We start from the raw sequence: 72,089 nt of genomic DNA, 5'->3' as shown, positions 1-72,089 counted from the left end.
TTCTAACAATAACTGAGATGTTTAGTCACTTCAACGACCTTGTCATTGTACCTAGGTCCCGAACGTTCGGAATACCTCGGTAACAATTGACCAACCACAATATGATTAATTTCATAAGCGGTAATCAAGAATTCTGCAAATGATCTAATGTCACGAGCCAACCGCTCTGGTTGATCTTCGTGCGTTAGATCATTTCCACCAATCTGAATAAAAACTGAGTGCGGTTGAAAGGAGTGAAACACTTCCATGAATTTTCGTGACTGGATGCATTTCGGCCCAGGCCTCAAAGTTCCGCCACTCAAACTCGCAAATTCAACCTGTATCTCAGTTCCATCAAATCCCATATTATACCAACCCAATGCTCTTTCTTTGAAAAGAAATGATTCTAACCTATGTACAAATGAATGACCAATAACTAGAACCCGATGAACCATGATTATAAATTACTGAAATGTATAAAACAGATAGATAGAGAAATGATATGGGTGGCCTATACCTTCTGAGATGATTCTAAATACTAGTAATCCGTAAGAATTGAAGGTAAACTGGCATCGGGTAAATTGAATTCTTGTTAAGATTTAGGTGCGTCCAGCAGCTCTTAAAACAAAAAAGTGAATAATTGAGATACCTCTGACCAAGATAAGATTTCAGTATAGGTTCCTTCAATCTGATTGGCTAATTAGCTAATTGGATTAATCAAGATGGCTATTGCATACACAGTGTCCCTGCCATGCCAGGTTGCAAATTCCATCTGTTGACATGTAATTATTCACCAGATGCCAACAATAAATGATGCCCCCCACCTACATGTCTGGTGGCTAATCTAAAGACCTTAATCATTTATGTTATCAATGATGAGTATATAATTATAACAACAGTATCTTATTACAAAATTTGCTGCCAAAAATGTTTTTATTTACAATAAAATAGGTTTTCCTTTATGTTTACTTATTTTATTGATATTCTATCTTTAAGTACATGTAACACATTTTCCAAACCACGAACTCTCACCGGATGAAAGTAAGTAACAATATTGTGTTTTTGTATTCATTTTTGAAAAAATTTCAATTATGATATCACAAACTGGATTTGCTTCTCCTCCAACAAATATGTAGTTACCGGCAGAGCCCGATTACTCAAATATGGAATTTACGTGTTTCAACTATGTTTTGGTTTGAACATATTTTATTGACAATATGTCAAAGGGATTGGACACAAGTTCCAAAAATTTAGATAGTCCTCTCCCATACATAAAATCTGAATAGCCATACAACATTTACAAAATTTTACAATAATATATACATGTACATAGAAGAACAAAAACAATTGTTTTATGAATAAGGAAATAATATCAATTATTAATAATGGTGATAATAAATACAGTGTTGATATTATAAAAATATAATAATTTCAATAGAGATAATACAATTTAGTGTTAATTAAAACGACCTGATTCCTGAATAAATTTTTGAACAATACCGAATATTTTTCCATTTTCCTGCGACGATAAGGAATCATCTCTCCATAGCAATTTATGCACATTGATCATTTTTACATTATGAGTTACAAGTAGTGCATTCATCATTAAGCGTCTAGGTTCAAAATATTTTCTACAAACAAAGAAAAAATGATGACTATTCTCTTTCATACCACAAGAACAATTTGGATTACTTGTGATATTACATCTATACAAATCATTAATTGAAATACAATTGTGTCTTAATTTTGTATGTAAAATGTTCAGATACCTTCTGCCATATGAAAAGTACTTGGGAGGCTTATCATTTTTATTACTCAATTTTCTTTTAAAAATTCCTATTGAGGTTATTTCCCTTGTTTCGTTGCTCAGTGAATTCCATTTGCGAACAGTATCGGGGACAAATGATTTGTTGTATAATTCAAGCCTGCATTTAGGTAGAGAATAATCAAATCAATTTCGAGAATTGAAATTTGAAACAGTGTTTCTAACCATCGGTACAGTGTTTTTTAATCAGGAGCTAGGTTATTGTGGATTTTAAACATTGTTAAAAGTTTGGCTTTGTCTCTTCTTATTACAAGAGGTTCCCAACCTGTTTCAATATACAACGAATTTCTTGATGCTAATACTGAAAGACCAGTCACTATTCTTGCGGCTGTCAGTTGAAGCTTTTCAAGTTTATCAATATCTGCCAGCGAACAGCCTGACCAAACTTCAGATGCATACTCAAGTTGTGGTCGAATAAAGGAAGTGTAAAGTTTGGATAACGTATCTCTAGAAACTGAAAATTTAAATTTCTTGAGAAGTCCTAGTTTTTTGTAGCCTTCACTGACAATACTAATTTCAACTATGATACTGAAGCGTAACAAACATTACATGTACCAAGCACTGAAAAACTCATTCATTTATAAAAACGTTAAAACATACTTCTTATGCACTTACTATGAAATAAATTCCCTGGGGGCATTTTAAAGTGTTTAAAAAATGTATAATTATATGAAAAATATTTTAAAATGTGTATATGAATATTTATTTTTTTTTTTTAGAATACGAAGCCTATAAGAATGGAGAGTGTCTTAGTGAACACACGGGTATGCTTTGTTTGATTTTTGGTATTATAGCATTTTCATCATGTTTTATGAAAGCAGTTTTAATGCTATGATGATGAAACATCTAATGATAATTAATATTAATTATTTTATCTCCAATATTCTATAATTCCTCCTTAATTCTTTAAAAACATCTTATAACTCCATACCAACCAAAATGCTGCACAGTCGAATCCGTCGGTGAATTATTTTTATGAAAACTTTATATTTAATTGAAATTTTATGCTCAATTCAATTATCAAATTACTAATTTGAGTTTTTGGATAAGAATTAAGTTGTTAAAATCAGATAGTTTTTTTTTCTTGCAGGAATGTTGACAAAACTTCGAGATTAATTACCTACAGTAAAAATACAGATATCTTGCCACTTTTTCATGCATTTTTGTGTTTGGAGATGCAAACATAAATTTTATTCTGTCTGTTCCATATAGTTTATAAACTGAAACTATTATGTTTATTTTTTAAAATTTGCTATAAAATTAAATCGAGATGTTCAACTCACGACTCTTTTGAAACATCGAATTATGAAAGTAGATCAAAGGATGGGTTGATCGCAAAGCAATCTCTAAATATATACCGACAAAACACAAAGCTACAAATCTGAAAGTCGATGATTGGTTTTTAAATGCATCTTAACATTTATAATTTAATCAAATGAAAATACTTTTATTCAGTTTGTCAGATCAGAAATATACTTAACAAGAAAATGTATTGTTTTTGTTTCTCTAGTATGGAAATTCCTTACTTTTGAATATGGATATCCACATCACATGAACAGGGAGACGGTTATACAACAGATGGCAGGTAGGAATGATTTGCCATCAAATATTCAAATAAATATTATAGAAGCTTATTGCCCTATATATTTTTTTGAAGAACTATCAAAAGTAAACTTAATGATATTAGTTGCAACTAAGTTGTACTTATCAGCATTTCTAAGTGTTATAAAATGAACATTTTTTTAGTATCTAAATAAAAAGATTTTTTTTCAATGTTCTAAAACCAATATTATGTTTTGTTGTTAATTAGATCATGTTTCTCTTTCCACTTAAAACAATTCTAAAAATGTCGAAGAATAACTTATAAAACTAAAAATAATAGTTTAATAAATACTCCCGTCTGAAATTTAACAATCTAAATTCCCTCTAAAATATTTCATTTTAAGTTTCATACCGGAATTTCTTAATATTCTTCTTACAGCTATTTTTCCAAATGGTACAGACGATAAGTGCTCTTGTACTAAAGCATTTGATCTGCATTATGCAAGCTATACAGGTATGTAAGGGTCTGTCAAAAATGAAGCCCTAAATTTTTTTCTGAGAAGAGTAATGTAATTGAACAAATCATACTGAATTATCGCACACTCAATGTCAAAATACCAGTTTATTATAGACTGAGAAATACAGACAGATACATATGCTCCCTATTAATTAAAATAATATTAATTATATAACATGTACTCGTTATCCTTTTATTGCTTTGATTTCAGATCATACTACTTTGACCTGTGCAAAATATCAACATAGTTCTCCATATAGCGGTATTACATCCTTTTAACCTGATTTTGAAATTGGAAACAAGACCTCATTTCTTTTAATTATGTGCAATTTTTCAAATTATTGATCACTCTCATCATACAATTTAAAAGAGTTAATATCAATAACATTTATCAATCAGCCTCAATCTGTAGGTTAACATTAAAAAATACTTCAAGACAGTCGATTTCTTATTTGTTACATATTTATTTTATCGTTATGCCTACTGATGATATGAGGTTATTTAAGGGGCATTGGCCCATCTCTTGGACAACCAGATTGCTGTTAGTCCAACTGCTCGGAGCTGCCATTCTCATACAAGCGGTAAATATAAATTAAGTTACTTTGAACGATTGGTAAATATGAATATGAAATTAATAATATACTAGTATGTTAATTCTTGTCGCAATTCATTGACTTAGATTTCGTACGTCTCATCTTATACGAACTTATGCAAAAAGACCTTTCAAATAAGAAAATATGCAGTATTATATATACTCTATTCAAAATCTTGACAATGTTGTTCATGTTCCTCATTCAAATCATTGTTTTATTTAGTTTGGCGGGAACTTAATAATATTTTACAACACAACCATGATGGCAAACGCTGCTTGGTGGACTTGATCAACCATTTGCATGGTAAGAATGATTATTCATTGCTTATACAAATAATATCTAAAGTCAAACGTAGCGCTTGAGTTGAAATTTTCTTTGTTGGATAATCCTTCTCTCTGATCTTTAAAACAACACAGTAAATGTACAGTATTTACTCTGTTTTGTTTGTTTAACGTCCCTTTCAAGAACTTTGTTATTACTCATATTGAGAGTCCAACACTTGATGGTAAAGGTTTGAAATCTTAAACCAATACTCCATATTAAGGTACTATGAGCAGGTTGGGAATCTAATCCGTGCCAGCACCTTCTGCAACACAAGACCTCGGTTTCATGGGCTCATCTGAAGGATCAGTCCCAAAGTGGAATTCGATACCCGCAGCGAAAGAAAAACACCTTACTCCGCGACTCAAGAGAAAAAGCTGTAATCACTGTTTCTCTCGGGCAACTGTAAATGAAATGTGTAGAAAGGAACCATCCTTATTTTCGATAAGACAAACATTTACTTGTCACAACTTAATATTTTTTAACATCCTTATCGAATGTGGTTTCTAGCTATTTAATCAGCATGCCAAGAAAAAGTGGAGTGTTCCAAGGAACTCATGCATGTGTCACCTGCTTTTAACCTTGTTGTAGATGTAACTAAATCTAAGAGTGGTCGGCTATTGATTTGCTACTAGCATTATTGTTCATGCGATAAAATGAATGGGTAGTAAGACTGCAATAGAATTTGACAATCAAATAGAAATACGAATCCCTAACCCTAAAGCTAAAATGGATATTTAATTAAATTTTAATTATCATAAATTATTATTTATCAATTAATTAATTAATTAGTAAGTGATTTCAACAATTCTTTAAAAGTGTCTTCAGAGTGTCTTTACCGCAATTGTCAGTCTATACCATCCAAATTGGAATAACGATCCCGATGTATTTCATAGTACTTAAATTTCAGTTTTTGTGATCACTGTATTTCGCACAGTGCAAATCAATTGTCATTAGCTCATGAACATGCATAAATGTTAATTACTTGGTATCAAATCTATATCTCTCTAAATACGAAAGGCATCAGATAAATTTGACCATCTGCAGTGTATTTTGCTAAGTAGGTCAAAGGTCAAATGGACTGAAAATCTTGCGTTTTTCAAAATGTTTTTTGACAAACAGTGCACCTTCTAAATAAAATAGACTTACCGCCTGGATGTCAAAAAGAAGTCATTTATCGGCAATATGAAATATACTGAAAAGTAGGTCAAAGGTCAAGTTCAAGGATAAGTAGGTCGGAAGCCATGTTAAATTACACATGCAATAGTACCAAGCTACATATGTGCAAAATATTAAATCCATACCTTTTACAGTTCTCGAGATATAAGGTGTGACAGACGGACGGACGAACAGACGTCGGGTAAAGGGATCTCTAATTGCTGCTCTTGCGTTGAAGCTGACACAAAAAGTGGCTCACTGAGATTTAATCTAGAAGAACTGGAAATTATTTAAGAATTCAGAATCTTTTTGAGAACATTTGTTTGTTTGTTTGTTTGTTTGTTTTTGTTTGTTGTTTGTTTGTTTTTGTTTGTTTTTTTTTTTTGCTATTTAATATTTTATAATTCAGACATATAGAAAGACATGATTTTCATTTCAAAATAATCCTTCGCTGCTTTTGTTTTATTTTTCATACAATAATAGGTGCTGTATTCCGACAAGGAGATCCATGTTCTTGCCACGCTGGTATAGTTCTTTTAAATTATGAAAAATTTGGTTAACTTTTGGCAAATTTATATCCATAGAGGTTTCGTTTAATATTAGCATCTTTAGTAATTATTATTAAAGATTCAACATTTTTCTTTATACTTACGAAAGAATACCATTGTTAAATATTGAATTTACACAATGATTTGCATCCATAAATAATCTTTATTCAATATAGTAAACTAATACCATATTAAAATTCTTAGGGGGCATGTTTTGAAGATTAAAAGCAGTTACATAACATTTATGAAATGTACTAAAGTATTGATATAATTTATTATGTTTAAAAGAATTGAAATAAAATCAATTATTATTGTCATCTCTCACGAGAGATGACACATTAAGTTTGATTTCCGGATGTGAAGTCACAGTGTAAGCTGCCATTTATATCCATCGGCAATCCTCGGCTGACTCCACTATGCTCTATACAAAAAGTGCGAGGGCACCCGAGGATTACCGACTGGTCAGTTTGATGATGATGCGATTTTCTAAATATAGATCGAGATGTAAACAATGAGCGATCTGCCTTATTATTGAGAAAAAAAAAACAATCTGTGCACCATAGAGAGTCAGACATACAAAATTGCCTGGATGGTGGGGGTTCTTCTAATATACATGTTGCATGCATGCACTGTATGTTCTCATGTAAAGTCTTCTTTGCTATAAACGTAAATGATGGTGAGAACTCGATGGAATTTTCTAAAGATCCTCTGTGGCCGACGCGTGGATCCAAGAATTCACAGAAAAACAGCATCAAATTCAAAACATTCATATAAGTAATCGCATTTACTGATATGGATTGATGGCGAAAACTTCAATTTTTTTGGTTCATTAGTCATTCTATAAACTTGCTGTAATTTCTTAGAAATAATACATTTAAGTCTGATTAGGCGATCTAATGTATTAAGAGTAAAGCCGGAACCTTCAGAAATTAAAAGCACATGTTACACTATATATATATATAAGCGGATACATTAATGTCCATAAGAAACTACGGACATTGGAAGATTAAAGAACACAAAGTAGCATTAGTATTTTTTTTTTTTGCAAGTATAATCTATCCTTTTTAAGGAGTTTAATTTCATGTTTATTATTAAAGAACTTTCAATCATTTTTCTTTGCTGCAGAACTGTAGCTCTCCGAAAAAATATATTGACAGACCGGAGAGCTACAGTGCCAACAATTGAAAAAACTGTATATTTATTGCGCACAATAATTTGCGCTTGGTTCTGGATAAATTCTTTCAAATTCTTACCTCAGTTGCAAAAAAGATGAATTTAAAGAAATTTCTTACATTTCTCTCAAGTGCTTTCGTAGCTGACATCTGCACGAAGCGCGTTAGACCGAATTATATTGCAAAAAAAAAAGATTTTTTTTTATCTTGCAAACAATTTTTTTCGATAATCTTATTTTCAGGGCCAGGAGGAGAATGGAGAAATAATTGGAAAAACAGCGCACTTTTTTGTGTGCAATAAATATACAGCTTCCCCAAATAAATGTATCAAAATATTTCCTTCCTATCCACAACAAAGGGTTTTTACTCTTATTTTCTTTATCTAATATTGTTCAAATAATATGCTACTCCCCTTCCCTAGAGGAATAATATAGAAAAACATGTAATAGCTGAGAAAAAGTTACATTCCACTGTTTATTCTGTGACATTAACGAAGCCAAAGAGATGACATTTCAGGCTTTCTGGAAAGCCAAACTTGTGATAATAATTAACGTGTTAGTTTTTACTTACTAGTTTCTTCGACTACAAAGACAACAAAGGCTACAAAACAACCTTCCACAACAACACCTACTCCACAACCAACAACAACAACGACCCCATCACCTTCAACAACAACAACAACAACAACTCAACCCACAACAACAACCTCACCATCGACGACAACAACAAGAACAATATCTTCAACGACATCAACCGTAACTTCAACCACAAGTAAACCGACAACAACCATTGCATCAACAGAAACACCAACAATAATTATCCTACAATTACTAGAATATCCGCTTCTTCAATGCCAACAGTTTCTTCAACTTAAGCCAAGTTCATAAATAGTCCGGATGTCAATATTTAATAAGGAATCAGGCGACGAACATTTTCTTCTAAATTATTTTTTAAAAATTGATCTTTTAGAATTAAGATGATCGAGTAACTAAATCATAAAATTTTGTGTTTTGGAATAGGTCAATCAACTGAATGTTCTAAAATCCGCACTGTCACAGAGCTGGCCAAATTTCAACAAATTTACCCAGAATTCAACACTAACTGTTCTAGACGCATTTCTACCTCCAATTTAATTGTCAGGGATTTGTGTGATTTTGTTCCTATTTCAAAGTACTGGAAACCAGGCAAAAGGGTACATAATTTCTCTGTTAAACATCAGTCTAAAGAGGCCTTGGTACATGCATTCGATTATTCATGCACAATTTCAGTTCATATGTTCTTTTGGAAGTCTTTCAGAGTCTTTGTTTTCGAAAAAGATTTGTTCAAACAACTAGAAAAAAAAGTCGGTAACATATTATCATTGTTGTAAATAAAATCGTGAAAAAGTGATGCCTTATAAATTCGGTAGCAGGATCAATTTAACTATAACCTCTCGTTTGGTCTATATACTTAAAGCCAAAAAAACAAGTGTAAATTTTTTGCTCATATGAGCCGAAGGCTCATTTGAGCTTTTCTGATCAAAATTTTTCCGTTGTTGTTGTTGGCGTCATTGTTGTCGTAAACCTTTCACATTTCGTCATCTACTCAAGAACCACTGGGCCAATTTCAACCAAACTTGCCACAATATATCTATTGGTGAAGGGGATTCAAGTTTGTTCAAATAAAGAGCAACACCCTCTTCTAAGGGGGGATAATTATGAATTAGTGAAAAATTATCTTTTTAAAGTCTTCTTCTCAAAAACCACTGGGCCAGGAAAAATGAAACTCATGTGGAAGCATCCTCAGGTAGTGTAGATTCAAGTTTGTTCAAGTCATGACCCTCCGGGGTAGGGTGGGACCATGATATGGGGTAAGAGTTTGACAAAGGAGTACACTAGTACATAGGGAAAATCTTAAAAATTATTCTATTCAAGAACCACAGGGTCAGGAGAGTTGAAACTCGTGTGGAAGGTAGTGTAGATTCAAGTATGTTCAAATCATGATCCCAGGTGGGGCCACAATGGGATGTCAAAGTTTAACATAGGAATACATAGGGAAAGTCTTTAAAAATCTTCTCTAGAAACTCTGGGCCATGAAAAATGAAACTCAAGCATCCTCTTACAGTGTAGATTCAAGTTTGTTCAAATCATAACCCCCGGGGGTAGGATAGGGCAACAATGAGGGATCAAAGTTTAACATGATCCCTAAACTTTTTTTAAAATTCTTCTTCTCAAGAACAGCAAAGCGTTGATTGCTCATAGTTAAATGGAAGCATCCTCTGGTAGTGTAGATTCAAGTGTGTTTAAATCATGACCCCCAGGGGTAGGGTGGGGCCACAATCGGTATCAAAGTTTAACATAGGTATACATACATTAGAAAAATCTTTTAAAAATCTTCTCAAGAACAGCAAATCTGTGATTGTTTATATTTATGTTGAAGCATTCTCGGATAGTGAAGATTCAAGTTTGTTCAAATCATGACCAACCAGGAGAATAGAGGAGCCATAAAAGTGGATCATAGTTATACAAAGGAATATAAAGGCTATATCAATAAAATTTCCATCTTATAAACAACAAAATCATTATGTATCATTTTTATTCAAGAGTATCTGTAGGAAGTATAGATTGAATTTTGTTAAAATATCCACCCTTAAAACCACTTTTATATTTAAACTTTTCAATACTGAACTGATTTTTGCTTTTCGTTTTACATAGCCAGTTGCTCAGGTGAGCGATGTGGCCCCTTTGCCTCTTGTTAAATTTTGATTGATCCAACTTAACAGGTGTATCGTAAACTTTGCATATATATTTTCAATCAGAGATGACTTTAACAATCTTAATGAAACTTCACCTTAATAAAATTCACAAGCTTTAGTTTGGAACTAGATGGAATATGAATAAAAACAATTACATTTTCCTCAGTAATTTTTCAGCAATTATATTCGGATAACATAAATTATAATTTATAAAAACTATTTATTGTTGTTCGATTTCTTTAATTTGGCTTTTGTAACGCAGGTAGTTGATGCATGCGACACTCTGAAGCCTTATATACCAGTTGCAACTTTTAGTTCCTCTACTTACCCCTTGGATGGACTTGCCGGAGTATTCTTGGGTTGTACTGATACGTCTCTCAGAGTACGTGCCAATTCAATATCATATACATGTCTTACATTTTAAATTTTGTTTTTCGCCTGCAAAGCTGAGCGACATTTAGGGATTACTTAACCCTACCCCTGTCTGTCAATCTGTCCGTCTTTCACATCTTATAACTTGAGAAATGTGAGAGATATGTATATGATGTTTTGGTAATGTGTTGCTTAGCACTATGGCATTTGTAACATACCATTCTTACCTACCCGGTGACCCATCTACTTGTCAATGACCTGGTTTCAGAACATTTCCTTATGCCGATATACAACATACGACATTTGAGTGGTAAGTCTGTGCTTTTAGCATATACACTGACTGTCATAAGACATGATATAGAATATCAGCGTCATCTTTCTACCTTGACCTTTGACCTACTTTTCAAATACTCCAATCAGTTATATATATATATATATATATATATATATATATATATATATATATATATATATATATATATATATATATATATATATATATATATATATATGTATTTATATCTCTGAGACGTTGGGCTTCGATTACTGCAAGTATATTACACGTATATGAGCTCTTGAAACTGTACCTCTAAGCTGTTTGATACACCTTTACTACACGAAGTGGATTGTATTTCAAATAAAAATGTAATGACAATTTCAGTAAAGACAGACTGAAAACTCTTTTTAATCACGAATCTGAAGGTTTGTTCATCAAAATATATAATACATAAAAAGTATTTCCAATAATTTCAATTTAATTATTCATTTAAACTCTGGGGTTTTGGAAATGCCGAATCACATTGTGATTGGTTGTCACACTTTATTATAAAGGCTATGGATATTTTTCAACAGGGGGTCCACGATAGTTTATGTTTCAAGCAAAAGCCGTGCGCTCAGCACTTCAATTGAATCTACCTAAGGAAAAAAGTTCAGATATCAATTCAGTCCAAAGACACACAAGTTAAATCGAACAAAAGAAAGTAATTTAAAGATCTTTACTTTTTACCATGAAATGAAGATCTTTCTCTTTACCACAGTGGTATAACATTTTGATTTTGAAAATAACTAGTATTATTTGTAAACAAATTTCTCGGATGCGTTATATTAGACTGTCTCCTTGTTGTTTACTTACTATCATGTCAGATGTCAGCTCTAGTTAATTAAGATAATGTTGCTAGGTTCTTTAACAGTTTTTCTATATCCATGAATCTAAATTCTTTTTATAATTTTTTTTGCCCAGTATTTCTAGTTTTAAATTTCTGATTTTTAAGTTGGTAAAAAACTATTAAAAAATTCTTTAGCAGTTAAGAAATGTATGATTGCTATATTAAAGTTATCAATTGACTCCGTCTTCAGTACCGCATCAGTACTTTGATTTTCCTTGCAAGCCAAATCATGGGCTATTATACTTATATGCAAATGAATAGCTGGTCAAACTCAGATTTTTAGCTCACCCGAGACGAAGGCTCAAGTAAGCTTTTCTGATGAAAATAAAATTGTCCGTTGTCTGTCGTCGTCGTCGTTGATATCGTCGTCGGCGTCGGCATAAACTTTTCACATTTTATCTTCTTCTCAAGAACCACTGGACCAATTTCAACCAAACTTGCCACAAAGCATCCTTGGGTGATGGGGATTCAGGGCCATGCCCTTTTCCAAGGGGAGATAATTATGAATTAGTGAAAAATAAATGGCATCTTTTAAAAATCTTCTTAAGAACTACAAGGCCAGGAAAGATGAAACTCATGTGAAAGCATCCTCAGGTAGTTTAGATTCAAGTTTGTTCAAATCATGACCCCTGGGGGTAGGGAGTGGTCACTATGGCCGATCAAAGATTTACATAGAAATATATGCGACACATGCATTGCTTGGAATTCTCTTTTTCACTATTTCACAATATCTATTACATGTAGGTGGTGTATTTCACTGATATGAATCCTCTACAAGTGATGTCAAAAATATGATTTATGTATGCAATAAATAAATTCCTGAGAAAAGTCTACCTTAAAACTATATATTTGAACATTTTAATAATCTTCTGTGGAATAACCTTACCTTTAATGACAAAACTGACCATATTGGCACATTCAACTTTTTTATAAATGAAACTTAAATTTGATGGTCCTTTCAAATTTGTAAATTGCGTAAATTATTTGGTACATATAACGTCAATTACAGTGGATAGATGTATCGAAATTGTTCCAAAATGTGTTTAGTTGTTAATCGTCCAAATATTTTTGTGAATCTATGAAATTATTTTCTACATAAAATATTCTTTATAAAGCAATATGGTTCATCGTCCTAATATTGTTGTCTTGTAGATCGCTACACAAGAATGTGGTGGTAAATTTGAAATTCAGGAGTTTGCCCGACATGCCACACATTTTGAAACTTTCGCACATATTGCCTCGAACTTCTATGAAATTACCTATTAGAGAATTATGTACATGAGTCTTGTATCATTGTAATGTTTAAAATACTTTGTGCAATAAATGATTTTGTTCTAAACCATTGACCTATTTTCTTGTACCACGGTGCCTCTGATTTTCTGATACTATTATTGATATCTAAATGATGAATGGATACGTACTGAGTTTTTTTTGATAAATATTTTTTGCTAAATTTTCATGTCATATGATCATTTCCTATACCAAGAGGAACAGATGAGCACTACATAAATTCTCTTGGTTTACAGATCTCTAACAAGACTCCATATTGAAAATTTAACTGTTTTGGGGGAAGCCAAAATGTTTAAGTGTTTTATGTTGCCATCCTCACGACGTCAGGAATCTAGAGTCATCACGTTGCTGTTGGACCTCAGACAAATTTCATTTGGTTTTATTGGGTTTGCTTCTCTCACTGAGAAGCAACAATCAAACTGAAGTACACCGATGTTATATGCAGAAAGGAATCGGTTGACACCTAATATGCACGTGCTATGCATAATGATTGTTTATCATAATGATGAGAAATAAAAGAAAAAACAATTTAGATTTGTATTTTTTTTCTAAAAGACGCCGCTGCAGTCACCCCGCAAAATATAGAATGAAATTTATCAGGGGTCCAAGGGAAACGTGTTCACTCAGGACCCCTGATGTTGTGAAGTTGTTATGTTGCATAATAAACACGTTATCAAAACTGCATGACGAATTGAACAGGCTTTCCTTGACGAACAAGACGAAGGGGTATTTCCATGACTTGCATAAAAAGTCACCTCAGTGTATCAGAAGCACTCGCTGATTTGATTGTTATGGACGTTTTAGATCTTGCACGACAAAGCACGAAAAAGAAAATATCTATTTCTGTTGCACTTTTTACAGAGTCACTTTAAAGTTGTAGCATTTATTACCAACTGAAAATTCCAATAAAAATTCACCCAGAGCTTATGCGATAGTAATGCGTCTGTCGTCCGTCCGTCCGTCTGTATTTCCGTCTGTCTTTAAACAATTTTTCAAAATGCTACTCCTCCTACAGTTTTGGTCTGATTTCAATATAACTTGGCACACAAGTAGACTACACTAAGATACATAATTCTGTGTATCGGTTTTTAATTTCGATGAACGGTGTTGCTGTGGTTACTAAAAATAGGTATTTCTGTGAGTTTCTTTTAAAATGCTACTCCTCCTACAGTTTTGGTCTGATTTCAATATTACTTGGCACACAAGTAGACTACACTAAGATACATAATTCTGTTTATTGGTTTTTGATTTCGATGAACGATGTTGCCGTGGTTTCTAAAAATAGAAATTTCTGTGAGATTCTTTTAAAATGCTACTCCTACTACAGGTTTGGTCTGATTTCAATATTACTTGGCACACAAGTAGATTACACTAAGATACATAATTCTGTTTACTAGTTTTTGATTTCGATGAACGATGTTGCCGTGGTTACTAAAAATAGAAATTTCTGTGAAATACTTTTAAAATGCTACTCTTCCTACAATTTTGGTCTGATTTCAATATTACTTGGCACACAAGTAGACTACGCTAAGATACATAATTTTCTATATCGGTTTTTGATTTCGATGAATAGTGTTGTCGTGGTTACTAAAAATAGAAAATTCTGTGAACTACTAGTATATCCTCCCAGTTCTGTAAAATTTTATTAAAAGCTACTCTTACAGTTGTTATCTTATTGCAATCTTGCCACAAAAAGAGACTTAATCAAGGATCATTATTCTATTATTGCTTTTAAAAAGTTTTATGTCCCAATTGCTACTTTTCTCTTCCTTTATTATAAGTACAAACCAGTAAAGCTACAGTCTCGACAGAGACTTCTGGTTTTCTAGGTGTTTATAAGTTTTATTTCACTTTTCAAATCGAGCCCATTTTTTTCTCTAAAAAACCAATTTCTTGTCATACATTCCTCGTAAATCTTTGGGTTAGTGATATGTATGTCAATACTTTAAATTACGCACTTGGTTTTCTATATTTATTATACAAGTCCGCTGTACATGTGTCGATAACCTGTATAATGCACGAATTCCTTTATTGGTCCTTATCTTTAGTCGATTTCAAATATCCTGTGTAAGTCAACAGAACCATCAGAGAGTGAGTCAATTTTTCTTTAATTTATGGATAAATATTTACATTCCGTGTATTTTTCCTTATGAAATTCATTAGAAGTCCACGACATTCAAATTTCTATAACACACGCGAAACCTTGTCACCGCGCGTTAGAATACACAGTAGGAACTATATGCATTTTCTATAATCTAGGAACACCAAAATGTACAATATGTTGACTCAATTTAAGCAAAAATTATCATCCTGTTAAATTAACGTCAAATTACTACAAATGTGCGTTTAAAATTAATTTGTCACTTTTTTCCCTCGAAATGTTTGTTTGCGTTTTTTAACTTTGCAACGTCATCTGACGTCACAAACGGCTCTTACGTCTATTAACCACGTCAGTTTTGAAAGGCGCTAAATTCACATTAAAGATTAACGAAATAAGTAATCATGAAGCAGGAAAATTAGAGAATGTAAATATAAGCATTGAATTCATATTTTTGGCTGTCTTCGGTCCTATAACACACCTGACCGTGCCGACAAATTTATCATACCGCGCTAACGCGCTGTATTCAATTTGTCGGCACGGCCAGGTGTGTTATAGGACCGAAGACAGCCAAAAATATGAATTCAATGCTTAAGTAACAGAAAAATGACTTCTTACAAATGTAGGGTTGTTGACGTTCATTGCAATTTGATCAACTTCATCGCACTGATCTATTCAGTTTGATATAGTTTGATTATGTTGTGATTACAAATTTCCTTGTGATTAAAATATTTTAAGTCCGAGAGGACTCGAACATTTCGACTAATCATAATAACTCGTACTGATCTTTATTATATCAGACCTACCAAATGACACAATCTCGCTTCTTTTAACTAGTTTTTTTTTTTTAGCTTTCAATTTTTCCAAGGCACACATTTGATAAAACTTTTAATATACATGAAAGTACGCACAAATTTGATAAAACTTGTAACAAACATGACAGTACAAGGCAGTTATGGCACTAAACCACATAAAACTGTGAATACGCGATACAATGAGCTTAATTAATTTTAAAAATATACCATATGACTGAAAACATATATAGTTTGATTACAGTGGAATCTGACATTTTCGTTTATAGGGTAAATTAGTAAGTATCTTTGTAAGGATTATCGGTAAAGGGATATGCATTTAAACAGGTATTTATTGCAACAAAAGAATTACAAATGTATAGAGAATATTTTTGCAGGACTTCCTCATCATATTAATTAGAGGATACGAAAGAAAAGTAGTACATAAGCAATTTAGCCACATATGATCCTCATATGCATTACCTTTCATATGAGGATCATATGTGGATCATATGAGAATCATATGTATATGCAATTATGTGAGAATCATATGTGGCAAATAATATGTGGATCATATGAATACACATATGTAAATCATATGATTTGCTTCATATGATTCACATATGATGCCCTTTTTTATGAATCTCATATGAAACCAATCATATGATTTACATATGTTACACATATTTGGAAAATATGTGGCGAAGTTGCCTGTGTAGATAAATAGCTTACCATCATTTGAATTCAAAAACATTAGGGATAATATATTCACGCTTATTTGATCCCAAGGAGTAAAGATAAAAATACCAATTTAGAGTTTTGTGAGGATTAAGCCACCATAAAACTTCATTTAACTCTGTCCATTTTAAAAAAGACATATAAGCTGAAAATGAAAAGTAATACTTATCTTTAAATATTAACATATGTCATCATAACTGATTTCATATTTAGATAAAATTTATTGGCAAACATGTCAATCAGCAAGACTTATGGTATATATGGAAAATTGTCAAAAGCTTACAAAGTAATCGTGTTTTGCAGGATGTATTTTTTTGTATCAAAGATAAAAAAAATCCCAATAAGTTTGCTTGAAATTTGCAAAACGTTGACTTCAAGCGAAAAAATTGATACCTTCTACTTACTTGTCAATAAGCTGCCTCGTTTTTAGCTCACCTGAGCCAAAGGCTCTAGTGAGCTTTTCTGATCAAAATTTGTCCGTTGTCTGTCGTCGTTGTCGTCGTTGTAAACTTTTCACATCTTCTTCTCAAGAACCACTGGGCCAATTTCAACCAAACTTGGCACAAAGTATTCTTGGGTAAAGGAGATACAAGTTTATTTAAATGAAGGGCCACGCCCTTATTCAAGGGGAGATAATTCAGAAATAGTGAAAATATGGTGTTATGTTTTAAAAATCTTCTTCTCAAGAACCACTGTGCCAGGAAAGATGAAACTTATAGAGAAGCATCCTCAGGTAGTGTAGATTTAAATTTGTTCACATCATTACCCCTGGGATAAGGGCGGGACCACAATGGCTGATCAAAGTTTTACACAGAAATATATAAGAAAATTCTTTAAAAATCTTCTTCTCAAGAATAGCAAAGGCATGGATGATCCTATTTATATGGAAGCATCCTTTAGTAGTGTAGATTCAAGTTTGTTCAAATCATGACCCCCTGGGGGGAGGGCGGGGCCACAATGGCCAATCAAAGTTTAACATAGAAATGTATAGGAAAATTATTTAAAAATCTTCTCAAGAACCACTGTGCCAGGAAAAATAAAACTTATAGGGAGGCATCTTCAGGTAGTGTAGATTCAGATTTGGTTCAAATCATGACCCCCGGGGGTAGAGCGGGGCCACAGTGGACAAACAAAGTTTTACATAGAAATGTATAGGAAAATTCTTTAATAAAAATCTTTTCCTCATGAATAGCAAAGCCATGATTAATCATATTTATATGGAAACACCCTTAGGTAGTGTAGATTCAGGTTTGCACAAACATGACCCGGGGGTAGGGCGGGGCCACAATGGCCGATCAAAGTTTTACATAGAAATATATAGAAAAATTCTTTAATTGAAATCTTCTTCTCAAGAATAGAAAAGCCATGATTAGTCATATTTATATGGAAGCATCCTTAGGTAGTGTAAATTCATTTTTTTTTTCGAATCATGACCCCTTGAGGAAGGGCGGGGCCACAACGTGGAATCCAAGTTTTACGTAGAAATATGGAGAAAATTCTTCAAAAATCTTCTTTTCAAGGATGACGAAGCCATGATTAGTCATATTCATATGGAAGCATTCTCAGGTAGTATAGATTCAATTTGTTCAAGTCATGACCCCTGGGGTTAGGGCGGGCCACAATGTAAGTTCAAATGTAAAGAACAATAAAGCCACAGGTAGTCAAAGAAATATGTTAGTGTAGATTCAGGTTTGTTTAAATCATACCCTCTCTCCTTTAATGATTGGTTGGGACCACTTTTGGGTTTAAACTTTTCAATAATTAACTGATTTTTTTCTTTTTTTCCAAGCTGCAGTGCTCAGGTGAGCGATGTGGCCCATGGACCTCTTGTTTTAAATCGTTCTTAGGACTTGCTTTACATAGCAAATCAGCTGGGAGATCTAAAATTCATATGCAGTTCACAATGGGTTATTGCTTCATAGATAAGGAAAGTTTTTTATTATTATATATTTTTTTTAGTTCAGCAGGATAAATTGAACTCGAAAGAGAATAAATACTTATCCTGCTATTTGATTAAAATGCCGTCGAAATACTTTTTTTCTGAAGGCCGCTGCAAGAGATTTCTCATAGTCATCCGAATAAAAACAACTAAAAACAACAATAATAATAACTTTAAAAAAGAAATGATTGTATACTTTTTGTAACGAAGCATGTCCTTGTGTTTTAGTGAGGTGTAACAAGGTACCTGGGATTCTAGTGCTTACCATTTCTATTCTGCACTTAGCAGCGTCCGCATCCTCGGGAGATTCTCGTTCCTTGAGAGCCTCCATATCTGTGGATTCTTCATCTGTACAGGTCACAACACGTGATGATCATGACGACTGCCATCGACGCCATTCCCATTACAGACGTATGTTGTATGTTATGTTTATATTAGAGAGTTGCCAAATTAAACAATATAGATACAGTTATGTGTAAATATAGTGTTGTTTATGAGTTCAATATTAAATAAAATGTATCAGGAATGGTCATTAAAAATTTATTAGTATTTCTTTTATCCATTCAGCTTCCATTTATTTGTTTCATCATTAAAACTGTCATTTTAGTGATGGACCAAATTAACGCAAAGATACAAGGGGTGATCAAAAAGTCCGCGAACTAATTGAATTACTTCCAGAAAAAATACAAACTAGGTTTGGATCAATTTACGCTTACTCGCGGTTTATAAAAAGTGTAAAATGCTCCAATCCCAGGCTATACCTGTATAACTTGGGAACCTATTAAATCCATTCCTAATTTAAATCATTAAATGTACAAAATAATTTCACCTTCAAAATTGCCTTTAAATTATACATATTTTAAATGATGTACATGTAAAGTCAGGCTGATGGATCTGTTGTTGACCTAAGCCGTTGTAACGTAAGAAACACAGGTTATACGATATAGACTAATTTTTTATCCAATCAAATAAGGTGTTACAAGCAAAATTGAATTATTAAATTATTTCTAGATACTTTAAGATCACATCTCTTATATCAATATGAGAAATATAAGAATTATTTACCTGTCAAAACTTGAGTTTATTGTTTTGATAAATGCTTATATGGGATGGGTCAGCAAGTAAGCTTCATTTATATTACAAGATTCAAAAAGAAATTCACTGTCAACTCTCAAATTTTGCAAAATATTTCTTCCAAAAATTGATCATTATTATTATTTAGCAATCTTCTACTTTTTAAAAGCGTGACATGACCTTTCATTGAGGACCAACAACTTTGACCTTTTGACCTTGACCTTGGAAATTTCAGTACTTGTGAAAAAACTTTAACCTTAGCTTTAACTCTTGAACAGTAAGGGCTAGGGCTTTCTTACTCCACATATGTAATTCTTGTGAAAAGACTTTTTATTGGATACCAAGAACTTTGACCCTTTGACCTTGATCTTGGAGTTAGACCTACTTTTTATGCCCCCGTAAACAAACTTTAACCTTGGCCATAACTTTTGAACGCTAAAGGCTCTAGTGATGCCATACTTCACATATGTAATCCTTGTGACAAGACCTTTTATTTGATATCAAGAATTATGACCCTTTGACCTTGACCTTGGAGTTAGACCTACTTTTTAAAATCGGTAACCTTGGCCATAACTGTTGAAGGGTTAGGGCTATGACTTCCATACTTCAAATATGTATTCTTTGTGGCAAGACCTTTCATTTGATACTAATTGCATTGACCTTGGAGATTTCGGTACTTATGAAAAAACTTTAACCTTGGGCTACTTTCGTATTTCAAAATTATATTTCCATTGAGAATACCCTACTTTGGATACCAATATATTAAATTTGCATATAAAAAAAGTTTAACCTTCGCTATGTTGCCATACGGGGGCATCAGTATTTCACAAACACATGTTGTTATATACAACCTTAGCCGTAATTTTTGAAAGGTTAAAATTAGGGCTTTCGTACTTCACCTAATTAATCCTTGTGGCAAGACCTTTCATTAAGGACCAACAACTTTGACCTTGACCTTTGAGTTTGACCCAATTTTACACAAAACTTTGGCCCTAATTTTTAAACGGCAGATACTAGGAATTTCATATTATGAATGTCAATTCTTTGTGGCAGTTCCTTTCTATTGAAATTAAAAGTTTGACCTTTCGACCTTGACCTTGGACATTTCCGTATTTACAAGGAAACTTTAAATTTGGCCTAATTTTCGAATGGTAAGGGCTAGGGCTTTCAAACTTCACATATGTAATCCTTGTGAGAGGACCTTTCATTGGATATCAACACAATTAACCCCTTTGACCTTGACCTTGGATTTTGACCTACTTTTTACAAACTCTATACTTGGCCATATCTTTTGAACAGTTATGGCTAGAGCTTTCATACTTCACATATGTAATCCTTGTGACAAGTAATTTCATTGGATAGCAACAACTTTGACCCTTTGACCTTGACGTTAGACCTACTTTTTACAAACTTTAACCTTGGCCATAACTTTTGAACAGTAAGGGCCCGCACTTTCATACTTCCCATATGAAACCTCTGAGACAAGGCCTTTCTTTAGAAACCAACAACCATGCATATGACATTTTGACCTTGACACCGGAGTTTGTATTTCCTTTACAAACGGTAACCTTGGTCATAACCTTTGAACATGTGGTGCTAAGGCTTTTTATTTCACATTTGTATTTCATGAAAAGGTCTTACTTTAGGTACCACATATTTGATCTGCATTTGAGAAAGCTTAACCTTCTCTATGTTGCCATACGGGGATATCAGTGTTTAACAAACAGATCTTGTTATTCTACATTTCATACATTTTTGTATATGCATACCTTTCCCTATGTAAATAATTTTTTTTTAGGATTAAAAAAATTTTGGTTCATTTTTTGTCATTTTATATTCTCAGATGTGTTCGACAATGCAGAAAACGAAAATTGTTTTTCGCCTTACTCAGGTAAGTGGAGTATTTCTCTAAGAAAAATGAAGTAACAAATCAAAGAAATCGAAGAAGGTATTTCAAGATTTCTTCAACAATAATACTTATTGATTATATCAACAGTATCAATTTAAATATTAGTAATTCTCGACTTTTCAAGGCTTTTCTCTCTCTGGTTAGTCTTACTTTTACATTAATTTCAAAATTAAGCGTGGATATGAGTTATGGGTTTAGAAAATATAATCTTGTCCTTTTCATATTTTTCATTCTGATAAAAAAAGAAAACCTGGTACATATTTGGCGGCCATAATGAATTGGAGCCTATACAATTACACTTATCAGTCACAATTGCTCCAAAGGCTTGGTTCTCAAATAAAAATTAATTTGTATTTCATAAAACATGATTAAAATGCCATATTTTGTTAAGGAAATTCATATTTGGCATATTAAATACAAACTTGGACATCTTTTTACCATTTTGAATGATAGATAATTAATTAAGACAAATTATTACCAAAATTATTTTTTCATTAAAATAGAAATCATATAAAGTTTTATTTATCAGGGACATATTTATGAAGCTTTTCATAGTAGAAGATGTAGGAAAGTATTTTATTTCATATTCAACATTGCAAATGTTCAATCTTTAAGCCACAGTAACGAGCATGCAGTTATTAATTCTGTTAAAACAATCACCTTTTAATGTTTATAATTCTGTGTTTGTAGCATTCCAAGACTTGGAATATCTGCGACGACATGATCGTAACTGTTTGTTACAGTTAGTTGGGAAAATGGCAAGTTAGTATAGATCAGAATACTGAATGCTAGAAGTACTTATCAAAATATGCTTATTGTAGAAGTACATGAAATCTTGATTTGATTAAAATCTAAATTTGTATAATTGCTCCTCTGATATTCTTGGTTTCACTTTGTGTACCTCATGTCCTAATATAATTTATAGCGTAACTAACTTCAGAGTCACATCCGGCATCACTGACTTCATTAATTGTATTTGGAACACTAGTATCCAGCTTTAATTCCGCAACATAAGCAAGGATCAAGAAGCAAGCAATAATGAAGTACATTACTTAAACAAATCAAACCATATTTTAAAGATTTAATTCCAGGTGACTTATAGGTCCAAAGGGCCGGGTGTAAAGTACTTGTTTTCTTTATATATATATTTAGATGAACTATTTCATGATGCATTACACAAGTCACTTAAATAGATAAAGTAGTTGTAGTTGTATGTAAATTATGAGAGCACATTAAGTTGGATCTATTGTTCTTTCATCATGATTGTCATTTTTTCTCAGTTCTTGATCTTCCACGCTGTAGTTGTTCCGATCATCACCATATATCTTATCCCTATCAAAAAACCGGTAAGTTAAATCCACAGCAAGAGAAATATATCAATGATTCCAGACATTTCATAAAACTGATCCCTCACTAAAAGTCAAATACCTGGACCACCGTTCACATTTATCGTCAAAAAGAACAACCACGTTCACTCAATGATTGAACAAATAAAAGCCGACGTAATATATCTTATTGGCAAAATCTTTGCAAGCAATATTCCTAGGTCCTTAATTATGTTCCCCAAACGGAGTTTGGGAACATATTGTTTTTACTCGGTTTATTATTATTATTATTAAGGTCTTCCGTCTTCACGGAAGACCTTATAGTGAGTCTACTGTTTCTTATTATTATTAAGGTCTTCCGTCTCCAACGGAAGACCTTCTTGTTTTCGTTCGGTTTCTTTTTCCCTATTATTATTATTATTATTATTATTTTTCTTACCGATTTTGTGCATGCGATTTCTCGTAAACTACCGGGCAGATTCTCATGAAACTTTCACATCTGATAGGTACTGATCTGAACCTTATTGGAAATTTTTTTCGTTGACGCCGTCACTTCTGGTCGTGAGATATGGACAATTTCCTGATTTGAAAATGCAATTTTGTCTTGATTTAGTAGCGAAAACTGCTTAAGATATGAACTGAAGATTAATTGGAGATGATAGTTCATGACTTATAGCGTTGCAGAATTGCCTTTTCGTACGTCGTCATTACTTCCGGTCGATACCGGAAACAAATTTAAGAAACGCAATTTTTCAACTTTTCTTTTTTAATATTTTTGTTTTAGAATTGAATCGAGACCCTTTTGCAGAAGCGAAATATGTAATTTGTTTGAAAATCGAAAAAGCCAATCTCGAGATATATGCATTTGAAAACGCGAAGCGGCGATCTCAATGGCTAAATGGTTAGCGCGTTGGATTGTCACGCGGGCGACCCGGGTTCGATCCCCCATGTGACCAAAAAATTTTATCATTTTTTCTGCTTGATTTTTTGATATTTTTAAATTTTAAACCAATTGGAACAATATATTATAAACTTTTAAGCATATATTGCGTAATAAGGGGTCACAAGGGGCCAGAATATCACATCTTTGAAGCTTTATATCTCAAAAAGGGGGAATATTTTGATAAGCAATATTGAACAAAAGATGGTCAGAATAATGTTCTAAACAATATGCATACTTTGAATTTTTGTAAAACGGCCCCATTAAGGACTTGTAGGAGTGGCCTCTAAATATTTTCATTGAGCATATCTCCACAACGAATAGAAATCTCTGAATAAGTGTCGAACAAAAAATCTTCAAAATCACAAGACCTTTCATTTGATATCAAGAAAAAGGGGCTGACCCCTCAAATTAGGGGCTCAGAGGGCCAAAAGTCTTTTATCTATAACTCTCTAACGATCAATATTTTGTTATACATTACTGAAGCAAAAGTGTTTATCTTAACGATTTGCAACAATATATGATGATATTTTAATAATATATTACGTAATTAGGGGTCACAAGGGGCCAGAATATCACATCTTTGAAGCTTTATATCTCAAAAAGGGGGAATATTTTGATAAGCAATATTGAACAAAAGATGGTCAGAATAATGTTCTAAACAATATGCATACTTTGAATTTTTGTAAAACGGCCCCATTAAGGACTTGTAGGAGTGGCCCCTAAATATTTCCACTTAACATATCTCCACAACGAAAAGAAATATCTGAATTATTGTTGAACAAAAAATCTTCAAAATCACAAGACCTTTCATTTGATATCAAGAAAAAGGGGCTGACCCCTAAAATTAGGGGCTCAGAGGGGCCAATATTCTTTTATCTATAACTCTCTAATGATCAATATTTTGTTATACAGTACTGAGGCCAAAGTATTCATCTTAACGATTTGCAACAATATATAATAATATATTTTTATCATATGTTACGTAATTAGGGGTCGCAAGGGACCAAAATGCTATATTTTTTATGCTTTATGTCTCGAAAAGGGGGAGTATTTTCATAAGCCTTATCAAACAAAAGATGTTCAGAATATCGTGATAAAAATGAGAAACTTTAATTTTAACTAGGGAAAACTCAATGTCATTCTCTTTTAACAAATATCTCAGTCAAAATCACATCTCATCTTATCTAGAAATTCAACGGAAGACCTACTCGTTGCTCGCAACGAGATCTCATCTAGTTAAGGTCTTCCGTCTTCACGGAAGACCTTATAGTGATTCTACTGTTTCTTATTATTATTATTATTATTATTATTATTCTTATTTTTTAGACAAATTTTGTGCATGCGATATCTCGAGAACTATTCATCAGTTTTTCATCAAACTTTCAGGGATGATGCGCTCTTATATGCCATTGTTACATTTGGAAGAATTTTTGAACATCTCCCTTTCGGTGCCAAGTTATGGCCATTTTCCTGATTTTAAAATGAAATTTTGTCAGTTCGAGATCTAAAGAACTACTAAAGATATGAACTGGAGACTTGTTGAAGAACATAGGACATGACTTCTAGATATGCGGAATGTCCTTTTCGTGAGTCGTCAGTACTTCCGGTCGCTAAGGGAAGCGAATTAAAAAAATCAAATTTTTCAACTTTTTTGTTTTTCATTATTTTTCTTTGATTCTTATACAAATAATAGAGACTCTTTAAGGAATGTGAAATGTGCAATTTGTTTTAGAATTGAAAAATCCCATCTCGAGATATTCGCATTTAAAAATTTGAAGCGGGCCCAAAATGGCGGCTCTCTCTGTCAACGTCAACATTTCGCAATAGGGGTTTACTGAGGCAGCTTAGCGTTTGCTTGAACGAAGGTAACATAAGGATAAATGAAATGTAAAGGAATACTTGGATTGTCACGTCGTAGTTACGTTGCAATTCTGTCTCAAACTAACGTCTTCTATAATTGTACTTGGTTGGTTCTCAAAGTAGAAAAAGAAAAGACTAAATGTGCAAATGAAATTCGATATGTAATATCTTTTGTGCACCACGGAATAACAGATCTAATTGATAGTTATAAGTAATTCTTTCTCGAGGAAGAATATCAATGAATGTTTGAAGTATAAAACTTAACCACGGATTTTTCCTTGCAAACTTGTGTCATATTTAGATTATTGGAAAAGACAAAAGTAAGAAACCTATTATTTGAAAGTTCGCTTAATGGAGTTTATATTAACGTTTTTTTTTCTTCTCAAAGATGTGATTCAAGTTATTGAGCATAAATGGTAAATTTTGAATACTGACCTGTCTTACATAATTCTAAGTCAGAAACACTTTTTCAGAAGTATATGTAAAAGTAGATTTGCAGCAGAGGTCCTAATAGCGTACTTTTAAGCGCATTGGATTTTCATGCTGACGACTAGTGTTTAATCCTCTTCATGTGCAAATAATTTTTTTCCTTTCAGCTCGATTTTACGTTTTCTTTCCGGAATCGGACGGAAGACCTCTCGTTGCTCGCAACGAGTTTCATATCTAGTTCTTATTATTATTATTATTTTTTTTTTGACAAAATTTTGTGCAGGCGATTTCTCGAAAACTATTCAGCGGTTTTTCATAAAACTTTCACAAAATATGTGTCATTATATGAAGTTGTTACATCCGAAGAAAAATTTGGAAAATTCTCTTCTGGTGCCAAGTTATGGACAATTTTCTGATTTTAAAATGCGATTTTGTCGCCCCTTTTTCTCGAAAATAGCTAAGTATATGAAATGGAGACTTATTGGAGATGATAGATCATGACTTTCTGGTTTGCAGAATCACCTTTTCGTGCGTCGTCAATACTTCCGGTCGTTACGAGATACAAATTAAAAAATATCGTATTTTCTAAATTTTTTGTTTTTCAATATTTTTCATTTATTTTTTGTATGTTAATAGAAACCCTTCTTATGATGCTTACTTTATAATTTGTTTGAAAATTCATTAATCCAAACTCCAGATAAAAGCATTCAAAAATTTGAAGCGGGTCCAAAATGGCGGTTGTCTCCGGTATTTCGCAATCAGGGTTTACGGAGGCAGCCGAGCGTTTGCTTGAACAAAGGTATCATAAGGATAAATGAAATGTAAAGGAATTCTTGCATTGACACTTCGTAGTTACGTCGCAATTCTGTTTCAAACTAACATATCTTCTATAATGAGTTTTGGCTGGATCTCAAAGTAAAAAAAAGAAGAGACTAAATAATATTATGCAAATGAAATTCGAGCCTAATATCTTGTGCACGACGGAAAAACAGATCTTAAATCATAGTTATAAGTAATACTCTCTCAGAAAGAATATGAATGAAATTGTAAGTATAAAACTTAATCACTGTCTTGTCGATACACATTCGTGTCATATTAAACTAATAGAAAAGACAAAAATAAGAGAACCATTTTTTTACAGATCGTTTAATGGAGTTTATATCAGCATTCTTGTCTCAAAGAGCTGATTCAAGTTATTGAGCATAAATGGTATCCAATTCCCTGACCGTCGTAAGGCGAGCATTTTTTTCGGCGAAACAGTTCAACCTTTTCATGAAAGTTTAACTAATCGGGAGAGTTCACTTTGGGGATGAACAGGGAATTTTAAAAAAGTTAAAAATCCATAGCTGTTTCACCGCTTTAGTGTCACTTGCTTACAAACGATATGGAATTTGTAAAATGTGTTGAATATACCGGGTACTTTCTTATCCTCGAATTTTAGGCTATAAGAACATATTTTTTATTTCATTGAAGCTATCACACCTATTTAATAGAACATTCCAAAGAAAAGGCGCTATGATTAACTCGTAGCGCTTGGCGCGAAATTATGAATAGTGACTCGCCTTTCATATTTCTAAGGCAAAAAGCACTGTTATACAGAGGTATATACAAGAAGATTCAGAGCAGAGGTCCCAATACTGTAATATTTAGCTCGTTGGATTTTCATGCTGGCAACTCAATCCCTTTTGTGTGCAATTTTTGTTTACTTTTTCAGTTCGTTTTTACGCTTTCTTACCGGAATCGGACGGAAGACCTCTCGTTGCTCGCAACGAGTTTCTCATCTAGTTATTAAGGTCTTCCGTCTTCAGCGGAAGACCTTCTTGTTATTCTTAGGTTTCTTTTCCACTATTTTTATTATTTTTATTGTTTTTTTTCTTACCGATTTTGTGTACACGATTTTTCAGAAACGGCTTGCTCGATTTTCATGAAACTTTCAGGACTGATAAAGCATCAAACAAAGCTGATATATATTTTTTTGTTTTGATGACGTCACTTCCGGTTTTGAGATTTTTGCGATTTAGTGATTTTCAGGGGGTCAGTTTGTCCGCGAGTTTTCTGAAAAACGGCTTAAGATAGAAACTTGTGTTTTTTGAGCAATGATAGAGCAATGTCTGTAGATGTGACATACGCATTTCATTTTTACCGGAAGTGCTGCACGCCGACGCTCGCTATGGTCCAAAAATGGGCATGTCGAGAATTTTAAAATTTCTAACACCTTTTCTTCGATATCTTTTCACATACAAATATTTTGTTAAGACATATAGAACAAAAGAAGTGTAGAATTACATGATCTTTCAAATGATATCTCGTAAAAAGGGCTGGCCCCTAAAATAAAGGGCCTAGAGGGGCCGAAAGTTTTTCATTTATATCTCAAAAAATATTGAGAATTTGTTATACGTCTTAAAAGCAAAGTTGTTCAAAATGTCAAGCTTAATCTGTTGAAGTCGTCAAAATACGTCCGGCGACGTCACTTCCGGTCACACCGGAAGTCGTAAGAATATGCATATTTTTGCCGTTCTTGACATATTTTTGTGTAACATACGTATCTGGAAGCATAAAACTTCAATTTCTGTCCGTTGACATCACTTCCGGTCAAACCGGAAGTGACCGGAAGTAGCCAAAAATAGCTTATTTTTGAAGGTTTAAATACAAAATCAAAATTATAAAGTCAATGGAGACCACTTAGCTTATTTGCTTTCATTTGTTGACGTCACTTCCGGTCAAAACAGGACGGAAGACCTACTCGTTGCTTTGCAACGAGCTTTGCTCTAGTTATTATTATTATTCTTTATTTCTTATTTGTTCTCCGGTACTTTTTTGTCCGGAAGTGTTCTCAGAAACTGTTCACCCAACTAAGTTAAAACCTTTTTAGGGTTAATAGGTGTGTAGTGTAGGTGTGCGGAACGAAGGTCATTTTGCGCGCATACGCCTGCACGTGCGGGCGCGTGAAATGAGTGAAATGACAGATATATTTAAAATAGCGATAACTTTTACAATTTTTAATGAAATGTTTTGAAACTCTTTATATAAGGATATATTGATGGTGTAGATAAAATGTCAATGTCATATTAGCAAGAACGCACGCGCATGCACGTGCGCTTCGCTCTGATTGGCTGAAACAAAAATCTCAATATCTTTCCTGTTTTTTGACGAATTGCTTTAAAATTTTGAACATAGTCATGAGTTTGGATAAGCTACACTATGATATATAAAAATTGTCATGAAAACACGTGCATGCACGTGTGCTGCAATCCGATTGGCTGAAACATTATATGGCTATATCTCCTTTGTTTTTTGATGAAATGCTTTGAAATTTAAAACATAGTCATGCATTAGGATATCCTACAATATGATTTAGAAAACAAATGATGAAATCACGCGGATGCACGTGTGCTGCAATCTGATTGGCTGAAACTTGAAATGGCTATAACTCCTTTGGTTTTCAACCAAACAGGATGCGATTTAGAATATAGATAGATATAAGGGCCTCCTACAAGAAGGTATGGTCATCATGCAGGTGCACGCACGTGCGTGCATTTGGAACGAGTGAAATTAAAAATAAACTTGAATGAGTGATTTTTAATACTTTTGGACTAAATGCTTTAATATATAGTATATTTAAATATATAGAAAGTGTAGACAAGATGATATGATCATTAAGCACGTGCATTCACATGCGCACGCGTGCAATGTTAAGATTTGAATATAATTGGTATCCTTCTGGGAAAACGTTGTTTAAGTCAAAAATGCACAGACGCTGTCTTATTTAATAAGGCTTACAGGGAATATGGCACCAAAAGGGAGTTGGGAGCGTTTGGGGAACATCTGTAACAGTTCCCGTTACAATTAGCACTAGTTTATAATGATCCTGTTAAGTTGACTATTAGGCATATCTGATTTTTAAAAATAAGAACACACATTGTGATTGTAAACAATAATAAAATAAAAAGAAATTTGAAGAAAAATGCAACATACACAAATCAATAAGTTGAGCAAAGTCAATTTAGGTCAACAGACGTAAAAACCCAATAACATATCCATAGCTTATGGACTTCAAAATGATAACAAATGTCGATTTCAAATTATTTATTAGTTCTTCTAAGACAAATATGATTGCGTAAATAAATTCCAGGTACATAGTTCTATAAACCGGTCTTTAATTTCTATGAACAATATTTCCTTTGAAGCCAAAAATATAAAATGAAAAAATGAAATTCTTTCAAAATTCTATCCCTCACACAATTTTAGCTTGATTTTAAAAGAATTTGGCATCCAAGAGAGTATGTCAATAACATTATGTATCAATTTGATTTAGATGAATTGTGTTGCCTTTGTTCCTAAATATCAAATTTTTGCCAATTTCTTTTAAAGATAATCTTTTTCGTTCATGTTTGCATTGGGACAATAAACGCAGTACAAGTTCGATAAACATAACATTCTCTCTCCTCCACGGCACTTTATCCCACCTCAGGAATTTCTGGCGGTCAATGTTTGTATTGATCGTAGTTTTTTGTGTTTTTCTTTTTGTTTTTGTAGGGTTTTTTTTTTTGGGGGGGGGGTCCTCTTTAGATCGATCACTGTTATTTTCGCCTTTTCCGTGCAAAGTAGTGCTAATTTAAAAATTTAAAAATTTGTTTGAAGTCCAGGTACTACACTTTACATTTCTACATTGCTACAATCCTATCTTGCACAGCTGATTCATGAGATAGAAGGAGGGTAATGCAAAGTTTTTTTTCCGTTTTTATCCCCACAAAATTACTGCTATGCAGTTTAAAAAAAATTTTTAAATATTCTTTATTTTCTAAATTTGACTGTAATAAATCCTGTTTTGATATACTTGTATGTTATATGCAAAGTTGTCTTTCCGTTTTTCCCCCATCAAATTACTGCTATGCATTTTAATATAATGTTTTAAAATAAGCTTTATTTTCTAAATTTGTAAAGAAGATGGGCGCATTTGGCGTGTGATCTGCAGGAATCATTTGTACGAAACATTTACGGTTTAAATGTCCATGATTTGGTTGGCTGAACATAGCTTGTCAGAGTTTACAAACACGTCCATAGGTTTTTTTTTTTCAATTAGTTTGAAAGTGTGAGATTGAAACATTTTTGACCATTTTTCCTAGGGGGTACTATAACATAGTAATGTTTCACAAAAAATAAACACCTAAAATATTTAATGCATATAGATGCATGATACGTACATGATGTACATTATATAGAATAGAAGATTAGAATTGATTTCGCTCGAGAACCAAACTGAACCAAAATTAATCTAATTCAAAATTTTAATATATCAGTACATAAAACGAAACCGACAAAATAAATGGTTGTTTGCATGAAAGAAAAAAATTAATGCCCCATGCCAGTCTCGAACCAAAAACTTTTCGAGTCCAGTGCCCTGAACAAGCAGCCCATCCTACTGAGCCATCACTGCTACACAAACACAAATGATTTTAAAAGGACAAAGAAGCACCACATTCACACATTTGGATTTTTTGGGGAAAAGTTCGTTTTTCGTGGTCTCTGGGTCTTCTCTCCATTTTAAAAAAAGTGTATTCGTTTCTTTGAATTAAAATACACACAAATAACGTTTCAAAATCATGGAGAGAAGACCCAGAGATAGAAAAAAATTAGAAAAACGTGTTTAAAAATGTACCATTTTGTACTAAATGTCTGATCTGGCCAACTTTCAAGTTATTTTTTAGCAAATCAAAGCTCAATTTCGGGAAAATATTTTCCTTTCCTGTTGCACATGAACCCGATAAATAAAAAAAATCTTAAAATTTCATGTGACATGTCGATAAAATTTTCACTTTCCAGATTCCTGCCGAATGCCAATCAAAAGCGCCCTCGTTCTTTGTAAGAAACCTGGTTTGATACTTGTACATTACATGTATATACTTAGCAATTTATTTTACATGCCATTTTATGTACTTTTTGACAGATACTTATTCCCTCAGCTGTAGACACTCTGACACCTTCCAAGGTAATAAAATGACACAGCAAACATATTGTTTCTTAAGGTTCATTGTTAAGACAGATAACTCTTAATGACATAAATATCTATTATTCCTTTAAAGATTTGCCAAGCTGAAGTGTCTTTTATGTCCAGTTTTTCCCCACAAGCTATGCTATAACTGTTTGTATTTTACTTATGAAATACATTTCTTTTGGAAAATCTTTAAGATTCAAGAAACATTTTATATGAGTGAGCAGAGAGTTTATGAACCTTAATATATAAACAATGACTTCTATATATCAAAGGGTAATTAATAAAAGTAATTTCTTTTCTTTATATAGATATTATAAATACATACCTAACTCAGGTCCCCCATATATTCGGAGCAACATCTAGAATACAATGTCATGGTCGTAACAAAGGTGCGTTCAGAATGTCAGGATCAAAAAATATTGTAAATCTAAGTACTATACATGCAATTCAGGTATTCTTTTTAATTTACAACTTTATAAACTGTTATATGAGGTAACCCAGAAAAATAGAATCAGTAAATTTACTGTTCAGTTTTAATTGATGGTGAACTAAAATACATGTAGTATTTTTGATTTGCTTTGAATTTATTATAAACATATTGAAAGCACTAGTTGATTTTAAAAAAAAACAAGTAGGCAGTGTAACACTGAAGCTTCCTTTTCGGCTTCTAAGATCGTAAAGCACAAAAAAAATCCGGATAAAGTGGGTAGTTATCTTAGTTTCTTGTATTCTCTTTTAAGATCCATTTACTGTAAAAAAAAAAAAAAAAAAAAAACTTTTATTCGTGCACGAGAAATTTTCGTGAGTTTCGTGAGAGCCTCGTCATCGCCGCGAACCGATTTTTAAATTCTCTGTGTCTATTATCAACAAATCAAAAAAAAAAAGGCTTCGTGGCGAAAAATAATCGTCGCGAACTAGTTTACCCTAATAAAATCGCGAAATAAAGTCGTTGCGAATAAAGCTGGTTTACAGTACGTGTTACATAGTGGTAATAGATTAAATACAATTTCACATTTGTAGGATTTCCTTTTTCCACATTTATTTCAATAAATGTATGTAGGTCAAGATTTGAAAAGAACGCAAAAGTAAGAATAATTTAAAAGCAAAAATATGAATATTTGTATGTGTTTTAGAACCGATAAAGACATAAGTTACAGTTTTCTTAATAATATATTTCGGCATATTTTGGAGAATTTTACAGTATGTCCTAAATGTAAGGTTTACTTACAATTAAGTTACATGATCTATTCATTCAACCAACAGATCTACAATTGTCTATAGCAAACATTTCTGACGTGGCTCAAATATTGACAAATATTTATATATATATATATATATATATATATATATGTATGACACTCATGTTACCTTTATTTCAGTATGGAGAGACCTTCATCAGTTAAAAAATATGGACACCCATTGCCTTGATGATTTTGTTTCTCATATGTTCGGTATTAATATTATAAGCTTCTCCTATACATGTAGCTAATTATAGCAGGAAGTACTTTAGAAAAAAAAAATCAGTATAGATTTTCCCTGAAAGAACTGCATTCTATTTTTTAAAACATTGAATGCTTGATATTGTTTAAATCATATTCGTAAATATAATTAATACAACATTATTTCTTAAAAAACAAATTATAAAGATAAGTTGCATGATAACCATACATAGTAGCAACTTTCTAATTAGATTTTCAAATTGGCTTCCTTCACATAATATTTTTCCAATGCAGCTGCCTATGTTCATAACCACGAACCAAGCTGTCATAATGCCTGCAATAGTTCTTCTACTCACACTTCTCACACTACTCACACTCAGGGTAGGTTTTATATCTTCTTCGTCGGATTCAATCTATCTGAAATAACAATGAAGATGGCTATTAAGCGACACATGAAATTGTTTCTTTTTGTGTCTGGGTTTTAAAATGAAAAGAACCAGCAAATGGAATCGTGGAAGACGACATTTACTTCAAACTACTCATATATGTTATCTGTTTCTCTTTATTTTGTAGTAAAATACATCACTGATTATATTAATTCTTTGAAATTTATGTCATTCATGTTATTATTAGATCTTGTCATCGAACATAATGTACATGTAACAGCTTCACTTTTATCCATTTATAAAGGTACTTCACCTCCTACGACTACACAATCCTCCCACCACCACCACCTCCTATCACGAAGTCAACGTGAGTTATTTTTCTGTTTCTGTGCTTATCTATAGTACTGTACTTTTGTTATCAGTTTTTATCACTAATAAAGGTGCATGAACACAGATTTGAAGTTAATATTTTCTGTACATGTATAATATCACGACTTATATATTTTAATAGCATTTCACACAAAAATTATTAAACATTTTATCCATCTTAAAGTTATTGAAACTTTAAATTTTTGGGTGGGTTTGATTGACAAATCCTTGCACTCTCACAAATTTTAATTTTATTCTTAATACTTGGTAAAAGTTGCAATCTTGTTGTGTATTAATGAAAAATATTAAGACTTTCATCCAGAAAAATAATTATGCTCAGAGTAGAAATGCTAGAAAGCAAAACTCCTTTACAAGTATTGTCATTCCGTGCTAAGTGTTGTATACAGAGTTTAGCAAATTGATCACACCCGTAAAACGTACACAGGATTTGTGAACAGGGGCCAGTTTCACAAAGCTGTCTTATGACTAAGAACTCTCTTAAGACCGAAAATCATCTTAAGATTGCACCATAGCTGGTTTCACAAAACTGTCATATCTTATGATCATCCTAAGATCTATCAAAATCTTAAGACAACTAGAAACATGTCTCAAGTCTAAAGTGAAACTGGCGACAGTATATCTTAGCTTAAAACCGAAGGGGGTTGGGTCATAAAATCAAATTTGAATTAATTTCATCACCATGAAAAAATTGAATAAAATTTGTTTAAATGTTTTCTTGCTCAGAAAATAGTAGTTTCTGACGAAATTTATGAAATGCTTTTTTAATTAAAGGTACTTGAGTATCTGAACTTTTGCAATTAATGAATGATTATAGCTATGAATTCTTTTGAAACACCAAAATATCGTGTTCAAAATTCGTTCATAAAATTTGATGAAGGTGTCCTTAAAACGCTTCAACTACTGCAACAAAATAACAACGCTAACAAATGAAGAAAAGAAATTTATATATATTATTTTATAATTTAATACTATTAAGAAAGAATGAAGAAAGCATGTACATACAGCATCAAATGTTACAGAATGATTTTCATACACATTACGCATTCCGGTAGATTAATGAGGGATACCCCAAGAAAAAACTTATTTCATTTTCATCTAATTTTGTACGACTGAATGAAATGTGTACTTTCTAATTTCACAAAAAAATTACCATAATATAACAATAAATTAAAATTAAAAACTTAAATTCTGAAAAAATACAGTGTAGCTACATATAAGTTTTTTTTTTACTTTCATGGACTTATCTAATCCATAAAAATGCTTATACTTCGTATTTCCGTTTATTAAAAAGTAGGGCTGGGTATTGGCCAAAGATTTCGCAAATGCGATATTATACAATTATGGACTCGCCTCGGTCAATATGAATATTTTTCTGGTGAATAACAAACCATATTCAACACCAAAAGAGTCCATAATTGTTTTATTATATAGTCGGGTTTTGAATAGATAAGACATTGAAGGCTGTATGACGACACCATTTTCATTTGCGATCTTCCATTGTTGAAAATAAAAAAAATCTCCAGATTACTGTTTGTAGCCTCCGTGTTTTCCTTTCCAAGTTTTGCTATGTGTAAGACGTCCAAATGTTAAAGAATAATCCTGAAATAGGTTTGAATAAATGTTTTCCTGCACAGATACATAGCCTGCTGCGGCCGTTGCAACCATCGTTTACAACGTTGTTTGATATTTTGATTGTGACGTCACAATGCCGTTGCACGCACATTGACCCTCCGGTGAATACGGCCTAAAATCCGGTGAATATGTAGTGTTATGAACTGTTTGCGTTTGTATATATTATATAGGGACTATGAATAGACTATATAATAAATTGCAATATTTTTAAATGTATTGCAATATTTTTAACGTTATAAAAATGGCATTTTCTTACAAACTTTAATTTGCATGCAGAATATACATAAATATGATAAGCAAAAGGGAAAAAACTTGTTGATTTTATCAGATTTCTGCTCTGAAATACACACATAAAACAGTTTCTGTGCTACTGTTTGACTTAATAACAACCTTTCTTACATTTATTTTTATATTTAAAGATGAAATTCCTTAGTCTAAGCAATTTGCCAATATATTGATATTACAAAAACGTATTGCAATACGACATTTTTTGTCACTGAATTGCAATATACCGAAATATCGATATTTTTGCCCAGCCCTATGATAAAAAGACCTATCAATAAACTACATGTATCTCGAACTCAGGATCTGGAATTACTTTAGCCATCTTAAAAATTGCTTAAGTTAGCTATACTTGGTCATAGTCATTGTGATATTCTTGCGGGGTATAGGATTCAAATGAAACAATTTTGAATAAAGTTATATATGATTTATGGATTTTACATACATGACCTTAAGAAGCATTTAGGGGGGAGCAATTTCAGTTGGGAGGGGACACAAGCAAAGGAAAAATGCATTGAAATGAATAGAGTGGAAAAACATGAAGTAGGTACATTTGAGGTATTCTATTGTTTATTTATTGGCAAAATTATTTTTTGCCTAGGGGGGGGGGGGGGTGTTATCGTTCTGTCTGGCCTTATATAGTCCAAAGAATTGTTATGTCACTAAAAACCGTTTATCTTTAAATATTCTTCGGATTTAAGCCAAAAATATGTACTGTCGCTAGTTTCACTTTAGACTTAAGACATGTATCTTGTTGTCTTAAGATTTTGATAGATCTTAAGATTATCATAAGATATGAAAGTTTTGTGAAACAGCTATGGTGCAATCTTAAGATAATTTTCGGTCTTAAGACAGATCTTAGTCATAAGACAGCTTTGTGAAACTGGCCCTAGGGCACGAGCTTTGTTATTGTTGATGCTTTCGATTCAGTGGGTGCGTTCAATTGTTAAAGTCTGCTCACCACAACTGCATGGACTGACAATATACTGTGTGTATGTTTTGCTTTCGAACATTTCTACTCTGAATTTTCTGGATTGTAGTTTTAATATTTTTAATTTATACACAAGATTGCCACTTTTCCTAAGTATTAAGAATAAAATTAAAATTTGTGAAAGTGCAAGGATGTGTCAATCAAACCTGTCTAAAAATTTGAAATTTTAATAACTTTTAGATAAAATGAAATTCATGATATATTTTTGTGTGAAATGCTATTAAAATATATAAGTTGTAATATTATAAGAAAACATTAACTTCAAATCTTTGTCCATGCACCTTTAAATTCCTTTGCTTATGCATCCACCCAACTCTACATATATGTATAAATAAGAAAGTATTTGCGACAAATTATTTGCAATAAATAGATTTGAGACAAATACACTAAGAGTGGATTGAGTGTGTAATGAAATGATGATTTTGAGGCAACCAAATAGTAGTAATCGTTTCCATATCGTCAATATCTGGTTATACTGTTTAAACTGTTTATTTTGGTTGTTTTATTGTCAAGTTATTCCATTCCAAGATTATGATGATTAATGATTGATAAAGGCTAGATATACGAATTTTTCTATTATGAATTTGGGGGGAAAAGAAAATGCACTTATTATTTGGATCAGATTATTCAGAAAAATGTAGCATATTTTACATAACAATCACCATCCAGTTGAATTGAAACATACCTAATACATTTTTTGTTACAATCATTGCAGAATATCAGCTTTTTAAGAAAGGAGAATGCCTCAGTGAACATACAGGTACTATGTTTTTCTAATATAAATGGTCAAAATATAATGATTTATCTTGTTTGCAGAATGGTTGCCCGCAATCGTAATAGAATAATGAACAATGAATGATAGAAAAATATGATTTTGAGAGAGAGAGAGAGAGAGCGCGCAAAAAAATAGAAAATAAATGGATAAAATTAATAACAAGATCGTGAAAAAGGTTTAAAAAGAAGACATAAAAATATTTCTTTTAGACAATTTATATTCAGAAAACTGAAAACTAACAAACAATTGTTTGACGATACTATACATTTGTAAATACAAATACATAATAAACTGTTACTACATATTCAAAACCCATATTCTTTAGAGGTAAATAAAGTACAAATAGGGTAACAGAGTAAAGTTACACGAAGTTCTAGGTCCCTGAAAGGACGATTGATAATGATAGTGAGTCAAAGTCATATATTTTCCAAATGATATTTGTATTATAAATCTAAAACTTCATCAAAAAAATTAGTATACCAAAGGTTTTTTTACAAACTCATTTGCTCTATGAAGCAAGCAAAGAAAGGGAAATCTGGGGAAAGAGGAATGTATCTACTGCATCGTTATCGTCAATGAAATCATCATGTAACTTCTATTAATAGCGTAAAATTGATTTGAAAAAGATTTGAAAATATTTTCTGATTATTGTTTTCGAAGATTGCTCCGGAAAACTTGGATTAACGACAGTCCACTTCTTGGGACTTAAATTGAGACTATTGTATCTTGTGATCTATACAATTGAATAAGAAGGAAGGAGTGAATCAATATTTTTAAAACTAATACTGTCAAGAATTGAGAGAAGTGCATCATCCTTTTTTTCAATTTTGCCCATTTTTGGGTCAGTGTGTATCTTTTTAAGCTTTAACCTTCAGCTCGAATTTTATTTTTGAGTTTAAATATGTAAGTGACACAAAAGTAAAAATCTTATAGTATATTTATACTTTGTTAAAGAAGTACAAAACATATTTTTTTTCTGTTTATACTCTAAAATATTATCTTTTTAATTTCTTCAAGAAAAAGGGTTCTTGAATTTTTCACTAAAACGTTCAAAAATGTTCTAGAGTCTTGATCCCACCGATTATATAATTAAAAAGTAATAATTTTTCGGACGTCTTCTAGTATGGTCTTTCCTTAATCATGAAACTGGCTATCCAAATGGTATGAGGAGAGATGCTGTTATAAACCAGATGGCAGGTATGAAAAGTCTTTCTTTTTAAACAGTACACGTACAGGCTTGATGTCGTTCATGATTAGTTACACATTTGTATAACCTTAGATTTTATACTCGTTAAGTTGGGGAGTTTTTTCACTTTATATTTACAATTACGCACTTCGTACCTTTTTGGAGTTAATTTTGCAGTTTTATCATACTACGTACATTTATATACATGTACATAAAATAAATTGATTGTTATTTATAACAGCAATGAACATTAAAAAACACTTATGAACCCAATGACATGGACCCATGGATATGGATAACTCTTTATGCTTAAATATACATGTGCATAATGTGTATGTATGTCAGTGTAGTTATCCTTTATATCTCTGTCGTGTACTGCAGCACTCTTTCCTAATGGTACAGATGATTATTGCGAGTGTAACAAGAGCTTTGATCTACATTACAGTGGAGGCCGGGGTACGTTCATTATGCAAATTGTATAGCGATTTTGACGATAAATCATTTTTAGAAAATAACTATAGAGGTAGTTAATGGATAAAAATTTTACAATTAAAAGTTGCAAATGGCAGGGTTTTTTTTATAATATTGGGATAAGAGAGCAGGGTTGAAATGTTGTTTGTTTTTTTTTTTGAAAATTATTCTTTTAAAAATTATTCTGAGAAATCGTTGATTTCAGATAGGAGAGCTTGGGATTGTGCAAGACATTCCCATAGTAACCCGTATAGAAGTATGTATGATTCTCAGTACCTGATTTAATAACCGAATGAGTATTCTCAGTGATATTATCGTTATTTATCCGATGTTTACCCCTTTATCTCGTGGATATGTCTCATTGGATATTTTTCGTATCCCACGGTTGTGACGTCACAATGGGTTTTGCGTTAGCTTAATGAAGAAAAATAAAGTGCAGTTCTATTTATATTTATAAATAAAAAGTATGTAAAACATTGATTGTGAAGTATTAAACATGGGATAAAAAGAATCCCCCATGATTAGTAGTTGGATATGATTTTTATCGAACTCGTTGAGTGTTTTATCCCCTCGCCAAGGCTCGGGGATAAAAAAAAAGGCAGTTCGTTGGATAAAAATCATATCCAACTACAAATCATGGGAGATCGTATATTTATTCGCCAAGTTTAAAATGATAATATAGCCATTATTCACTTGTTTGATTATATTATTTGCAAATTATTTCAAACATCTGAGTAATCTAAATCTATTGAATTTTAATTCAAGTACTACTACATTTGCGCAAGGAATAAGAGTGAATAGCTGGCAGTACTATGCAAATATATTTTATTTTCTCCAATAATATATGTATTACTTCAAATGTAACGTCAATAATAATTGCTAGCAACAAAATAATGCCTTAAAAAAATAATACAATGATTCGTTTATAAGGACTTTAACGTCAATAATAAGATGAGATTTAAAGTACTTGGGGAAGTTGAGCATTGTTTACAAGTGTTATCTTTCTATTTCATTTTAGGTGCTATATCACATTTCCTCGACCAAATGAATATTGCTCATTCAACGTCGCAGTCTTGTCATTCGCATACAGCTGGTATTTGTAACAATTTAATGTTATCAACTCTGTATACTTGATTATCATTGGAATTATACCCTTTGGTCTTTCGGCATAGTTTGCGTTAAAGATTTGGTACAAAGATTTATCAGCTCAGGGGACAAAAGAGAGAAGAACCGATGGACAAGATCAAAAGAACAAGAACAAAATTGCAAAAAAAAAATTGCCGAAGAAAAATTTTTGTCGTTGTGACTTACTTGAGAAAGATTATGCAAACAGTTAATTTTTGCTTTTATATACTTTGCATCAAGGTGTTAGTGAATATTTCTAATATAGATTTGTTCAATGTTATTTACATATCTAACATACGTTGTATAAGACCCTCTATGCGCTACACCATACTATACTTTAACACTGGTAGTTTTTATGATCTGTCCATTTATTCAAAAATGAATTGAATTGAAATCCAAGGTGCATATAACAGTTTGTAATCAATTAAAGAATTCGTGGCATTTTATTTGACCAAGATGAAGTAACTGAATACTTCACTTGCATGTCCCTATTTAAGTCAGCAATAGTGACTGTGTTCATTGTTACTTTGCTTGCCTTTCAAAAATTTTCTCGGGGTATAAAGGCAGATACCCTATGTTGAAAATTAAATAAGATTAACCTGAAATTGCCAACTTTTTACAATTTAATTTTCTTAAACACCCAAAACTTTTTCATTGGTGTATAGATGTTCCTTCATATTGACCGATTCCTATAGACTTTGAAGATATATCTTTTCTTTAAGACATGTTTATTATTGTTGTCATGAATTGAAGCCAACATGAAGTAATTGCTTTTTAAATAATTATATAAAAGTAGAGATACATATTGTAACGTACCTGATTGTAGTCGCTCCTAACTAGCGTAGTCGCGTGTTTGGCTCAAACAAGTCCTTAAGATGAAGTCAGAACACCATAACAGAGTCCAAGATTTTAAACTTGTAATTTAACACAAAAAATTGAAGATGTTTCGACTCATGTGGTGCCTTTAAAATTTCTTTCAGTTTGGCAGGAACTTGCTGAGATTGTAGAACACAACCATGATGGTCACGACTGTGCAGAGAACTTGATATGGCATTTGTATGGTAATACACTATGCTACAAAGTGAAAAATAAGTGCTATAACTGGTTTTATTTTGTACGTGAAACAAATGTCGGAAACACTACCATTCACATGTTTTGTCAACTAACGGTAGTTACTACTTGGATAGATTAGAGCACATTTTTTATATATACTGAAAGGAAATAGAAACGACGGGTAAACCTTTGAGGGGAATTTATTTTCATTTTTAATTTTTTCATTATTCCTATCTAACTTTAAAGAAAATTTAGCCAAGGAAAATCCCATTTAATTTCGTCTTATAATTCATGAGTTATTGAAAGTCACATGACGATACCCCCAAAAATGAAAATCGAAAACTCTCATCATCTTCAATGTCTCTCCTGCACATCTGTCACAGTCTTGACTTTCCTTTTCATGGAATTCATCAGAGTGTTTGTCTTTTAAACCCTGGGGCCCGTTTTACAAAAGGACTTACGACTTAGAAAATCTTATTCTTCATATAACTTTTTAATTGATATTATATCGAAAATTATATTTAAAAGGAACGTGATGAGATATTTTTACACAAAATTTTTCAAAGATAATTATTAATTCTGCAAAATTTTACAATAACCTGAAGTTTTTGGTCTTAGTCGTAAGTTCTTTTGTAAAACGGACCCCTGGCTTTATTGGGCATGGGTAACCACACCGAAAAATTAGTCAAACGACGCGACGCACGCATGCGCCAGTGACAGGAACACAAATGTAAAGTTGACCGGATCAAAAACCCAAATTGCGCAATTGATTTATTTCAGTTTTGGGGTGAATGTAATGATCGACATAGTCTATTGTATTAATAGCGGTTTTTGTGGTAGTAAGGTGGCGATTAAACAGGTGGCATGAAGAATAAACCGATTTTAACGTGACTCTGTTTTGCGTCAACGTCATCGTCATGTTGGTTGGAAACCATTCCAGGCTCTCTTTGACAACGGGTAACACGTTCTATGGGGAGGGATTTACAAAAAAGTGCTCAGTTACCCGTTGTTGCCTTTGTCCTTACTTAGGCAATTCGAAACCAGACCCCATGGAACTTCCGTAAACTGTACCAAGATTCCAGAGAATTCATATCGTCCGTACACATTGAAAAACAATGATACAACAAGATTTCTTGACAAACTTATCGCCATCAATTTACACGTAATTTTTACTTAATGCGTTTTCCCTACATGGCGACACACATTTTACGGTTGTGTCATTCTGAACGCTTGGTTTGGTGCAAGTAACTAACATTCTCATCTGACCAATTTTCGTTAGATTCGGTCATGCGGTCAAAAAATTTCGAATATTATGCTACGTACCCTGAATTTCTTTTTCCTTTCAGTACATGTTTAAATGTATATGTTTATCCTGCACAAATTAGTGTTGCCAGTTTATCAGCCTGTCAATAAATAAATGAGATATTAATTTCAAAATTTCAAAACTTTATGTTCTAAATCAGAGATCTTTTTTTTTTTTTTTTTACAATATTATCATTTTTCAATCCAGAGTCGTCAAAGTTGTAATTTCGTTTAAAATAACCACTTTTTTTTATCACAACAGACTCTGTACGCCATCAAGGAGACCCATGTTCTTGCCACGCCGGTAGAGTACCTATTTAAATCTGTTTTTCGTTTAGTTTAAATTCTTCTTTATATTAGTAGAATCGTGTTTGAATCCATTTTTCAAGGGTACCTGTAAAGTGCGAAACGAAATAGAAACGAAACGAAACGAAACGAACTGAAACGAAACGAAATCTGCCGAAACGAAACGAAATCTACCGAAACGAAACGAAACCTACCGAAACGAAACGAAATCAAGACGAAACGAAACGAAATCAAAACGAAACCTGAAGAAACGAAACGAAACAAAACTTTCAGAATGATTATATTGTATATTTTTACATCATATGAAATTTATATAGTTCAAGCACCACAGGCTTCGCTTCAAACTCATACATAGGCGTACGCGTCGGAAGGATATTAAAAGGGGGGGGGGGGGTAACCAACAAAAAGGCTAATGCCTATATAAATATCTTTGCAAAAAAAAGAAAAGTTTAGGGGTGGGGGGGGGGGGCTCCCCCCGTTTCCAACGCCTATGTCATATTTTATTAATATCTTACTGAATAATTTACCTACTTAAAATTGACATCGCTTTGAGATACTTTTTTCTTGTCAGTTAAATCGTTTTCGACGTCTCTTATGGAGCCTCTTTTTTGCAAACCACTCATTTCTTCCTCGAAAATTACCTCGATAAAAATAGGACTGTATGTACGTAGAAAGGATACACAAGATTCCGGTTGTAGTTACATGTATAACTGAACAATAAAATCAGACACCTCGGAATGGATTACTAAATACTCTAAGTCGCTGGTTTATCCTATGTTTTAAGACATTCGCAATACAACAGTACAGTGACTTTATTTCGACCCGTACATAAACGAGCCTTTACATGTAACAACATCAATTTTGATTGATATGTTGTATCTAGATAAATATTATAAGGACTGAAAATAAGAGTAAGATATAAAAATTAGAAAATACTGCACATATTGAAATTATACTCGTGCATATTTGCAGCTGGTAAACATGTAAATACATCATTAGACTGAGAAGGGAGCATAATTTATCAATAATTTAAATTTTATATTAACAAGTGCTTGAACTATATATATAAATTTTATTTGAAGTAAAAAAAAAAGTCCACATGCAGTTACACATATGTACCTTGATTTGAAAAAAAAACCCCAAACATTTTGATAGCTTTGTTTCGTTTCGTTTCGGCAGGTTTCGTTTCGTTTCGTCGTGATTTCGTTTCGGTTCGGTTGGTTTCGTTTCGTTTCGATAGATTTCGTTTCGTTTCGGCAGATTTCGTTTCGTTTCAGTTCGTTTCGTTTCGTTTCGTTTCTATTTCGTTTCGCACTTTACAGGTACCCATTTTTTCAAGGGGATGGAACAATTAAAATTTCGATTTATTATTATTATTTCGATTTTTTTCATTATTACGAACAAATAGCAAAATTAAGTATTTAATATACATATCTGTTTATTATTACATGTAATCTTTTATTCATAGAATCACTAATAACAAAAATGAAGTGCTATGTGAAACTTCTCAAGGGATTGAATTGGAGATGGAAAGCTGCTATTTAAGACTTATGAAATGTTTTTCATTACTGATATTTTTATAACCCCGCTTGAAAAGTGGGAGGATATATATTGATCGAGATGTCCGTCCGTACGTCTGTCTATACGTCCGTCCGTTTTTTTTACTTTTTGATCTGACATATATTTTGAGTTTTCCAAGCAAAACATGGAAACGAGCATTCTTTCTATAATATTGAAGTGTACCGATCTCTTATCCGCAACTCCTCCTATACCACTGAATACATAAAATCAAATGAGAATTAATTTCATCACCTTAAAAAGATTGAATAAAATTTGTTCAAATGTTCTCTTGCTCAGAAAATAGTAGTTTCTGACGAAATTTATGAGATGCTTTTTTAATTAAAGGTACTTGAGTATCTGAACTTTTGCAATTAATGAATGATTATAGCTATAAATTCTTTTGAAACACCAAAAAATCGTGTTCAAAATTCGTTCATAAAATTTGATGAAGGTGTCCTTAAAACGCTTCAACTACTGCAACAAAATAACATTGCTAACAAATGAAGAAAAGGAATTTATATATATTATTTTATAATTTAATACTATTAAGAAAGAATGAAGAAAGCATGTAGATACAGCATCAAATGTTACAGAATGATTTTCATACACATTACGCATTCCGGTAGATTAATGAGGGATACCCCAAGAAAAAACTTATTTGATTTTCATCTAATTTTGTACGACTGAATGAAATGTGTACTTTCTAATTTTAAAAAAAATCACCATAATATAAAAATAAATAAAAATAAAAAACTTCTGAAAAAATACAGTGTAGCTACATATAAGTTTTTTTTTTACTTTCATGGACTAATCTAATCCATAAAAATGCATATACTTCGTATTTATGTTCATTAAAAAGTAGGGCTGTGTATTGGTCAAAGATTTCGCAAATGCTATATTTTGCGATATTTTTAACTGTATTGCGATATGCATTGCAATACATGTATTTTTAACGTTATAAAAATGGCATTTTCTTATTAACTTTCCAACGGAAGACCTTCTACTGATTCTGATGATTAAGATTATTAAGGTCTTCCGTTTCCAACGGAAGACCTTCTACTGATTCTGTTGGTAAAGATTATTATTCTTTTTTTTTCTTCTGCTTCCTAGACCGCAACTTTGAGGCCTCATATCTCGCTCATTTCTCAACGGATTTCGCTCAAATTTTTAGACGTTATAGACGTTAATAAACCCTATCAGAATAATGTCTAAAATTTCAAAAAGCTACTTCCGGTTTTGAGTTATTTCCCTTTAAAAGAAAATTTATAGGCTTTCGTTTCCAGACAAAGGCTCAGAGACGGCTAAAGCTGGAGCAGAAATTCTACTGATTTTAGATAATAGAAGGATTGAAGTTGTGCACATCGGTTTTTGTTTTTCGATTTCAGTATTCAAAATGGCGCTATATAGGGGTCAAAAATTAGAACGCGTAAAAGAACCAAAAATTAATCATATTTTTCTTTTTATCTTCTAAACTAAAAACATTTTGTTAAAATATATAGAACATAATTTGTGCAGAATTAGAAGATCTTTCAAATGATATGTGGAAAAAAAGGGCTGACCCCTAAATTAAGGGACCTAGAGGGGCCAAAAGTTTTTTCCAGATATCTCAAAAAGTATTGAGAATTTGTTATGCATCAAAGAAGCAAAGTTGTTCAAAATATCAAGTTTTATCTAATGGGGTCGTCAAAATACGTCCGGCGACGTCACTTCCGGAAGTAGTCAGAAAATGCATATTTTTGCCGTTTTTGACAGGTTTTGGGGTAACATGTCTCACTAGAAGCTTAAATATTAATTTTCCGTCCGTCGTCGTCACTTCCATTCAAACCGGAAGTACCATCGAATGGCTTAAGTTTGCTATACTTAACATAGATTTGGAGGATTAACCCATTTTTGGACTTCATTACTCTTTTTTTTTAAATGAAATTACTTCCGGTCAAACAGGACGGAAGACCTTCTCGTTGCTTTGCAACGAGCTCGGCTTTAGTTCTTATTATTCTTTTTTTTTTTGGTTTTCTTCCTAGACGCCAACTTTGACGCTTCATATCTTCCTCATTCCTGAACGGATTTTGTTCAAATTTTCAGAGGTTTTAGACTTTTTAAAACCCTTTTAGAATACTGTTACACAATTCGAAAATTTCCTTCTATTTATGAGTTATTCTACTTTGATTGAATTTTTCATGCTTCTGATTTCCAGACAAAGGCTCTGAGAAGGTAATAACTGGAGCACAAAACCCTTTGAAATTGAAAAGAGGAAGCATTGAAGTTGTGCACATCGGTTTTTGTTAAATGTTTTTTGCATTAAAAATGGCGCTAGAGAGGGGTCAAAAGTTAGAACGCGGAAAACAGCAAAAAATATGACATATTTTCTTTATATCTTGAAAAGAAAAAATATTTTGTTAAGACATATTGGAAAAAAGTTGTGCATTATCGCAAGAGCTTTCATTTGATATCATTTAAAAGGGGCTGGCCCCTAAAATTAGGGATCTAGGGGCCTTGAAAGTTTTTGCTTTATAACTCAAAAACAGTAAATATTTTGATTGGCTGTCGATTATGAAATCGTTCCTTTATACCATTTCTGTCCTATGAAAATATTATTTTGTTCGAGTCTTGCGTATGGTAGGAAAGAATGCTAGATCCGTAAACACGGCCCCGTTCTCATTTTGCTATTGAACATGTTGAAGGAAAACTTTTTATGTGTATAATTGAAATAAACTTGCCGTAAGTAATAAATATATTACGACGCTGTATCATATTTGTTTAAAAATTAGGTTTTAAATGTGTTCTTTGGCTCCCGCTCAGAGTATTCGATGACAAACTTTTCCTTTTATTAATAAAAATCTTTCTAAGAGAGAGAGAGAGTGATAGAAAAAAGTACGAGCATCTTTTCTTCGTTTAAATATGAACACAAACAATATTAACGAAAACAATATAAGCCCCGGGTCTCATAAAAAAAAATTTAAGAGTCAAATAATACACAATTATTTACTGCGCAATTCTCACATTCACCTGGAACCCAGATTCTAAGTGTGTTTACCATTACGTAATCTATCCCTCGATTACACACGGTCGAGAAAATCTAAAGCGACACTCCGCGGTGAACCATTGACCCCGCAGTCATAGGCAAAATAATTGATATATTTAACCATTCTACAACACGACAATTAATGGAAAATTATTATTGTCGAATATTTGAGATTAATATGTTGGCTTATCTTTGATTTAAATTTGATCGTGATACATGTAAATCTAAAACAGCTAATTAGGTTTTGTGTTTGTTTACAATTACGCGACCAACCGTGGTCGACGTGTTAAATCTAATTTACAAACTTACGGGAAAATATTATTTTCTTTAAGTAAATCGAATCTATCAAAAATGTCTTAGGTTTGACTTTAGTACAAAACGCTGGGGCATTTATTTTACATGTGCATTAATCAGTCTTCAATTTTCAAATGTTTTAGCTCCATGTGTAATTTTACTTTTCATTTTGACGATTCATTGCGTAAGGACAAGCGATCTGTGGTTACTTTACTTCAACCAATATTGATTTAAATGCTCAAGCTTTGCGCATTTCACACACAAATAAATCCGTTTTCAACACAAATTTTCCCAAACACATTTTTTTTCATCACAGATTTTTACCATGACTATACCAATTTTAAACTTTTACAGAGAATCTTCCAAATCATAAGGATAGAATTATAGTCAATGAAATGGATTAAACATCGATAGGTAACTCAGCAAGTGTAAACTTCATAAGTGACTTCTGTCACTGTAGGAAAGCGGCTGACCGTAGTATATATTACGGTCATCAAAACACGTCGGCCGAGGTCACCGGTTAGAATTTTTCAGTCAAGATTTCAAACATTTGCCAGGTTATCTGTGTTAATTCTTGCAAAATTCAAATGTACGCTAATGAAAACTTGCTACTTGTTATTATAACTTACCTGAATTTAAGGAAATAAAGCTGTAGTACAACCTCAAAGTTTTTGACAATGATGACCGTAACAAAATATTAAGATGACCGTAATATAGATTTTCCCAATGAAGTAGGATGACCTTAATAAACATAATTATAATTTAATGTGTTTTCTTTTCTATTGTAGAGGCAGACATATCATGTTATTTTGTGTTAAAAAAGACAAAGATGTTATTGTAATTTTGAACCATAGCTATGGCACGCCAATTGCACAAAAAATGAACCAAACATAGTTTCACAGTCGATAAACTAGGTTTATAAACTAGCATATAAACTAAAGTTTACGGACTGTAAACTATAGTTAACAGTGTTAATCTATATTTTGCATCTTTAAACCATAGTTAAAGCGAATATAAAACATATATTATCTGATAAATACAGTTTCACGATTTGTAAATCTATAGTTTACAGTCGATAATGTTTTTTATCAACCGTGAAACTGTGTTTAGCTCATTTTTGTGAATTTGGCTTGCCATACATAGCATATGTCACCATTTGGAAGCAAAAAAATTCAGCATACGTAAATTAGAACTTAACGCAGAAACTGGAAAAAACTATATATAAATCTATTCGCTTTCCTATATACTTATCTGAACTTAAAGAAAAAAATTAATAATGGATATACAGTGCGTGTAAATGTTGAGAGTAAAAAAATTGAAGTTCATGAAAGTAAACGTCAGCAGCAATGTGAGTTTGGATAAGATGCTGAGACTAACACAGAACACAGTGAAATTAACAGTGTTCTACCTGATATTATCAGAAAAATGGAAGAAATTGGTCCTTTGGACGACTTTTGTTCATTAACGAAAAACATCAGAAACGCCATCATTATATTAGATGGCAACATTGCACTCCACTTGTTGCTTGATATCGTCCAGTTCTATAACGAAAGGACGGTTTATAACATGAGATATAGTGATTAGTCACTATCATTTTTGATAACGGTTGCAAAACTGTTTGAAGGGCGAGGTTTGTCATTTTTCAGAGGCTTTAAAGGAGTAGGACTTAGTCACCCCTACTAATGTTATTGTGATTTAAATTAAAGACACGTGGTTTAGGTTTACCTATTCAAAGGTTATAGGGTACAACCGGTTTTATAGATAAAATTGGCAGTAAACAGGAAATTGCTATAGTCTTTTCTTCTGAAAACATGTCCACTGACAAATCTTTGTTTGCCTTATATGGCTATTACTATTCATGCGCACAGAGGATCTTACCACGAGCAACTGACCAATTGTTGATTGATTACATTGACGCCAAATACATGTTTATATGTTACTTCGAATACGTGGTTCAGGTCAATCTATGATCATGTCAATGGAGTGCAAAGCAAAAGAAATGTTCTTATGAATAAAATGCAGACATTAGAAGCTATGAAAAATATCACTGGCGTTTTAAATGGCATTTAAAAGGAGAAACATTTTTTTTTACCTAACTATACTCGTGATCACGTGTGTTGGCCAGGGAATCCACCTGACAATTGTATTCACCGGTAGTACAATAAAGGAATCATGGTCAGAAAAATTAGTCACAAAGTTATGTTGAGATACATGTAAAAGATTTTTGGCCATTTCGTGATTTGAATTTTGCTCGTAAAAGGAATTTTTTAAAAAAATATTTAAATTTAATTATTTTTCCATAGAAAATATTTTAGAGTGTTACGTTTATCTGTATATTATGGTGTTCTGCTGGTTTCATTCATTTCGCCCGGTCCATTAAATCAAAATTATTCCTGTACAAGTCATTTTATGTCTAAATATATTATATCAAAAGAATTTGATGCATTAGCAATGGAATTCAAACAAACAGAAAAGGGGAGGGGGGGTTGAGATCTTTCACAGTCAGAAAAATCAGTCAGAAAAGTTATGTTGAGATACATGTAAAAGATTTTTAGCCATATCTGATTTGAATTTTGCTTGTTTAAGGAATTTTTTTTTATAATATTTAAATTTAATTATTTTTCCATAGAAAACATTTGAGAGTGTTACGTTTATCTGTATATTATGGTGTTCTGCAGGTTTCATTCATTTCGCCCGGTCCATTAAATCAAAATTATTACCGGTATAAGTCATTTTATGTCTAAATATAATATTTTGTTTTGCTTTATAATTTCAAAGGGAGGTAACTCGCGTTTGAGACCAAGACTGTTTTTCACCTGTAATCGCTAATGTGCACCGCGACGGTGTGATTTACCTGGATTGTTGAACCGCGGGGGCACGCGGTTTTTACCTGAGACACCTGTACTAACCGCGATGAGATTCACACCGCGGAGGTGCGCAGTAAATGCATAAACAGCGTTGACTGTACTGTACTTTGACCGATTAAAAATATAAGAGCTCTGTACAATCTTCTTCTCATAAGTACATGCATATATTTATGTAAAACGGTGATATACGTTTTAAAATTTATATTTATTGCTTTTTCGGATGAATTTTAAATGTAAACCGCTTTTACATTTAAAACACTTACAAGTACATGTACAAGTTATACTTTGCTAAACAAGAAAATAATGTTAACGTGTACGTGTAATTCTAACTTGTAGTTTACACGTACATGAACACGAACAAGTGATCTTGCTAAACCTCTCTAATATTACACTTCCTGAGAAAATTTTCCTGTATATTTTTACCTATTTAATAAATGTTCTGTCTTTTAGTAGCACATTCATCAAACCTCGAACTTTTAAAGGGTGAACATGAGTAACATTATTATGTTTTTGTATTCGTTATTGAAAAAAATATCATTTATTTTATCACAAGCTGAATTTCCTCCTGTTCTATCAAATACCTAAATTTAGGCAGAATCAATCACAGAAATATTTAATTTAGGCATGTAGTATCCGAAGATACTACAGCATATACTAAGAACAAACATATTTTGTATTTGAGGAAAAAACTCCAACTATTCAAATGGTAAAACTTCATATATACACTAGTTATGATGAGCAACAATGCCTCTTCCAAAATTGTAAATTTCATGGCCCGTGAGTCAGGGGTTCTGGTGTTAGGGCGGGGACTTCTATTGATTATATAGTGAAAATACATTAACTCTTTGAGAAACTTTTTCTCTGCCCCAGGGTATTAATTAAACTTACTAAGTACATAGTTATGATGAGCCACAATTCCTCTTCCAGAATTGTTAATTCTATAGCCCAGGGTCAGAGGTACTGGTCTTAGGACGGGGCTCTTATGATTATATAGAGAAAATGCAGAAATTAATTGAAAATCTTCTTCTCTGCTCCATTTATGGAACCCCTGCCCCAGCTATAGAGGAGGGCACTACCTGTATTCTGAAAATGAATTCATTGTTTTGGTATTAATCAAACATTTTTGATAAACAAGGGTGTCTTTTCCAAATTGTGAAATGATGGACTTAGGGTTAGGGGTTCATGTGGGGTAGGGACCTACTGATTAATGCTGAATATTACTGATTAGTCGAAATACATTTTTTGTTCCCCTACCCTGCATATGGGTATTAAGTATCAACCTAAGCAATTGCTAAGTGAATAGATATGATAAGCAATGGCGCCTCTTTATAAATTTTGAATGCCAAGGCGTCTAGTTTAAAACATAAACCAAATTCAATCATTGGAAAGTTTTTGCATGATGCTCAGGTGACCTATAAGGACCATGGGCCTCTTGTTTCATTTTTGTAATTATAAAAAATACCGTATTTAAGTAATAAATATTCATATATGCTTATTATTAATCTTTATCCCATGGAATTGCTATAGAGTTTTAATGCCATATGAAACTTCTTTAGGAGACTGAAAGCTGCTAAATATAATTTGTTCTTCAGTATGGATTTTTAAGGAAATATTTTTACAGAATGAAAAAAAATTCTTATGTGCTTTACTTACAAGTTTCTACGACTACAAAGACAACAAAGGCTGCAACACAACCTTCAACAGCAACTATAATGACGACAACATCCGCAACAACAACTTCATCACCTTTAACAACAATAACCACCACTCAACCCGCAACAACAAACTCACCATCGACAACAACAACAATTACTTCAACAACACCGACCGTAACTTCAACCACAAGTAAAACACACAACAATCATCGCATGAACAGAAACACCAACAAATAATTATCCCACAATACGTCTTCAACGCCAACAACTTTAGGCAGATTCATAATTAGTCCGGATGTTTAATTAGCAATCACACGACGTACTTTTTCTTCTATTTTTGTTTTTAATTTTGAATTTTTAATTCTAATTTTAATTTAGAATTAAGACAATCGAATTTCTAAATATAAAGTTTAGTTCGTTGGAACAGGTCAATCAACTGAATGTTCTAAAATCTGCACTGCCCTTGCACTAGTAAAATTTATAGGTAATTATCAGAGAAGCCAAACACCAAATTTTACTTATAAAATTTAATACAGGCAAGCAACTTTAACAAATACACAAATTCGTGCAATATGATTTAACTTGCTCGTTGAGAGAATAGGCCGTGGCTGCATGCACACCAAATATGAAGTCCCTAGATTTCATGGTTAAAAGGTTATGGCGAAGGTTAAAGTTGACAGACAAACAGGCAAACAAACAGACAGACAGAACAAAAACAATATGCGCCCCCGATCTATCAATTCTGGCGAATAAAACAATTTCTGTCTAGTTCTTTGGTTTTAGATATGAAGACACTGAGTACCTAGTATTATTAACCTTTTGGTTTTAGCCACTACTACAAGATCAATAACTACAATTTCAGCAACCACTAATGTACTTATGAATCTATGCTTCTTAATACTGTTAGTGTTTAGTTAGAGGAATTAAACGCATATTATCAAAAAATAAACTTGTGCTCCCTTGTAAGCATGTGCCCCTTTCTGATTAGGTAAGCCCTGTCCCTCTTGCGATGAAAATCTGAACTGTGTTTGGAATCAGACCTGTTCAGCATCAGAATCATGCATGGTGAGGGCTGTAACAACCCAGGGATTTCAATTCACTGTACATTGTATTCTAGTAAGTTACTCTTTGCTTAACAGTCATTGTTAAATTATATTGATTATGAATTACGTAAGTTTCGTAAGTGTGTTATGTAGTAACTAATTTGCTATTATTGATATAAACCAACTTGTAATTTCATTACAGAGTCAAGACTGTCACTTCATGACCACATTTTTACACAACTCAGAAATCTACTGCTGTGATGATAGAGAGTGTCTTAGAAAATATCTTGGAATATAGACTGTAGTTCTGTTGTTTCTGCTGTAAATAAAATATGCAGGTCTTCGAAATGAATGAAAATGCACTCTCTCACAAAATAAAAGGTGAAGGTCGGGAATTCATACATTCTAATTGTATCCCATTTTCCAAAAGAATTTGGTCTTGTGCAAAAGAAGTATATATTACAATCTGGACTTTTGCAAAGAAACTATATATTACAATTTGGGCTTTTGCAAAGATATATATTAAGGAATTTTGCAATGAAAGTATATGATACAGTTTTGTTTTTGTTTTTTGTTTTTGTTTTTTTTTTGTTTTTTTGCAAAGAAAGTATAAATAACAATTTGGGCGTTTAAATTGCCAAGAAAGTATTACAATATGTACTCTTGCAAAGAAAGAATATATATTTACAAATCCTCTCTTAGAAGTTTTTAGAAAAAATATTCTTTTTAGCTCACCTGAGCCGAGGGCTCAAGTGAGTTTTTACTTCGCTAGAGACTGGTATTTGACAAGATATCTTTAAATTCACTACAAGTTAGAATCGTTGAGTATTCTGTTAGAAACATATGCCTAGCTATATATATGATCTACGAGGCGCGGTCCTTTTTTGAAGGTCAGCAACTCGTCCCTACAACAGTGGAGGCACGTATCTCACGTATAACGCTTTGTCTATATATAGCACGTGCCATTTTGACATGAAGGGAAATAACTCTTTTTGGGATTATTGGTTCATATCACGAAATGCACATATTCTTAAATTAAAACTTTTCTATATTTGCATTTTTTTAAGGTCAAGATCTAGTAAATAACTTTAGACTAATTCTTTGGTGCTAGATTCATTATGACGTCATAATCAATTTCAACTTTCTTTTTCCCGTACTTTACGGCTTTAGCAGAATTATGTAGAAAAAAGGGTATTTTCATGACAAGCAATTTGAAATCATATGAAAAGTAAACCGGATACCTATATTAAATTTGACAATGATTTAAAGAAGAAGCCAAGAACATATTAATTACCGTTTTCTGAGAGACTGTAGGCAATCTGGATACATTTCCTTTGTCGAATATGAAAAAAAACTCCTATATTCATGACTGGTTTTCTTAATTTTTCATTGCAAATGACAGTTTAAAATACAGTTTTTCATCTTGTTTACCTACAAATTATGCCCCGAAACACCTTATTTGACCAAGCTAAAGTTATAAAGCATCAATAAAGGAATTAATTTCTCAAATTTGAGAAATCTGTAGGCACCTTTCATTTACTAGATCTTGACCTTAAGTCATCAACCTTCACAAAAATAAAGCAACAGTGTATTTAGGAGCAAAAAAGAAATGGTTTCTAAAATCGTATATGTTTGTTGATAAAACACATAAAAGCTATATATTCATTAACCTTGACGGAGTTTTCTTGGACAATGAGTGAAGTTAAGTACAACTGTAAAGTTTTGTCTCGATATTTCTTAGTGTCCTTATCTTCAGTTCATATCGGACACTTTAGAAAAGCGCTCAGACAGTACGTACCTTAGTTTTGAATTTTGTGTATAATACAATTATCAATAGTGCAAGTTTATGTTTGGTATAATCAATTTTTTCTACTTAAAAACTGTTACATTTCATGTTTTTAGTTATGACGAACATTCAAGAATAATGTTAGCATTAATGTTGCTTTGAGATATTGGTTAATACATTGTACCGATGTATCAATATGATTTCGGCCAAGCACTATATTGTAGTAAATGAACAGTAATATTGTTAGACCGATTGACGGTATCGATTCATGAGAATGTAACATTATTCTGTATACTTTTTATACCATGTGTAGTTTTCCACCAACACAGAAATATAGAAATGTCAACAAAACTCCCCATTTAAATCACATTATTAAAAAATAATTATATGACCAGGACTTTATTGATTTAAGAATATTCTAAGTGTTGGGAAATATCGTAATATCTATTTATCAAAAACGTTGACTTTGCTAGATGTTATCATCTCGGTTAATCAGGTCGGAGAGAATACTCGAAATCGGGTATTATCCTTGAAATCGCGTATAATACCCGATATTAGGGTATCGTTGAATCCGCGAAATCGGGTATAGGAGGTGTAATCTCCTAATAAAACTTAAACAATGGGATGGCGCATGTTACCGAGTTAACTTTCATCTAGATACCCATGTTTTCTAAAGGTATCACTAGCCAAGTAAGAATTTGGGCGTCAAGATTAATGCGCTCAGGACAACAAATACCAGTGGAGGTCAGTACATTTCATGATCTGCACACAAAAAGGCGTTCGATTTGCTTTATATTTTTCATAATGTTGAAAGTATATGCATCTTCCTAATGTTCATTCCAAAAACAACAGAATGATAACGTATCAGAATTCGGGAATTTATAATAATTCCACATCAACACGACAAACATGAACAATTTGTAAATAAATCAAATTATACGGAAACACATTTCACACACAAGATATGATGCCATGTATAAACAAGGGATTGTCTATCGTATCTAATTATGTACGAAAGCCCAGAAGGCTCATTCGAGATTCGAGTTTCCAAATACGAGATTCGAAATTCGAGATTCAAAATTCGAAATTCGAGATTCAAAATTCGAGTTTCGAGATTCAAGATCCAAACGAACCAATCAAAAGCGGGTTCAACATTTGATTATTTCCCTTTATTATGTTTTTACTATCACGAAATAGTTCAATATAATTATATCAATGGGTCATTTGATTAAATTACAATGCAAGAAAAAGTGTTATATATATTAGAGGGAAATTTAAATAATTAATGGAATTTTGATCAGCAAAAAATATTTTTATTTATATTATAGATTCTTAAATATTAAATAGATTTCATATATCAGGAGTATATATATTTTTGAATTGTCTACTAAACTTAATTTTTATGCATTTCCTGTGTTAGGAAAACCACAGGTACTTGTGAAAGGTACCACCCCCCCTCCCCCTAAGGCTCGATATTCAACCCTAGGGCTTATTGGGCATTTTTTGTTCACAAGTTTTATTTATTAAACTTATTCATCATGTATACAATAACAAAAAATTGTAAAATCCCCAGAATAATCGCTCAACACCCCCCCCCCCAAATACCCACTATACATTATAAGAGAAGGATATGCCACTCCAGTCTGTTTACGTTGTACCCCCACCGGTGTTAAATGCATTTATTTTGTTTTAACTTTATATGTCGATTCACACTGTCTCTACATATACAATGTATTTCCAGGGGCGGATCCAGGAATTGAAGTTAGGGGGCGCCAGATTCAGGTAGGGGGTCTGGGGGCCGCCTTGAGGCCCCCAGTGGGTCCAGGGCAAAGCCCTGGTGGGGGCCCAGGGGGCGAAGGCCCCGGAAGCTCTTGGATTCTAGAGGTTTTGTAGGGTAAAAATGAGGTCTACCGAGTAGACATTTAAAACATTTTCTCGACAAACTATGTTTTATGCTAACTTGGACAATTTTAAGGGGCGCGCGCCGGGTGCGCCCCCCCCCCCTTAAATCTGCCACTGATTTCTGTCTTAGTCCATGCTATCGGACTGACTCTGCATCACGTAATAATCCCACATTTTTTCCGTAAACAGCTTTCTTTCTTGTAAAATGGGGTAATAAATAGTGTTTTTTTGTTTTGTTTTTTTTGGTTGAGCGATTATTCTGGGGGTTTTACGCCAGCGATTTTTTTCGTATTGTAAGGCTACACATAACAGAGAAATAAGCCCCGGGGTTCAATATCAAGGAGGAGGGGGGGTCTTGTCCACACGTACCTGTGTTTTTCTAAAAATTAAGACAAGAAACATGTATTGACGTAAGCGTCAAAAATCGGCCGCAAACTAATTCATGTTCCTTTTATGAAGCAACTAAAGACTATGGTGGTCTGTTTTTAAAATATCTTATATTTATCTTTTAATATATATCCTCGTGATATTAAAAGCTTGTGCTCTACATTAAATGATTTTCTTAATTATATAATGCATGTTCAGTATTAACCCCTGGTACTCTGCGTCAACAACTTTTGAACCGTGGGCCTGTATGGCATTTACATTAAAAGTTTAAAACTAAAATTAAATGTAATCTACAACTAGATATGCAGTGTAGTTTAATTTAATAAAAATGCAGCAAATATGTTGGTATCCTTGCTCTCTCTTAGAGGAAAAAACTAAAAACCCTCTAGATCCGCCACTTCATTTCTTCTCTTTGAGTTGTAGCGGGAAAATTCTTGGCACATTGTAAAACGTGCATTATCCTCGTCTGCTAAGGGCCAAATCTTGTAATATTTTGTAGCCTGCTAAGTCTTTTAATGAATTTACATTTAACCATATTTTTCAAAATGTTTATATGTGTACATATGTACACGTCATTTTAAAATAAATACGTACAACAAATCCCGTTTGAATAGAGAAAGTAAAATTGTGTAATATACATAACGCGGTCTTTGATTTAGACTACGCCCAACACATGTCTTAATTTTCTCCGCACTTCAAACATATCTAAATTTCTAAGTCAGTATTGGATGAATTATTTACCTCATTCTTCATAAGAATTTTTAATTTTATGTTTATTGTGCGTTTTTCTTTAACCTAAAGACCGTCTTTTTAATATACTATTATATTAATGTTAAATATTTTTTATTTAAATTGTTTTAACTCCGCAGAAACGCACAGCGACTTCGAACTTTCATATCATATAACCGACCATCTCCTGGCGGCCGGTAATTTGTCATCAAAACAAAAATATAATTATATACTCCTGATATATGTTATCTATTTAATATTTAAGAATCTATAATATAAATTGAAATATTCATTGCGGATCAAAAATCCATTAATTATTTAAATTTTCCTCTAATATATATAACACTTTTTCTTGCATTGTAATTTAATGAAATGACCCATTTGATATAATTATATTGAATTATTTCTTGATAGTAAAAACATAATAAAGGGAAATAATCAAATGTTGAACCCGCTTTTGATTGGTTCGTTTGGATCTTGAATCTCGAAACTCGAATTTTGAATCTCGAATTTCGAATTTTGAATCTCGAATTTCGAATCTCGTATTTGGAAACTCGAATCTCGAATGAGCCTTCTGGGCTTTCGTAAATTATGCGTCATTAATTACTTTCACATTCATCTTGTGCATAAAATCAAATTTATTTATGAATGTATAAATAATGTAATGATAAAATGTCTAACATTTCGGCTAAACAACCTCTTTCTGTTTGGTTTTTTTTTCTTTTTTATCATTCATACATATTTGCAGAATATGTCTTACAGTAATAGTTTCAGGAATACAGCTAATATGAGAGAACATAACTGTTTATCATTTAATTTCGCTAAGTCATCAATATTTTACCATTAATTCTTGGCGACTTCAAAGGGGGGGGGAGGCTAAAGGCTTCTTGACCACTTCTGACAAAACAACCTCGACTGTGTTCTACATTTGTCCAAGAGTCCTCTCTTTGAATGTCACGGTCGGTTAAACTCTGTTATATATTTATAATTGTAGGGAAGATTTATTCATCAAATAAAAATTATATAGGTAAACAAAAATCAACCTGTTATTTTCTAATACAATATGAGACTACAAGTAACTAGAATTCATGTTTATTTTTTTAACACATTTTTTCATTATTGATGAGTATTAGGAAAAGTTATTGCCATGAGTAATAAGTATCAGAGATAAAATAACTAAAAGAAAACTGTGACATATTGTCTAGAACCAATCAGATAGTGCGTTGTATTCGCATATTATAATGAGGTATAAGATAGCGATATGAGAAAAATATAGAAGGTAAAGAGGTAAAATTTACCCTGTCTATCAAATAGTATAATAAAGAAAGGAAGTGGCTATAATTTTTATGAAATTTTAATGTCCGATGAGGAATTATATTCCTAAAAAGTAAGACAAGAGTTTCCAAGGCAATTGAACACTCCATCATTTCAGTTTGTTCATTAACATATTCATAAACGTAAAAACTATAAGAAATGTGAAATTTTGACTATGTAATTCATATTTCAATATGACTGTACTTGGATCTATATTGAGAAATTCAATGTATTATAAGCTCATGAAAAGATGTACACATTTGACTTTTATTTATAAACCCCCCCCCCCCCCCAAAAAAAAAAAAATCCCTGTTCATATGACTTCTCGCTCTCAATTTTAACACAAATGCATAAAATAAAGAAAAAATAGCATATCTTGTATCGATTAAAATGCAACCAAACAATTTACGGTGTCTTTGAATAAAAATTTCCATGCTAAATTGACATGAAAATTTTAAAGATACTCACCTTCAATTAGCTATTTTCAACCTGTTTTCCCGTGGGTATTTAATATTATTTTATTTTCTTCTTTATAATAACGTTGGTATTCTATTATGGCAGAGATATACAATTATGACTCAGATATACTGTACTCTCTAACTGTTAGGAATAATTTATATTTCACGTGAAAGGGACGCCATACATTTTTCAGTAAAAATACATAACATGGCGTTAGTCGTTTAATTTCTTTAAAGTTTCACATTTTGTGAATAGTGCACAAATTAGAAAATTAAGTATATAGAATACTTAAATGGGAAATAAAGACAAACGAAGTGTATCTATTTGTTTTTAGAATTTATATTGAAAAATAATAACGCTATTGTGTCCTCTTTGTTACCCCAGCAGTGTTTGTCGTGTGATTTTAAACTTATTTGACAACCGTATGAATTAGGTTTAATAAAAATGAATCCACAAGATACTGATGTACAAGAAACAGTAACTGGCATAATGCGCCGTTGCTTTATTCTTTTGTTTTTGAAGAGAGTTGCACGGAATACCAGATTTCGCGGATTCAACGATACCCTAATATCGGGTATTATTTCAAGGATAATACCCGATTTCGAGTATTCTCTCCGACCTGTTAATCTCAAGAACATTAAATTCAAAGTAAGTGTTTTCGACAACAAAGGTACGTCTGATGCTTTTGACATTAAGACCATTATAACAACCGTAGAATTAACGAAATGCCAATTTAAAACGAGGTTGTTGAATCCCCGTGACATCAACTTATTAGTGAATAGCAAGCCTCGCTTTAAAAATTGATCGTACTCAGAGAAAGCTCTTAAGAAGCTAAAATGGGAAACATAAGCAAGTGAGTGTGGAATATATCACTACATAAATAATAAGAAAAGTCAATGGAAAAGATCAAGTTATCTCGTTTGTTGTCAATTTGCCTTTATTGTATATATATAGTCATAAAACATTCAAATATGAATCAGATGTGACAGACTCTGTGGTGTAATTTATTAAATTAAGTTCACTGGGACAATATATTACATCGAGTCGACTAAATGCATGTTAAATTGTCAACATATTTTTAAAGAAAATTTCAAAAAATGTTGCATGAAATAACTAAAATTTAATTAACTTCAATTGCCAAGTTAAGTTTAAAAATCATTTTTAAAAAAAACTCTGCATTATTATATATGAAGTTGAAAGCAATACTTACACTTAATTAAGAAGAACATATAAAATACATTCTCTTCAGTGTCTGTCATTACCTACATGAGTATAGAACCAGCAAAGTCTTTGAACAATTGAATTGAATATGAAAATGAAATACTTTTTCATAAAAGATTATTATATGGATTATATTTGCCTTTATGTGTTGGTGGATAAAGGACATAAAAAGGATATAAGGGCTCAGTATATCAACAACAGTGTAATAGTGTATATTTTAATGAACAGTCTATGTAACTCCTTTTTATCTAAAAGAAATTATTACCTGTATAGCATGCGAAGTATTACACTATGCTGATATAAAACATCATAATATTTTGTAAAGTCAGATTGAAAAATCCATCTAATAAGTGTTTATCTTTCATTAAGGTACAACATTAATCCATTCCATTCTACGTCATTAATGTCTTTGGCAGTGCAAACCATGAGAGCATTATACACAAAACATTACTATTTTATTTTTGCTTACTATTATCTAGAGAGGCGGACCATGGGACCAGGTATCCTGATACATACCATTTGGATTCTATACATATCACGTAGGTGTTCAAGTTATTTCAAAAAATCAAAATTTAATCATATTCTATATTTTCACTACCCCCTTAATACTTTAACATGTTAACAGAGCAAAATACCGGTATTAATAAAAAGATAAAAATACGAAAATGGTATTAACTTTTGGTAATGTTAAAACACAAAACGTACCATGCGCTTCTTGTACATATATTCATTACACTTTTAAAAAGCAAATAACTACATGTAAGTATGGTCAAGTTGCAGCTGGCAGGTCATGATTTCCAAGGAGAAATGAGAAACAAGAGTCCATGAAATAGTATTACTAATTTTGTTTACTAAAATATGGTTATTTAAAGCTGAACACGACTCGTAAATAGACATACGCCATTTTCGATAGCATTATCTACGATACATCAATACTAGGGTATACTCGTCGCTTTCGTTACACCCGACTGCTTTATTGTCAAGAGTATCGGCGTGGAATGGCGACCCGTGTTCGTGATTTTCACTACCATTAGAGATTGTTCTATCTGACGTATCCTTATAAGTATCCGTATCCGTATACGTATCGAGGTATGAGAGGCATCTCGATCCCGATGCATAAACCATCTGGTTACATTTCCATCGTTTCATGTTTGGTTTTTAACCTCATTCACTAACAAATGATATGTAGTGTGATATTCTTAATAAAAACATATCAGTTGCTGTACACGACTTATGCATCCTGTTAATGGGGGAGGGGGGGGGGGGGGTTAAAAGTTTAAAAATAAAATTCTAAAAACAAGTATGTTTTTTTTTTAATTTAAATGTGTAAAAAATAGTTCGAAAATATTTCTAGATTCACCTCTCTCTCTCGCTTGCTCTCTCTCTCTCGCTCTCTCTCTCTTTCTCAATATTAGGGTTTCATTGTTCATTCTCGAACTAACATTTACAAGAACACGACATTTCTCCAATAATATATAATGATATATACAGTTAAACCTCTTAAACTCAAACTTGTAAATTGTAAATACATGTAGTTGTACATTGACTGGGAAAGATTTAACCATACATTGTATGGCAAAACAAATGTGTATGGGTGATTCACTGAAAATGTCCATCCTCTTTTCCATTTTTATCATCTTCTATGCCATTCATTATCAGGTATTTGATGGTCATAGTCCCCCCCCCCCCCTCCAAAAAAAAAAATTGGATAGCTGGTAATTCTGGGGCGGTTTGAAAACACTCCCTAAATTGTAGGTCGATAGCCATATCATGGGCGGCGGAAGGAAATAGAAAGTGGGGGCGCTAATTGAAAGGAGGGGGGGGCTAAACCAACAAAAAAGGTAAACCCCAATTTTAAATACCTTATATTATGTCCATCTTTGCAAAAAAGTGGGAGGGGGATTAAGCGCCCCCCCCCCTTCCCCGGTTCCGACGCCTATGCGTATCCATATGGTTTCAATGAGCTTGGAAATTGAACATGAAAAACTTAGAAATTTTATAATTGTAATTTTTCTTTAATGTGTAATTTTTTTCTTGGCTACATTGAAGCAGTTCCTTCTCTTCAATTCTATAATTTGTGCACACTGATCTCGATCTCGGCCAAATTAATATACTATATAAAAAAGAAAGTAACTTTAAGATAAAAAAGAAAAGAAAATTAGCACGATGGACAAGTAGGCTTAGCAAAATAAGATGTATTATTTTGAAAATTTTGAGCCATAATTATTTTATTCTGTGCATAAAAAGAGAGTTGAATACCGTATTATGAAATAGTTTTTATATTAAACCACAAATGATGTTAATGAATGAAAGTCAAAAGACGTTTAACTTATCAAATTTTGTGTGTGCACATGGTGAGGCATGCACACATGAGGGACAGACGTCGGTACGGGCCCCCCCCCCCCTTCCCACTTTTTTTGGCAAAGATACACTTAATATATGCATTGAACATTGAGGGTAGGATAAGCCTCCTCCCCACTTTCAACAGGCACGCTGTATTGCAGTCAAAGAAGGGTAAGTGGTAGTACTAGTGTTTGAAAAAAAATGGCAATGAAAAAAGTTCGACATCCCCCCCCCACACACACACACATACACATAGTAGTATTTTAGTACTTTTTTTGTCTGTCAAGGTTTTTCAGGGCTAATTTTTTCTCTTCCAAATAGCCCCCTCCCTACTTTTAATTTGCTTCTGACGCCAATGTGAGGGGAGGGGAAGTTACACAGGCTCTTCAAAGCATATACTCAATACTTATAACGGTCCTGAAGCTAATTATGAAATCAGTTTGAACAGTCTCTTGAAAAACGGCTACAACGTTTTATCGATCGCGTTGATGATAACGTATTTTGTATTTCAGTTTGTGTGTGGTGGTGGTCGGGGGGGGGGGGGGGGGTAATTGGTAAGCCGTTACATGGCAAATGAAAAATACAGACAAAATCAATAAAAGATATTAAGCGAGAGGAAAAAGAGAAAGGGGATTTCCTACAAATATTTTGAAGCAAAATGAAATTAATTTTAAAACAATATAATTATAAAACAAAATATTTTATACTTGACTTCATTTTCTTTCTTTTTTTTAGATAATTTTTATTACGAAATGGTGTACAGCAGTTTATTATTTTTAATACAAAAATTGCTATTTGCTATTTTCTAATACATGGACTGTGGCTTATTTAACGACAAACAGATATGGAAATTGTATTAAATGGTTTAGACATCGGGATCGAGATGCCTTTCATATCTCGATACGGATACGGATACGTATACTTATACGGATACGTCAGATAGAACAATCTCTATTGTTTACATTTTATTGCAGTTACGTTTATCTGTGTTGTTGTATAGCCTATTGCACTGACTTATACGACTTTAATTGTAAATTTATTTGGTATCTTACTTTCCTGCATTAGACGAAGTATTACGTTATTATGTTCCCCAAACGAAGTTGGGGAACATATTGTTTTTACTCTGTTTCTTCTTCTTATTATTATTATTATTATTAGGGTCTTTCGTCTTCAGCGGAAGACCCTTCTATTATTCTTATGTTTCTTTTTCAATTTTCTTATTAAGGTCTTCCGTCTTCAGCGGAAGACCTTCTTGTTATTCGTTTGTTTCTTTTCCACTGTTTTTAAGGTCTTCCGTCTTCACGGAAGACCTTATAGTGATTCTACTGTTTCTTATTAAGGTCTTCCGTCTTCAGCGGAAGACCTTTCTGTTATTCTTAGGTTTCTTTTTCACTTTTATTATTGTTTTTTTTCTTACCGATTTTGTGCACGCGATTTCTCGAAAACGGATAGATGGATTCTCATGAAACTTTCAGGACTTATGTATCATCACTTGAACCTTATGCGTTTTTTTTCTTTTTTGATGACGTCACTTCCGGTCTGAGATATTTCCGATTTTGTGAATTTTAAAGGGTTGAGTTGTCCAGAGTTTTTCTGAAAAATGAATCGAGATAGAAACATGAAACTTTCAGGCATGATAGACCTATGTCTGTAGATGTGCCTTTCGTATTTAGCTTTTTCCGGAAACGCCGTACGTCGGCGGTCGCTATGGTCCGAAAAATGGTCTATCAAGAATTTCAAAAAGTAACACACCTTTTCAACAGTATCTTTTCACCTGTAAATATTTTATCAAAACATATAGAAGAAAAGTTGTTTAGAATATCATGATCTTTCAAAAGATATCAACGTTAAGGGGCTGGCCCCTAAAATTAAGGGTCTAGAGGGGCTGAAAGTTTTATCCTTATATCTCAAAACGTATTGAGAATTTGTAATACGTCAAAGAAGCAAAGTTGTTCAAAATGTCAAGCTTAATCTATTAAGGTTGTCAAAATACGTCCGGCGTCGTCACTTCCGGCCAAACCGGAAGTAGTCTGAAAACGCGTATTTTTGCCGTTCTTGACAAGTTTTTGGGTAACATGTGTCTCTGGGAGCTGAAAAATCAATTTTCCGTCCGTCGTCGTCACTTCCGGTCAAACCGGAAGTACCAAAAAATGGCTTATTTTTTCATTTATTAACATAGCTTTAGAGAATTCAAACCATTCTGGTGCGTTATTTCTCATTTTTGTTAAAAAGGAAAGCTACTTCCGGTCAAACAGGACGGAAGACCTACTCGTTGCTTTGCAACGAGCTTTGCTCTAGTTATTATTATTAAGGTCTTCCGTCTTCAGCGGAAGACCTTCTTGTTATTCGTTGGTTTCTTTTCCACTGTTTTTCTTATTATTTTTTTTCTTACCGATTTTGTGCACGCGATTTCTCAAAAACGGCTGGTTATATTTTTATGAAACTTTCAGGTCTGATAGAACATTGAAAATACTTTATGCATTTTTTTTTATTTTGATGACGTCACTTCCGGTTCGAAGATTTTTGCAATTTTGTGATTTTTAAGGGTCAGTTTGTCCGTCGCTCTTCTTAAAAACCGCTCATCACAGGAAGATGAAACTTTTTCTGGAAGATAGAGCAACATATGTAGATTTGCATTGTGTTGTTAACTTTCACCGGAAGTACCGCACGTTAACGCTCGGTATGGTCTGAAAAAAGTCATATTGAGCGTTTCAAAATTTCTAACACTTTTTCTATTATATCGTTTTACTTGTAAATATTTTCTTAAAACATGTAGAACAAAAGTTGTGAAGAATTGTGAGTTCTTACAAATGGTATCTCGAAAAAAGGGCTGACCCCTAAAATAAGGGATCTAGAGGGGCCAAAAGTTTTTAATTGATATCTCAAAAAGTATTGAGAATTTGTAATACGTCAAAGAAGCAAAGTTGTTCAAAATGTCAAGCTTAATCTATTGGCGTCGTCAAAATTTGTCCGGTGACGTCACTTCCGGCCAAACCGGAAGTAGTCGGTAAATGCTTATTTTTGCCGTTCTTGCGTTCTTGACAAGTTTTTGGGTAACAAATGTCTCTGGGAGCATAAAAACTAATTTTCCGTCCGTCGTCGTCACTTCCAGTCAGACCGGAAGTAGCAAAAAATGTCTTATTTTTGAAATAATTAACATAGCTTTAGATGATTCAAACTATTTTTGGGCGTTATTTGGCATTTTTGTTAAAGACAAACTCTACTTCCGGTCAAACAGGACGGAAGACCTACTCGTTGCTTTGCAACGAGCTTTGCTCTAGTTATTATTATTATTATTATTTTTTAGACAAATTTTGTGCACGCGATATCTCGAAAACTATTCATCGGTTTTTCATCAAACTTTCAATAAACCGGAAGTAGTCCAAAATTGCATATTTTTGCTGTTCTTGACAGGTTTTTGGATATCATATGTCACTAGAAAGCTTAAATCTTAATTTTCCGTCCGTCAACGTCACTTCCGGTCAAACCGGAAGTCGCCAAAAATGGTTTTTTTTTTTAGTAATAATTAACATACATTTGGAGAATTAAACAATTTTTGGACTTCATTTCTCTTTTTTATTAAATGAAAGTTACTTCCGGTCAAACAGGACGGAAGACCTACTCGTTGCTTTGCAACGAGCTCGGCTCTAGTTCTTATTATTTTTTTTCTCCCAGATTTTGTGCACGCGATTTCTCAAAAACGGCTCGTTAGATTTTTATGAAACTTTCAGGTCTGATAGAACATATTGAAAACTTGATGCATTTTTTTTCATTTTGATGACGTCACTTCCGGTTCGAAGATTTTCGCAATTTTGTGATTTTTAAGGGTCATTTTGTCCGTCGCTCTTCTTAAAAACCGCTCATCACAGGAAGATGAAACCTTGTCTGGAAGATAGAGCAACAAATGTAGATTTGCATTGTGTTGTTTACTTTAACCGGAAGTACTGCACGTTAACGCTCGGTATGGTCTGGAAAAAAGCAATATTGAGCGTTTCAAAATTTCTTACACTTTTTTATTATATCATTTTACTTGTAAATATTTTGTTAAAACATATAGAACAAAAGTTGTGAAGAATTCTAAGATCTTTCAATTGATATCTCGAAAAAAGGGCTGACCCCTAAAATAAGGGATCTAGAGGGGCCAAAAGTTTTTAATTGATATCTCAAAAAGTATTGAGAATTTGTAATACGTCAAAGAAGCAATGTTGCTCAAAATGCCAAGCTTAATCTATTTGTGTCGTCAAAAAACTTCCGACGTCGTCACTTCCGGTCAAGCCATTTTTAGGCATTATTTCTCATTTTTGTTTAAAATGAAATCTACTTCCGGTCAAACAGGACGGAAGACCTACTCGTTGCTTTGCAACGAGCTCGGCTCTAGTTATTATTCTTTTTTTCTGCACAAATTTTGTGCAGACGATTTCTCAGAGATCTTTGGATCGATTTGTTTCAAATTTTCAGGGTTGGTGCAAAATTATCTGAAGTTAATTCCGGCTGAAGGATTTTTTGAAAATCACTTCCGGTCTAGAGTTATCGCCATTTTATTAAAATTCAGACGATCTCCTTGTCTGTGATAGACCTCAATAACGGCTTAAGCTAGAGCGTTGAAATTTTCAGTGATAATAGAGGACATGTTGCTATGTTGCACCTGGGTCAGGATATTTTCCGGAAGTGTCTAGTATGGAAGCTCGGTATTGGTCAAAATTTAGGACACGAATCATGACTGATTTTTTAAGACATTTTGCATCATATCTTTTTAAGTATAATTATTTTGTTAAAACATAATGAACATAATTTGTGCAGAATGACAATATCTTTAATATGATATCAAGAAAAAAGTGCTGACTCATTACATTAGGGGCCAAAAGGGGCTAAAAGTCTTTTTTCGATAACTCTTTAACAGTCAATATTTTGTTATACGTTACTGAAGCGAAAATGTTTATCTCAACAATCTACAACTATATATTATGATTTTAATGTTGTATTATACATGATCAGGGGCCAAAAGGGGCCAGAATTCTAAATCTTTGACACTTTATATCTCGAAAGGGAAAAATATTTTGATAAGTAATATTGAACAAAAGATGTTCAAAATCATGTTCTGAACAATATGCAATCTTCAGTTTTTTGCTATTCGTCCCCATTAGGGAGCTGAAGGGTTGGCCCCTAAATATTTCTTTTGCAAATAACTCGAAAACGAAAAAGAATCTCTGAACACTTGTTGAATCCTGAGAGCTTTAAGATGAGATCAAGAAAAAGGGGCTGGGTGCTCAAATTAGGGGCCAAGAGGGGCCAAAAGTCTTCATTGGATAACTTTTTATGAGTTAATATTTTGTAATACATTACTGAAGGAAAGATGTTTATCCCAACAATATACAACTATATATTATTTTATTTTATGTCATATGTTACATAATTAGGAGCCACAAGGGGCCAGAATGTTAAGTCTATGACGCTTTCTATCTCGAAAGTGAGAAAAATTTTGATAAGTAATATTGAACAAAAGATGTTCAAAATCATGTTCTGAACAATGTGCAACCATTCATTTTTCGCGAAATGTCCCCATTAGGGAGTTGAAGGGTTGGCCCCTTAATATTTCTTTTGCAAATAACTCGAAAACGAAAAAGAATCTCTGAATAGTTGTTGAACAAAAAGTGTTCAAAATCATATGAGCTTTAAGATAAAATCAAGAAAAAGGGGCCGGGCACTCAAATTAGGGGCCAAGAGGGGCCAAAAGTCTTTAATCGATAACTCTTTACCAGTTGAATGGTTGGCCCCTAAATATTTCTCTTGCAAATAACTCTTAGACGAAAGAGAATCTTTGAATAATTATTGAACAAAAAGTGTTCAAAATCCTGAGAACTTAAAGATGATATGAAGAAAAAAGGGCTGATCCCTAATGTTTGGGGCCGTGAGGGGCCAAATGTTGATTTTGTAAAAGTCTTTAATGTTCAATGTCTTTTTACAGATTATGGAAAATCATTATTTTAGAATGAAAATCTCAATCAAAATCTTATCTCATCTTATCAAGAATCGGACGGAAGACCCACTCGTTGCTCGCAACGAGATCGTATCTAGTTATGTTCCCCAAACGAAGTTGGGGAACATATTGTTTTTACTCTGTTTCTTATTATTAAGGTCTTCCGTTTCAGACGGAAGACCTTATAGTGATTCTACTGTTTTTTCTTATTATTATTATTTTTTTCCCCAAATCTTGTCGGCAAGATTTCTCAGAGATGGGTGGACAGATTTTCATGAAATTTTCAGGGATGATGGAGAACTCAAATACGCCCAGGCGTTTTTTTCATTTTTTCAAAATTCACTTCCGGTTGTCGGATATGTCCGATTTCCGCTTTTTTCAAAAATATTTTATCCCAGTAAGATCTAAAAAACGTTAAGAGATTAAGACACCAAACTTATATGAGTAATAGATCTTGATGAGTAGGCAAGTTTAAATGGGTTAAGACTGTCCGCCGTCACTTCCGGTCGTCACAGGAAGTGATCAAAGAAATCGAAAATTTCAACTTTTCTTTTTTGAAATTTTTTTTGCATCACATTATATCATCTTGCTTGTAGTTTCGAAATATATCAGTCCCACCGGAAACAAAAACGACAACTTCCGGTTATAAGAGAAAAACTGCATTTTTTCAGTATTTTTCTCTCCCATAAATATTTTTATACGTAATGTATTTGAAATGATTTTTAGATATGTTATTCATACTGCAAATGTCTACAGTAACGTCAAATATCTTTGTAAAATTCACTTCCGGTCGCGTGATTTTCTGTCCTCAAAATGAGAAGTTATCATAGCTAGATCTCGTAAACGATAAGAGATTAAGGCACCACACTTATATAAGTGGTAGATCTTGATAAGTAGGCAAATTCAGTTGAATAAGATCGTCTGTCGTCACTTCCGGTCGTCACAGGAAGTGATCAAAAAATCTGAATTTTTAACTTTTCTTGCATGAAACATTTTTTGCATCACATTATAACATCTTATTTGTAGTTTCGAAATATATCAGTCCCACCGGAAACTTAAACGACAACTTTCGGTTATAAGAGAAAAACTGCATATTTTCAGTATTTTTCTCTCCCATAAATATTTTTATACCTTATGTATTTGTAATGATTTTTGGATATCTTATTCAGACTGCAGATGTCTACAGTAACGTCAAATATCTTTGTAAAATTCACTTCCGGTCGCGTGATTTTCTGTCCTCAAAATGAGAAGTTATCATAGCTAGATCTCGTAAACGATAAGAGATTAAGGCACCACTCTTATGTAAGTGGTAGATCTTGATAAGCAGGCAAGTTCAGTTGGGATAAGATCGTCCGCCGTCACTTCCGGTCGTCACAGGAAGTGATCCAAAAATCAAAATTTTTAACTTTTCTTGCGTGAAACATTTTTTGCATCACATTATAACATCTTATTTGTATTTTTGAAATATTTCAGTCCCACCGGAAACTAAAACGACAACTTCCGGTTATGAGAGAAAAACTACATAATTTGTGTATTTTTCTTTCCCATAAATATTTTTATACATAAAGTATTTGTAGTGATTTTTAGATATATTATATATAGACTGCTTATGTCTACAGTAACCTCAAATATCTTTGTAAAATTCACTTCCGGTCGCGTGATTTTCTGTCCTCAATATGAGAAGTCATAACAAAGAGATCTCGGAAACGGTAAGAGATGGAGACGCCAGACTTGAATGAGTAATAGATCTTGATAAGTTAGGAAACTCATAAGGGTTAAGATCGTTCGCCGTCATTTCCGCTCGTCACAGGAAGTGATAAAAGAAATCAGAAATTTAAGCTTTTCTTTTTGGAATACTTCTCGGCATCACTTTA

At 32.7% G+C, this 72,089-nt stretch overlaps 3 protein-coding genes and 2 long non-coding RNA genes across 5 annotated transcripts in view; 4 read left to right on the top strand and 1 right to left on the bottom strand.

The window, feature by feature from the left end:
- Window positions 1–416, bottom strand: part of LOC134270135 (uncharacterized) — an 8,669-nt gene extending 8,253 nt beyond the window's left edge. Inside the window, exon 1 of the mRNA XM_062752314.1 lies at window positions 1–416. This exon is cut by the window's left edge and continues 88 nt beyond it. The gene's annotated coding sequence lies outside the window, so the exon portion shown is untranslated.
- Window positions 417–3,319: 2,903 nt separating this feature from the next.
- Window positions 3,320–13,270, top strand: LOC134270130 (uncharacterized). Its single transcript, XM_062752311.1, has 10 exons — window positions 3,320–3,389; window positions 3,786–3,860; window positions 4,075–4,125; window positions 4,370–4,444; window positions 4,679–4,759; window positions 6,419–6,460; window positions 8,229–8,426; window positions 8,675–8,847; window positions 10,652–10,771; window positions 13,080–13,270. The coding sequence occupies exons 1-10, from the start codon at window positions 3,356–3,358 to the stop codon at window positions 13,191–13,193; spliced, it is 963 nt and encodes a 320-aa protein (XP_062608295.1). The 5' UTR covers window positions 3,320–3,355; the 3' UTR covers window positions 13,194–13,270.
- Window positions 13,271–19,114: 5,844 nt separating this feature from the next.
- On the top strand, window positions 19,115–22,485 carry LOC134270129 (uncharacterized). The gene is made up of 3 exons (XR_009992732.1): window positions 19,115–19,194; window positions 21,701–21,748; window positions 22,457–22,485. It is a non-coding gene; the product is annotated as an uncharacterized LOC134270129 (long non-coding RNA).
- A 10,153-nt stretch (window positions 22,486–32,638) lies between these two features.
- On the top strand, window positions 32,639–34,491 carry LOC134270128 (uncharacterized). Its single transcript, XR_009992731.1, has 4 exons — window positions 32,639–32,707; window positions 33,698–33,769; window positions 34,052–34,138; window positions 34,448–34,491. It is a non-coding gene; the product is annotated as an uncharacterized LOC134270128 (long non-coding RNA).
- Window positions 34,492–38,154: 3,663 nt separating this feature from the next.
- On the top strand, window positions 38,155–53,585 carry LOC134270134 (mucin-2-like). The gene is made up of 9 exons (XM_062752313.1): window positions 38,155–38,198; window positions 39,336–39,410; window positions 39,781–39,855; window positions 40,076–40,126; window positions 40,889–40,963; window positions 41,976–42,056; window positions 43,613–43,654; window positions 53,056–53,244; window positions 53,482–53,585. The coding sequence occupies exons 2-9, from the start codon at window positions 39,377–39,379 to the stop codon at window positions 53,583–53,585; spliced, it is 651 nt and encodes a 216-aa protein (XP_062608297.1). The 5' UTR covers window positions 38,155–38,198; window positions 39,336–39,376.
- The last annotated feature ends 18,504 nt before the right edge of the window (window positions 53,586–72,089 follow it).

The sequence above is a fragment of the Saccostrea cucullata genome, unplaced genomic scaffold (genome assembly GCF_032062105.1).
Source record: "Saccostrea cucullata isolate Sc308-1 unplaced genomic scaffold, CSIRO_AGI_Scuc_v1 ctg11497, whole genome shotgun sequence".
NCBI lineage: Eukaryota > Metazoa > Mollusca > Bivalvia > Ostreida > Ostreidae > Saccostrea > Saccostrea cuccullata.
This window is presented reverse-complemented; position numbering and strand designations above follow the sequence as displayed.

Excerpts from the sequence above, each read along its gene's own strand:
- LOC134270130 (XM_062752311.1), top strand. The coding sequence starts at position 3,356 with ATGAACAGGGAGACGGTTATACAACAGATGGCAG. Across the intron at positions 8,427-8,674 it reads AACCGTAACTTCAACCACAA|GTCAATCAACTGAATGTTCT; the intron begins GTAAACCGACAA and ends GTTTTGGAATAG. Across the intron at positions 8,848-10,651 it reads ACTGGAAACCAGGCAAAAGG|GTAGTTGATGCATGCGACAC; the intron begins GTACATAATTTC and ends TTTGTAACGCAG.
- LOC134270134 (XM_062752313.1), top strand. The coding sequence starts at position 39,377 with ATGAGGAGAGATGCTGTTATAAACCAGATGGCAG. Across the intron at positions 40,964-41,975 it reads TTGTCATTCGCATACAGCTG|TTTGGCAGGAACTTGCTGAG; the intron begins GTATTTGTAACA and ends AATTTCTTTCAG. Across the intron at positions 43,655-53,055 it reads CCCATGTTCTTGCCACGCCG|TTTCTACGACTACAAAGACA; the intron begins GTAGAGTACCTA and ends TTTACTTACAAG.